This window comes from Rhinoraja longicauda, chromosome 34 (assembly GCF_053455715.1).
Source record: "Rhinoraja longicauda isolate Sanriku21f chromosome 34, sRhiLon1.1, whole genome shotgun sequence".
In the NCBI taxonomy this organism is placed as follows: domain Eukaryota; kingdom Metazoa; phylum Chordata; class Chondrichthyes; order Rajiformes; family Arhynchobatidae; genus Rhinoraja; species Rhinoraja longicauda.
This window is the reverse complement of record NC_135986.1, coordinates 14,209,226-14,281,314: the sequence shown is the minus strand read 5'-3', so window position 1 is coordinate 14,281,314 and position 72,089 is coordinate 14,209,226. Positions and strand designations below refer to the sequence as shown.

General features: G+C 47.4%; 1 protein-coding gene and 2 non-coding genes across 3 annotated transcripts; 1 reads left to right on the top strand and 2 right to left on the bottom strand.

The window, feature by feature from the left end:
* Positions 1 to 26,975: 26,975 nt before the first annotated feature.
* On the bottom strand, positions 26,976 to 32,862 carry LOC144609582 (histone H2A-like). The gene is made up of 2 exons (XM_078428088.1): positions 32,700 to 32,862; positions 26,976 to 27,343 (listed from the first exon to the last, which is right to left on the bottom strand). Exons 1-2 carry the CDS (start codon positions 32,860 to 32,862, stop codon positions 26,976 to 26,978), a joined length of 531 nt encoding a protein of 176 aa, XP_078284214.1.
* Positions 32,863 to 43,465: 10,603 nt separating this feature from the next.
* trnag-ucc (transfer RNA glycine (anticodon UCC)) lies at positions 43,466 to 43,537 on the top strand. The gene has a single exon. It is a non-coding gene; the product is annotated as a tRNA-Gly (tRNA).
* Positions 43,538 to 47,785: 4,248 nt separating this feature from the next.
* On the bottom strand, positions 47,786 to 47,867 carry trnas-uga (transfer RNA serine (anticodon UGA)). The gene has a single exon. It is a non-coding gene; the product is annotated as a tRNA-Ser (tRNA).
* Between the last annotated feature and the right edge of the window lie 24,222 nt (positions 47,868 to 72,089).

The following is a 72,089-nucleotide window of genomic DNA, read 5'->3' as shown; positions in this document are numbered from 1 at the left end:
CCCTCGTTCTCACCTTCCACCCCACCAGCATGCGGATCCAACATATCATCCACCAACATTTCCGTCACCTACAACGGGACCCCACCACTGGCCATATCTTCCCATCCCCTCCCCTCTCTGTGTTCCGCAGAGACTGTTCCCTCCGTAACTCCCTGGTCCACTCGTCCCTTCCTACCCAAACCACCCCAACCCCGGGCACTTTCCCTTGCAACCGCACGAGATGCAACACCTGTCCCTTTACCTCCCCCCTCAACTCCATCCAAGGACCCAAACAGTCATTCCAGGTGAGACAAAGGTTCACCTGCACCTCCTCCAACCTCATCTATTGCATCCGCTGCTCTAGATGTCAACTTATTTACATCGGCGAAACCAAGCGCAGGCTCGGCGATCGCTTCGCTGAACACCTGCGCTCGGTCCGCATTAACAAAGCTGATCTCCCGGTGGCCGAGCACTTTAACTCCCCCTCCCATTCCCAGTCTGACCTTTCTGTCATGGGCCTCCTCCAGTGCCATAGTGAGGCCCGCCGGAAATTGGAGGAGCAGCACCTCATATTTCGCCTGGGCAGTTTGCAGCCCGGTGGTATGAACGTCGACTTCTCCAACTTTAGATAGCTCCTCTGTCCCTCCCTTCCCCTCCTCCTTCCCAGATCTCCCTCTATCTTCCTGTCTCCACCTATATCCTTCCTTTGCCCCGCCCCCCTGACATCAGTCTGAAGAAGGGTCTCGACCCGAAACGTCACCCATTCCTTCTCTCCCGAGATGCTGCCTGACCTGCAGAGTTACTCCAGCATTTTGTGAATAAATTGAAATATTAGTGGCAGCTCAGCTTAGGGAAAACCTCACAGAGCCCGAGATATTTTGAAAACAAGAGGGTAGACAAAGAGTGAAGCTGTGAGGTACCAAAGTGGCAACCAATGCGGAGGGGCAAAGGGTTTGGGCAAAGTCATAGATTAATGGTTAATTTCATGTCACAGGAGCAGAATTAGGCCATTCGGCCCACCAAGTCTATTCAGCGATTCAATCATTGCTGATCCATCTTTCTCTCTCAAATCTATTCTCCTGCCTGGGCAGGAGGCACTAAAGCCTGAGGTTTCACACCACCAGGTTCAGGAACAGTTCCTTTCATACAACTCTCAGGTTCTTGAACAGGATTGACCTACACAATCCTAATCGTACCTCGAGAATGGAACACTATGGCACAACTCTTGCACTGTTATAGACTTTTGTTGTTGTACTTTGTTTTGGTTTTGCAGTCATCTTTCTTTAAGAATTTTATTTATTTTAATGTACAATTTATATGTATTTTGTTTTGTGCATTTATCTAAGCCTACATGCCTTTGATGCTGCTGTAAGCAAGATTTTTTATTGTTCCAACAGCTGATTGTACTCGTGCATGTGACAATAAACTCAAATTGAACTCTATTATGAATGTTCTGCACCGGTTCAACTTCAAGATTCAAGATATCTTTATTTGTCATCCAAAAAACAAGTTCTTGTCTTATGTGGATTTATCTCCGTTATCTTATCTGAATTAAACTTCATCTGCTATTCCGTTGGCTACTTTTCCAGTTGATATATATTCAGTTGTAAACTTGTAAGATAACCTTATTCATCACCAATCCCTGCAAACCACTGTAGTCGCAACAGAGATAGTCCTTAAATTTCACCCCATCAGCCAATACCTGTCCCAAAGGTAGGAAAAGAGGAAGTACAAAAAGATCTGTGTGTCCTTGTTCATCAGTCACTGAAAGTAAGCATGCAGGTACAGCAGGCAGTGAAGAAAGCTAGTGGCATGTCAGCTTTCATGATAAGAGGAGTTGAATATAGAAGCAAAGAGGTCCTTCTGCAGTTGTACAGGGCCCTAGTGATATCGCACCTGGAGTACTGTGTGCAGTTTTGGTCTCCAAATATGAGGAAGGACATTACGGCTATTCAGGGAGTGCAGCATAGGTTCACTAGATTAATTCCCGGAATGGTGGGACTGTCGTATGTTGAAAGACTGGAGCGACTGGGCTTGGATACACTAGAATTTCGAAGGATGAGAGGGGATCTTATGGAAACATATAAAATTATTGAGGGATTGGACACGCTAGAGGCAGGAAACATGTTCCCAATGTTGGGGAAGTCCAGAACCAGGGGCCACTGTTTAAGAATAAGGGGTTGGCCATTTAGAATGGAGATGAGGAAAAACATTTTCACTCAGAGAATTGTAAATCTGTGGCCAATTCTCTGGATGCTTTCAAGAGAGAGTTCGATAGAGCTCTTAATTATATCGGAGTCAGGGGGTATGGGGAGAGGGCAGGGATGGGGTACTGATTGTGGATGATCAGCTATGATCACATTGAATGGCAGTGTTGGCTTGAAGGGCCGAATGGCCTACTGCTGCAGCTATTGTCTATTATCGTATACAATACATAATGTTCCGACATAATGCTCCATTTCCAACGGAATCCTAACACTAGTCACATCCTCCCATCTCCTCCCCTTTCCGCCTTCCGCAGAAACCGTTCCCTCCACAACTCCCTGGTTAACTCATCTCTTCCCACCCAAACCACCCCCTCCCCAAATTATATATTAATAATTGTAAAAATAATACTGTCGTCGGTAGCGGTGCCAACCTCACTCCCAAATGTGGAACATATGACGTCCAGAGTGTGTGGAGCTAAAATGCCGAAAAACTCGATTGTCTGGACCGAAACTGTCCGGACCTACAACGTCGGGGCCTGCAGCGTCCAGGCTTACATCACCACCACCCCCCCCTCCCCCTCCCCCTCCCCCCAAACACATCCCCCCCCCCCCCCGGCCTAATACGGGACAAACCAATTTAGCCCAAAATACGGGATGTCCCGGCTAATACGGGACAGTTGGCAACCCTACTGCCAACAGTCATAAAACACTAGATACATGAAACATGAAATTAAAGTGACGAGTGAAAGGGTTGGGGATGTGCAAAGATTTGAGGGTGGGGGGAGGTGAGTCAGTCTACCCCACGACAGAAAGGGGAGGAGTTGCACAGTTTGATAGCCACAGGGAAGAGGGATATCCTGTGGCGTTCTGTATCCTCCCCTCCAAGACCACCTCCTATGAATCCACTTCCGCGCCCAGGATGGAGCCAGATGAGTTTGTGAATTCTGATGGTGTTCGCGGCCTTTGCCCTGCTGCCCCAGCACACAACAGCGAAGAAGGTGGCTCTGGCTACCACCGTTTGGTCCAATATCAGGTGATTAAACCGACACCACTCAACAAAGTCTTTGACTGCCCCTCTGCATTCAGCTTCCCTCCCTTCACTGATGCAGCCCACAATTGCAGAATCATCCAAAAACTTCTGCAGGTGGCAGGAGTCCCAGTTATATCTGAAGTCCGAGGTGTATATGTTGAACAGGAAGGGAGAGAGTACCGTCCCCTGTGGGGCCCCCGTGTTGCTCAGAACCATGTCCGAGACACAGTTCTGTTGCCTGACATTGTGGTCGTCCAGTCAGGTAGTTGGTGATCCAGGACACCAATGGTGCATCCACCCGCATCTTCGTCAGTTTGCTGCCTAGAAGTGCAGGCCGGATGGTGTTAAGCACTGGAGAAGTTAAAAAAGATGACTCTCATAGTGCTTCCCGGCTTCCGGAGACATTTTGGTGTCAAATGTGCAACTGGGGAAGCGAAATAGAATCTCTTTTCACAAGACAGAAACTTGAACAAAATAAGTTGTTTCCAAGGCAGAAGCAGTGAAAAAGATCAGCGAAAAATGAATGAAAGAGATAAAGGGCAAAGTAAGAGGCGAGAGATGCAGCCATTCAGAATCGTGTAAAGAGTAAGCGTTTCTGGTGAGATAAAATAAAATAGAAATTTATTGAGAAAGTGAGCGATGATTCTGTGCAAAGTGAGTCTGAGGGGCAATGGTGGTAAATTGTTGACAGCAGCGTGAGTGGGAATCACTGCCAGATAAGGAAGGCGAGAATTAGACGGGGCCTGAGGGTTGTATTACACTCAGAACGTGGTTGCAATGTGGGATATGGTGCCTGAGAATGTGGTGGATGCAAGAACAATCACACAAGTGAACAAGTATCTGGGAGAGCACTTAAAGCGTTGCAGTGTTGAAGGTTATGGAGCAAGTATGATAAACTGGACTGGTACAGTGGGGCTCTTAATCGTCAGTATGGAGGGCCACATGGGCTGTCTCTGTACTGCACAATCCCATGAGTCTGTCAGAGTCACTACAGAGGATGCAATGAACCTCGCAGAAATGGCTGTAAATCAGGAACTGGAAGTTAGGGGAATCCCTGAAAAATTGCAATCAAAATTGTTATCTAGACAGCTGTTGGCGCTGAGGGCAGACAAGTTTCTAGGTTATCTTCTCATCATTCCAGAGTTATAAAAAAAGTTGGTGTTGAGCTGGCATTTTAATTTTTTTTCCAAATATTCCCAGATTAGGGGCAGTATCCTTCCGACAACAACAAAGAGTACAATTCCATACCAACAAAGGTGGAGTGGGTGGGGGGGGGGGGGGGGGGGGGGGGGGGAAGCAGGAAGCACCAGGCAAATGATCTCAACCACCTGTCACAGGAAAATGTGTCGGAAAGAACTGCAGGTTTAAATCGAAGATAGATGTTTCTCGATCCGAAACGTCACCCATTCCTTCTCTCCAGTGATGCTGCCTATCCCGCTGATTTACTCCAGCATTTGGTGTCACAGGAAAATGTCAGCTGCTATTACTAAAGAGATAACATGACACTCGAGTAAAACCCAAATCATTTGGGCAAAGTTAACTAGATGCTGAAAGGGAATCCAGTTTTGACCATTTTGACCAATATATCAGAGTTCACTGAAAGTGACCATCAGGATGAGGGAAGCTGGGTCCACAAGAGATATTTGGGCTCTAAAGATTCAAGGACGCATAATTGTCACTAAATCAAGTGGCCCAAACCTCTCCTGCATTGGTGCAGCACCCTCTCCTCCCCCCTCCCCTCTCCACCCCCATCCTCCTCACCTCTGCTCCCCCTCCCCCCCCCCACTCTCCCCCCTCTCCCCCTCCTACCCTCACTCCCTCCTCCCCCTCCCTCCCCCAACCCCCCCTTCCCCCTTCCTCCTCTTTCCTCCCCTCGCTGCCCCTCACCCCCCTCCCCCCTTCTCCTCCCCCCTTCTCCTCCCACCCACTCAACCTCTCCTTGCCCCCTCCCTCGGAGATAGGTTTAAACTTTAAAAATGTGAATAACTTTAAAAATGTAACACCTATTTCAATTAAACTTCTTCCACTAGCACCAGATGGTGAGTAAGGTAGTCCTAAAATTGCTGCACTATCGTGTACCGTTTTGGCTGTAGTTCAGGGACAAACAAACAAACGAGAACTTTAGTATATAGATATGTACCCGCAATAGAACAATGACATGCACACTTGCTGCAGCTTCAAATGTCATTTAACACAGGAGCACACAGATCATAATTAACAATTAAACATACATTAAATTTGTAACCACATTACTTGGTAACCAAAATTGTGCAACAACTGAAATCCATAATGCAGCTAAAAACATGGTGCACAGCAGATCATAGCTGAGGTTAGTATTGTGTCATGTTCAAAAGCACGATAATTACTGGGAAGGAGCTGTTTTTGAACTTGATGACCATGATTTTCAGACTTCTGTCCTTCTTTCTGATGGTAGGAGTGAATTGTGAGCACAGCCAGGGTGGAGTGGTTTTATTATATTAGCTGCCTTTAAAGCAGTGCTTTCTCTGGATCCCTCTGATGGTGGAGAGGTCAGCACATGTGAGTGACCTGGTAGTGTCTACCTCTCTCTGTAGTCTCCTTCGTTCATGAGCCTTTGCGTTGTCAAACCAGACCGTGATGCAACAGTACGCTTCTGTACACCTGTAAAAGTTCAATAAAGTATTTGTCAACAAACTGAATTGCTCAATATTTTTAGAAAGTAGAGGAAGGAATAAAAGAAGTATATATCATGTGTAGATAGCTGGGATGAAGCAAATCTCTTGGGGAGTGCAAGTGATGAAGAAGTACACTTACGTCGAAAAGCAGAAGAGCAAAAAGAAGACACAAGATATCTTTAGCAGAGAAGGTTATGGAGATAACCTGGGGATTATTTAAGCATATTGAAAGGCAACGAAGGAGAGATTAGGGTCCCTGAAGGATCAATGTGGAATGCTATATTGGCAGCCATTGAGAACGTCACATAAACTGGGGAATTCAGGGACGAGAACTGTGATGTCTGCAAACATGTTCCAAGTTTAGAGGCATAGATAAAGCGACAGTCAAAACTTTTTTCCAAGGTTGCAAATGAACAGTAGTCGTGGGAATAGCTGTAAGTTGAGAGGGGGGAAGTATTAAGGAGATATGCGGGGCAAGTGTTTTTACACAGAGTGGTGGGGGCCTTGATCGCATTGTCTGGGGAGGTGGTGGAGGCAGATACAATAGTGGTGTACAAGAGGCTTTTAGATAGGCACAACAATGTGCAGGGAATAGAGAGGTATGGATCATGTACAGGCAGTGGAGATTAAGGGCTTTGTAGCCAAGTTTATGGATGATACGGAAATAGGTGGAAAGGCGGGTAGTGTAGCTTAGAACACATCAGTATAATATGGCTCGGGAGGAACTGCAGATGCTGTTTTAAATCGAAGATAGACAAAAAATGCTGGAGTAACTCAGGCAGACAGGCAGGATATCTGTCTAAAGATCATTTGGAAGAAGGGTTTTGAACCAAAACATTACCCATTCCTTCTCTCCAAAGATGCTGCCTGTCCTGCTGAGTGACTCCAACGTTTTGTGTCTATCTTACTGCAATATGGCACCAGTTTCAGACAGCCAAGCTGAGGAAGGATGTGCTGACTCTGGAGAGGGTCCAGAGGAGATTTACAAGAATGGTCCCAGGAATGAGTAGGTTAACCTACGATGAGTGTTTGTAGGCACTGGGCCTGTACTCGCAGGAGTATAGATGAACGAGGAGGGACCTCATTGAAACATACAAATAGTGAAAGGCTTGGGTGGAGTGGATGTGTAGAAGATGGTTCCGTTCATGGGAGAGTCTTGCACTAGAGGCGCCTCAGAATTAAAGGACGTTCCTTTAGGAACGAGACAAGGAGAAATTTCTTTAGTCCGAGGGTGGTGAATATGTGGAACTCTTTGCCACAGAAGGCCTTGGAAGCCAAGTCAGTGGATATTTTTAAGGCAGAGATAGATAGATTCTTGATTTGTACAGGTCTCAAACGTTATGGGGAGAAGGCAGGAGAACGGCGTTAGGAGGGAGAGATAGATCAGCCATAATAGAATAGCGGAGTAGACTTGATGGGCCAAATGGCCTAATTCTACTGCTCTCACTTCTGACCATATGACCTAATCAGGCATCATGCATGGCACAAACATTGTGGGGTGAGGGACCCACACTGTTCTTTGCACCATTACGAAAGAGTGGTCTTAAAGTGCATAATGTGGAAATCCTTGGAGCCTGATCAAGGGTATCCGAGGACAGTGTGGGAAACCAAGGAAGAAAATGCAGGGGCTCTGCAGAGTTATTTGCATCATGAGGTACTGGAAGACTGCGGGGTGGCTATAGTGGTGCCTTTACTTAAGGACTGCAAGGAAAAGGCAGGGAACTACAGGCCAGTGAGCCTAAAGTGAATTGTGCGAAAGTTACTGGGGGGGAATTCTGAGAGACAAGTTCTGCTTGCAATTGTAAAGGCAAGGACTGAGTAGGAACAGTCACGGTGGTTCTAAGAAAGGGAAATTGTGACTCACGAATTTAACTGAGTTTTTCAAACAGGAACCATGAAAATTGGTGAGGGACAGGCAGCAGATGTTGCTACATGGACTTTAGCAAGGCCTGACATGGTGTTGTATGGTAGGCAGGTCCAGAAGTTAGATCACAAGCGATGCAGAGTGAAGTAGCCAATTGATACAAAACTGGTTTGGTAGAGATGATTCTGTAGGTCTGTTTCACAGTTTGGAGACCTATGACCAGTGGTGTACTGCAGAGATCAGCACTGGGTCCACTGTTGTTTATCATCTATGTCCATCATTTGGATGATTATGCGATTGTCATGGTTAGTAAGTTTACTGATATTCAATTAGTGGTAGAGTGGACAGTGAATAAGGTTATCTAAGATTGATGCTGGATCTAAATCAGTTGGGCCAGAGGCCCAAGGAATGACAGAAGGAACTTAACTCACACACCTGCACAGTGTTGCATTTTGGCTGAACAGTAAACGGCACCAGATTGTAGGAAGGATGTGGTTTTAACATAGCAACAGAGAAAATAGGTGCGGGCGGATGCCATTCGGCCCTTCATTATGATCATGGCTGATCGTCCCCAATCAATAATCGTGCCTGCCTTCTCTCCATATCCCTCGACTCCACTAGCCCCAAGAGCTCTATCCAACTCTCTCTGAAATCCATCCAGTGATTTGGTTTCCTCTGCCCTCTGTGGCAGAGAATTCCACAAATTCACAACTCTCTGGGTGAAAAAGTTTTTTCTCACCTCAGTTTTAAATGGCCTCCCCTTTATTCTAAGACTGTGTCCCCTGGTTCTGGACTCGCCCAACATTGGGAACATTTTTCCTGCACCTAGCTTTTCCAGTCCTTTTATAAATTTATATGTTTCTATAAGATCCCCTCTCATCATTCTAAACTCCAGTGAATACAAGCCTAGTCTTTTCAATCTTTCTTCATATGACAGTCCTGCCATCCCAGGGATCAATCTCGTGATCCTACGCTGCACTGCCTCAATTACAAGGATGTCCTTCCTCAAATTAGGAGACTAAAACTGTGCACAATACTCCAGATGTGGGCTTACCAGGGCGCTATAAAACTGCAGAAGAACCTCTTTACTCCGATACAGAAATCCTCTTGTTATGAAGGCCAACATTCCATTAGTTTTCTTGAATGCCTGCTGTACCTGCATGCCAACTTTCAGTGACTGGTGCACAAGGACATCCAGGTCTCGCTGCACCTCCCCCTTACCTAACCTAACTCTATTGAGAAAATAATCTGCCTCCATGTTTTTTCCACCAAAGTGGATAACCTCACATTTATCTATATTATACTGCATCTGCCATGCATCTGCCCCCTCACTCAACCTGTCCAGGTCACCCTGCAACCTCCTAACGTCCTCTTCACAGTTTACACTGCCACCCAACTTTGTGTCATCCGCAAACTTGCTAGTGTTGTTTCTAATTCCCTCTTCCAAATCATTAATATATATGGTAAACAGTTGCGGCCCCAACACCTAGCCTTGCGGCACTCCACTCGCCATTACCTGCCATTCTGAAAAGGACCTGTTTACTCCTACTCTTTGCTTCCTGTCCGCCAACCAATTTTCTATCCATGTCAACACTCTACCCCCAATACCATGCGCTCTAAATTTAGTCACCAATCTCCCGTGCGGGACCTTATCAAAGGCTTTCTGAAAGTCTAGATACACTACATCCACTGGCTCCCCTTCATCCATTTTACTTGTCACATCCTCAAAAAATTCCAGAAGATTAGTCAAGCATTATTTCCCTTTCATAAATCCATGCTGACTTATCCTTTTACTGCTATTCAAATGCACTGTTATTACCTCTTTATTAATTGACTCCAGCATCTTTCCCACCACCGAAGTCAGGCTAACTGGTCTGTAATTCCCCGTTTTCTCTCTCGCTCCTTTCTTGAAAAGTGGGATAACATTAGCTATCCTCCAATCCACAGGACCTGATCCTGAATCTATTGATTCGGGTCGAAACCCGTCTTCAGACTGATGTTAGGTGAGGGGGTGGGACAAAGATAGAATGTAGTCGGAGACAGTAAGACTAGTGTTTTTTTCTTTCATGCTCTTTTCCCCCCTTTTAATTAACCCCGTTGTCCTCCTCTATTGTGTTCTAAATTTCTCCCAGTCCTCCAGTTTGTTGCTTCCTCTGGCCAATTCATATGCCTCTTCCTTAGATTTAACACTTCCCTTGATTTCCCTTGTGAGCCACTGTTGAGCCGCCCTCCCTGTTTTATTTTTTTGCCAGACAGGCATTTTTTGGAGTTCATCCATGCGGTCTTTAAATCTTTGCCATTGCATCTCCACCATCAACCCTTTAAGTATAATTTGCCTGATTATCCAAGCCAATTCCCGTCTCATACCATCAAAGTCTCCTTTCTTCAAGTTCAGGACCCTTGTCTCTGAATTAACCGTCTCACTCTCCATCCTAATGCAGAATTCCATCATATTATGATCACTGTTGCCCAAGGGGCTTTGCACAACAAGATTGCAAACTAATCCTTCCTCATTACACAATACCCAGACTACGATGACCTGCCCTCTAGTCGGTTCCTCAACATGTTGGCTTAAACAACCATCTTGTGTACATTCCAGGAAATCCTCCTCCTCAGCGATGTTACCAATTTGGTTGGCCCAATCTATATGTAGATTAAAGTCACCCATGATATCTGCTGTACCTTTATTACACGCATCCCTAATTTCCTGCTTGATGTTATCCCCAACCTCCCTGCTGCTGTTTGGTGGTCTGTATACAACTCCAACAAGCATTTTTTGCCCTTTGCTATTTCGCAGTTCTACCTATATCGATTCTACAGCATCCAAGCTAATGCCTCTCCTTGTTGCATTAATCTCCTCTTTAACCGGCAATGCCACCCCACGTCCTCTTCCTTTCTGTCTAGCCTTTCCGAATATTGAATACCCCTGCATGTTTAGCTCCCAGCCTTGGTCATTCTGGAGGCATGTCTCCATAATTCCAATCAGCCCGCCTGAACCTACCTGATATCCCGGCTGCTGGACACTTGAATTCTCCTTCCCATTCCTACACAGACATTTCTGTCCTAGGTCTCCTCCATTGTCAGAGTGAGGCTAAATGCAAATTGGAGGAACATCATCTCATATTTCTCTTGGGCAACTTACGGCCCAGTGGTATAAATTATTGATTTCTCTCATTTCAGGTAGCCCCGGCATTCTCTCTCTCTCTCTATCCCACCCCCACCCAAGTCGCACTAGCTTCTCATTTTCACGCTACAAACAGCCAACAATGGTCTGTTTCCTTTATCATCGTTACCTTTTTGTATATCTTTCATTCATTGTTCTTTGTCTCTCCATATCACCGTCTATAACTCTTGTTTCCCATGTCCCTAACCAATCTGAAGAAGGGTCTTGACTCGAAACATCACCCATTCCTTCTCTCCAGAGATGCTGCCGGTCCCACTGAGTCACTCCAGCTTTTTGTGCCTATCTTCGGTTTAAATCAGCATTTGTAGTTCCTTCTTGCATACTGCCCAGTCCATCATGTGTTCTGACCTCCCCACCGTTAAAGTGCTCTGGCAGAGTCGCGGCTCAAAAAGGCAACCAACATTAATCTTGCCATGCACTCATTTCACCAATGTCATTGCGAAGGTGGTTTTGGAGCCTGAAAACTCTAACGTCCAGGTTTTGTAGCAGCTTCTTCACAACATCATCTGGCTATTAAACACTAAAACTCCAACTAAGCTCCATAGCTACTTAGACTTGGGACAATTAAATTTGTCTTTGCACTGTTATTGTTTGTTCTTTTTATCTCCTGAACTTCACACTTGTTGGTTATTATGCCGATTGCAGAGTACATTGTTTACATATCTGTTTTGCTGCTGCAAGAAAGAATTTCACTGTTTGGTTTCAGGATACAGTATCTGACAACAAAACAGTCATGACTTGACTCTTGAGGACAGACTCTTACAACACGGGCCGTTGCACTATGAGGGCACAGGCCCTTGCAACGCGGGCCGTTGCACTGTGAGGACACAGGGCCTTGCAACGCGGGCCGTTGCACTGTGAGCACACAGGCCCTTGCAACGTGGGCTGTTGCACTGTGAGCACACAGACCTTACAACACGGGTCGTTGCACTGTAGGATTTTGCAATGTGAAGATACAGGCCAACAAACAAAACACCAGTGGATTTTACAGGTACGGGCATTTAAATACGTGCATTGCATGGGCTTTGCAACTCCCAGCATGATGCAGACACAGGTGTCACCATCAGACCACTGTATGAGCTGCACTACCAGGACATTAAATAGACAATAGATGCAGGAGTAGGCCATTTGGCCCTTCGAGCCAGCACCGCCATTCAATGTGATCATGGCTGATCTCACAATCAGAACCCCTTTCCCGCCTTCTCCCCATACCCCCTGACTCCACTATCTTTAAGAGGTCTATCTAGTTCTCTATTGAAAGCATTGAGAGAATTAGCCTCCACTGCCTTCTGAGGCAGAGAATTCCACAGATTTACAACTCTCTGACTGAAAAAGTTTTCCCCATCTCCGTTCTAAATGGCCTACCCCTTATTCTTAAACTGTGGCCCCGGATCTGGACTCCCCCAACATTGGGATCATGGTTCCTGCCTCTAACGTGTCCAATCCCTTAATAATCTTATATCTTTCAATACACCTGCAAGAACTGTGCCCAGCTGAGTTCTTGAATGAACGTGTGGTGGTGTTGAAAAGCAGCTGGATGACCTCAGGGCCATCCGGGAATGCGAAAGTTTCCTGGACAGGACCTACTGTCAGGCTGTCACGCCAAGGGTCCAAGTCAACCAAAGGTGGGAGACCGTTTCATAGGCCAGTGACCGTGGACTACAGGGGACCCCGGTGGCTGTGCCTATTGCAAACAGGTACACCCTCTTGGGAGCTGTCGGGGCAGAGACGCTTCCAGTCCGAGCGGCGGACAGGTTGGTGGCTCTAATCCAGGCAAGGAGACTCGACCGGGGAGACCGAAGTCAGGAAGAGCCATAGTAGTGGGTGACTCCATTGTCCGAGGTACGGACAGTAGATTCTGTGACAGCAGGCGGGACTTGAGGATGGTCTGTTGCCTCCCTGGTGCCAGGGTTCAAGACATCATGGACCCGCTTCAGAACATCCTAGCGAGGGAAGGCGATCAACCGGAAGTAGTTGTGCACGTGGGCACGGACGACATTGGGAGGAAGAGGAAGGAGGTACTGCAACGTGAGTTTAGAGAGTTAGGAAGAAGACTGAGAAGTAGGACGTCGAGGGTGTTTATCTCTGGACTGTTACCTGTACCTCGTGCTGGTGGGGGCAGGAACAGAGAGATCGGGGATATGAATGTCTGGCTGAGGGGCTGGCGCAGGGAGCAGGGATTTAGATTTCTAGACTGGGATCTCTTCTGGGGTAGGGGTGACCTGTACAACAGGGACGGTTGCACCTTAACAGCAGGGGAACCAACATTCTGGCAGGCAGGTTTGCTAGTGCTACATGTGTGGCTTTAAACTAAGTAGTGGGGGGGAGTGGTTGACAAATTGGCAATATGAAGATGGAGTTAAAGGGGAAACAAATACAGGAGAAATTGCAAAGGACTCTCGAATAAATGGGAAGGGAAGTTCTAGATGGGATAAGAGAGTAAGGTCAGGGCCAATTGTGACCCGTGTGAGAGGGGAGGTGAATACCGAAGTTAAAGTGTTGTATTTAAATGCGCAAAGTATAAAAAATAAAGTGGATGAGCTTGAGGCTCAGTTAGACATTGGCAAGTATGATGTTGTGGGAATCACAGAGACATGGCTACAAGAGGACCAGGGCTGGGAACTGAATATTCATGGGTACACAACGTATAGAAAAGGCAGACATGTGGGCAGAGGGGGTGGGGTCGCTCTGTTGGTAAAGAATGATATTCACTCCCTTGCAAGGAGTGACATAGAATCAGGAGATAAAGAATCAGTATGGATAGAAATGAGTAATTCTAAGGGTAAAAAGACCCTAATGGGAGTTATCTACAGGCCCCCAAACATTAGCCTCGATATAGGGTGCAAGTTGAATCAAGGGCTAAAATTGGCATGTCACAAATGTAATGCTACGGTGGTTATGGGAGATTTCAACATGCAGGTAGACTGGGAAAATCAGATTGGTAATGGACCCCAGGAAAGAGAGTTTGTGGAGTGCCTCCGAGATGGATTCTTAGAACAGCTTGTACAGGAGCCGACCAGGGGAAAGGCAATTCTGGACTTAGTGTTGTGCAATTAACCTGATCTGATAAGGGGACTCGAGGTAAAAGAGCCATTAGGAGGAAGTGATCACAATATGATAAGTTTTACTCTACAAATTGAGAGGGAGAACCGGAAGTGTCAGTATTACAGTATAGCAAAGGGAATTACAGAGGCATGAGGCAGGAGCTGGCCAGAATTGACTGGAAGGAGGCCCTAGCAGGGAAGACGGTGAAACAGCAATGGCAGGTATTCCTGGGAATAATGCAGAAGTTGCAGGATCAATTTATTCCCAAGAGGAGGAAAGATTCTAAGGGGAGTAAGAGGCACCCGTGGCTGAAAAGGGAAGTCAAGGACAGCATAAAAATAAAAGAGAAGAAGTACAACGTAGCAGTGAAGAGTGGGAAGCCAAAGGATTGGGACTCTTTTAAAGAGCAACAAAACATAACTAAAAAGGCAATACGGGAAAAAAGATGAGGTACGAGGATGAGCTAGCCAATAATATAAAGGAGGATAGTAAAAGCTTTTTTAGGTATGTGAAGAGGAAACAAATAGTCAAGGCAAATGTGGGTCCCTTGAAGAAAGAAGCAGGGGAATTTATTATGGGGAACAAGGAAATGTCAGACAGGTTGAAACGGTACTTTGGATCTGTCTTCACTAAGGAAGATACAAACAATCTCCCAGATTTTCTAGTGGCCAGAGATCCTAGGTTGACAGAGGAACTGAAGGAAATCCACATTTGGCAGGAAATTGTGTTGGGTAGACTGATGGGACTGAAGGCTGATAAATCCCCAGGGCCTGATGGTCTGCATCCCAGGGTACTTAAGGTGGCTCTAGAAATGGTGGACGCATTGGTGATCATTTTCCAATGTTCTATATATTCAGGATCAGTTCCTGTGGATTGGAGGGTAGATAATGTTATCCCATTTTTTAAGAAAGGAGGGAGAGAGAAAACGGGAAATTATATACCAGTTAGTCTGCCATCAGTGGTGGGGAAGATGCTGGAGTCAATTATAAAAGACAAAATTGCGGAGCATTTGGACAGCAGTAACAGGATCGTTCCGAGTCAGCATAGATTTACGAAGGGGAAATAATGCTTGACTAATCTTCTGGAATTTTTTGAGGATGTAACTAGGAAAATTGACAGGAGAGAGCCGGTGGATGTGGTGTACCTTGACTTTCAGAAAGCTATTTACAATATACATTAATGACTTGGATAAAGGGATTAAAAGTACCATTAAAAAAATTGCAGATGATACAAAGCTGGGTGGTAGTGTGAACTGTGAGGAAGATGCTGTGAGGTTGCAGGGTGACTTGGACAGGTTGTGTGAGTGGGCGGATGCATGGCAGATGCAGTTAAATGTGGATAAGTGTGAGGTTATCCACTTTGGTGATAAGAATAGGAAGGCAGATTATTATCTGAATGGTGTCAAGTTAAGAAAAGGGGACATTCAACAAGCTCTGGGTGTCCTAGTGCTTCATTCACTGAAAGGAAGCATGCAGGTACAGCAGGCAATGAAGAAAGCCAATGGAATGTTGGCCTTCATAACAAGAGGAGTTGAGTATAGGAGCAAAGAGGTCCTTCTGCAGTTGTACAGGGCACTAGTGAGACCACACCTGGACTACTGTGTGCAGTTTTGGTCTCCAAATTTGAGGAAGGATATTCTTGCTATTGAGGGCGTGCAGCATAGGTTTACTCGGTTAATTCCTGGAATTGCGGGACTGTCGTATGTTGAAAGACTGGAGTGACTAGGCTTGTATACAGTAATAGTTGCAGCAGAATACACATTAAATGAGCCATAAGCATCTGAATTTCTCTGAGCCAAGTCTAATGAGTAAGCTTGATTGAGTAACCACCCCATCCCCAGGCACTTTCCCCTGCAACCCGCAGGAGATGCAACACCTGTCCCTTTACCTCCTCCCTCAACTCCATCCAAGGACCCAAACAGTCTTTCCAGGTGAGACAGAGGTTCACCTGCACCTCCTCCAACCTCATCTATTGTATCTGCTGCTCTAGATGTCAACTTCTTTACATCGGCGAAACCAAACGCAGGCTCGGTGATCGTTTCGCTCAACACCTTCACTCAGTCCGCCTTAACCAACCTGATCACCTGGTGGTTGAGCACTTCAACTCCCCCTCCCACTCCCAGTCTGACCTTTCTGTCATGGGCCTCCTCCAGTGCCATAGTGAGGCCCACTAGAAATTGGAGGAACAGCACCTCATATTTCGCTTCGGCAGCTTGCCGCCCAGAACATTGACTTCCCCAACTTTAGATAGTTCCTCTGTCCCTCTCTTCCCTTCCCCTTTCCCAGTTCTCCCTCTATCTTCCTGTCTCCACCTATATCCTTCCTTTGTCCCGCCCCCCTGACAGCAGTCTGAAGAAGGCAGGGCCGTCTTTACAGCATTATGGGCCCCGGGCAAAGCAGTGTACTGGGGCCCCTACGACAACTACTCACAGGAATAAAAATGTAAATGGTCGATAAAATTAAACATATATTTATTTTATTGGCACTTCCAACAAAATCGGTGTTGAAACATTAAAAACATGCTGTACAGCAACAACTAATCAACATGATAAACATTTGAACAATACACGAGGCTTGAAAATTAGGTCTAATGTGAGTAATGTCAACTGAGTTGAAGTGACGTAACAAAAACGCTAAATTACGTTATACAGCATGAGATCCATACACATACGCCTACATGCAAGTGAGGTGGCAGAGGTGACTGCGATACTAACCCGGGGATACTAAATCAGAGACAAATCACAATGTCCATTTGTAACACAATAACATTGCAGCAAATATTTATAGTTTAGTACTAGACCAAGTGGACCCGTTGGGCCCATTCCTCGTAGAGGGGGAACAGGGAAGGGGAGAGGGTATGATTGAGTGAGGCCTGGACTCAAAGCCTCTCGTGTATTGTAGCACCCTCAACCCACCTTATCTCTCCCCCTACTGACCCACTCCACCCCCCCTAGCCACCCCCACTTGCCCCTCCCCTGCCCCCACCCGGGACGCGGGGGGATGGAGTGGCTGAGTGTTAGACCAATGCAGTAGAGGTTTGGGGGAGTTTCAAAGGGGGTTCAGGGAGGATGAATTGCGTGAATGGAGGGTGGAAGAGAGGGGGGGATTAGGGGGCTGGGGGATGAAGTGGGTGAGAAGAGGATAAGGGGGGATGAGGTGGGTTGTGGGGGGTGGGATGATAAGTGGAGTTGAGGGGGTGTGGATGGAGTGGGTGAGTGGGGCTCTTAAAAAAAAACCCCTGAAACCAATTTAAATTAATGCAGCACAGTTCTGGGGGAGTTTTAAGGGGGATTAAGGGGGGAATGGAGTGCATGAGTGGGGCTCTGAAGAAAAATCCTAAACACAATTTCACGACCCCTGTTGTCCCCCTACCCAGTGCCCATTCTCAGACCCCCCCATTTTCTCTCCCCAGACCAACTGTTACTCTCCGCCACCCCCCTTTCCCCAGCACCCCCATTTCCCCCACTCTCTCTTCCCCCCACCACCAACCCCCACCCTTGCTGCCCCCCTCCCCAGTCCCACTCTGCCTCCTCCCACCCCCACTCTCTCCTCCTCCCACCCTCCCCGTCGCCCCCACCGTTACTCTCCCCCACCCCCCTTTCCCTACCAGCCCCCCCCCCCCTTCGTGCCGGCGAAAAGCACTTACCGAAAAGCACATAGCGATGGACTTAGGCTGCTACATTGTGGCGAAAAGCACTTACAGATCGCTGTGAGAAGCACTTAGGGATGGAAAAGCATACCACTTAGGGAGCTAATTGTTGCGAAACAGATCGCTGTGAGAAGCATTTAGGAATGGAAAAAGTTGCGAAAAAAACACTTAAGGACCGAAAATGTTGCGAAAAAAGCACTTATTGAACCTACATTTTTAAAGTAATATTTATTTATTGCAAGTCACTTAACATACACAGATGGCGGCGCTGCCCTAGCAGCTGCGGCTTACCTGCAGTCCATTTGTCTTTGTGTTTTTGTTGTTTTTGTTGTCTTAATTGTAGTTGTGATGTGGTGTTTTTGTGTTTGTGTACTATGTGTGTATGTGGGGGGGAGGGGGGGAACTGTAACATTGTAAATATGTGTCCCTTCCGAACGGAGACCCGACCTTTGTGTTCTGGGCCGTGTCTCCGTTCCTGCTGCGGTCTACCATCGGCCCAACTCCTGGAGCTGGCGGCCTCCAGGGCTCTGGTTCGCAGAGCCCGCGGACCAGACTCACCATCAGCGGAGCCGGCCGTTCTCGGAGGCTGCGGGAGCGGCTGCGACTCGCCTTAGGCTCGGGCCGCGTGGATGCCGACATCGGGAGCTCCGGCAGCGGCAGCGTGTTCGCCCGCCTCGGATCGCGGGGCTTGGGTCGGCCCGCCGCGGATATTTCACCGTCCGGCGCGGCCTGAAATAGGCCACGGAATTTTCTCTGCTCGGCGGGGGCTTCAATGTCGGGAGCCCCGACTGCCCCGACTTACAGCGGGGCTTGGGTCGGCCCGTTGCGGACATTTCACCGTCCGGCGCAGCCTGGAACATGGCAACGACAACAGCCTGACCGCAGGAGAAGACGGCAGGGGAAGAGAAAAAGACATTCTGGCCTTCCATCACAGTGAGGAGGGGACTGGAGGAGACTCACTGTGAGGGATGTTTCTTTTTGGGGGGTTTTGTGTTGGTTGGGGTTGTGTAATTTGCTTATTTTATTGCTCTTATTGTTGGACTGTGGGTGACGAAATTTCGTCCAAAAAACTTGTTTTTTTGGATGACAAATAAAGATATCTTGAATCTTGAATCTTGAATCAGCATGGGGCCCATATGCTCGTGGGGCCCCGGGCAAGTGCCCATCAGGCCCATGCATTAAGACGGCCCTGGAAGAAGGGTCTCGACCTGAAACATCACCCATTCCTTCTCTCCTGAGATGCTGCCTGACCTGCTGAGTTACTCAAGCATTTTGTGAAATAAATACCTTTGATTTGTACCAGCATCTGCAGTTATTTTTTTACACTAATTATACAAGCTTGATTGTAAGCTGACTGTAGATCCAAGGTTTTGTTTTCTAATAGTCCCTGTCGTATTAAAGGCGATGCCAAACCATAGAAAAAAAGAGTCTCAAATAAGTTCCTGTCAATATTGATCAGCTGTTTCAGATTACCTTTTTTTTTTTGCATCGATTTATCTAGATAAGGGTCTAAAACACAGTTAAAATCTCCTCCAATTATAACATTTTGATAATTAAATTCTGCAATTATATTCAGAATTTTATTAAAAAACTGAGGGTTATCAAAATTAGGCGCATATATGTTTACCAGCGTAATTGGCGTATTATTGATCTCTCCTGCTACTATAAGGTATCTCCCTTCCTTATCTGATATAGTATTCTTTGATTTAAATGGAATTCCTTTACGAATAATGATTGCAGTGCCTCTAGATTTGGAAGTAAATGAAGAGTGAAATGTTTGGCCTATCCAATTCGCCCTCAGTCTCGTCTGATCTTGATGTCTAAGATGCGTTTCCTGTAAAAACGAAATGTCCGTGTTGTATGATTTCAACTGAGCTAGTATCTTGCCCCTTTTAATAGGTTCATTAATACCCCTTATATTCCAACTACATAGTCTGATTCCTCCCATTTTCTTTTGATTGTCGTCATACATTTTTACCAATTTTAATGACCTTATTTATTATGGTGCATCCATATCTCAGGACATTTATAGTTTTGGGGGCATTTATATTATAGACTTCCTTGGTAGTTCCCCTCCGCGATTGTCCTTGAAAGAAAAACACATAGATGTGACATAGTGTGATACAAAAAAAAAGTATATCAAATAAATTTACGGTGTCTAAGTTTAGGACACCGTAGTGAGTGGACCACTCGTCTGTGGTGTACGACATCAATATCGCTTCCGGCGTAGATGTTGTGAGGTTAGCCCCTCTGCCTTTATTACCTAAAACCTAGGGGGTCGGTTCCGTTTCCAAATCAGTTCTATTTCACCCAATTGCAGTATATATATATGTTTCATTCCGACTTATCAAATCTAATCATGTATTCAGTTACATATCTTCCTCACTCTTTATCTCTTAACTATTTATAATTGATTTTAGTATTGTTAAGAGTGAGCTGTACGCTGAAAGGGTTAACCGGATTCAGCCTCCTGGAATTGTGCCAGGTGCCTGAGTCTCCTCCCCTCTCGAGCTGCGGAACTTTTGTGATTACTGTTGATTACTGTTGTCTGCGTTATGAGGCAGGCAACACATTTTTAACAGTTCCAATTGCTATTTCTATATTAATATTGTTAATTATTAATTGTTATTAATTCTCTATATTTTGTAAAACTATATAAACCATATAATGTTTTTCGCTCTCAGCTCAGCTCAGCAAAACGTCCTTCCCATGTTATCAGTCTTGCCTCGTTTGAGCACAGAGAGTCCTTGAATTAGATTCCACAATGTTCAAGGGGAGATAATAATGTCTAGACACGTCTCATGGAAAGTCTGTTGCGTGTATTAATTTTTAAAGAATGGAGTTGTTCGCTTATTTCACTTTTCTTGTGATATTCTTGTTGGGGAAATAAGCAAGTTAATTTGTTCTTGACGTCTTGGTGATCTATCTTCAATTGTCGCTGCCTTGGCCACGATTTCTTGAGCGTATTTAAGAGATTCTACCGAATTAGTGAATGTTTTTGACATTCCCAGGAAAGTGATACGCATTCTGGCCGGATAATACACTCCAACTATGACACCCTTGACACCGTAAAGAACTTCTCTTGTCTGTGAGAACTTTCTTCTCTTTTGCACAATCTCGTAAGGGTAGTCCCGTAGGAGTTTAATAGAATCATTTCTGTACATCATCTTCTCTCCGTATTTAATTTTTTTCATCAGCGCTTCCACTATTAGGATATCCCGAAATTTGACTATGATCTGTCGTGGGTATGCATGTTCTCCTTGAGATCTTGGTTTAAATCTGGGTAGTCGATGAGCTACTTCAATTACAGGTGCCTCAGGTAGATTGAGTACATGTTTAATTAGGTTGGCAGTGAACTCTTTTACACCACGTATTCGTATATTTTGACGTCTTGCGCGGGCTTCTAGGTCAACACATTTATCAGAGACTTTTGTAAGTTGGCTCTTGAGGCTGTCTATTTCTAACTTCATTGCCTGCATGTCTCCTGTCATCTCTTCCACAACAGCTTCCATATCTTTCACTGCAGTTCCATTTGCGGAGACAGTTTCATGCACGGCCTCAAACATCTTTATGGTCTCTTCTGCCACCTTATTAATTTTCCCCGTTAATTCTTCTTGCACATCATCAACTTTTTTTTGCAGAGCACCAATGCCCGCAAGTATTTTTTCATTACCAGCAATCAAATTTAAGTTTCCAGCTTTCAAATCATTTTTCAATTCTCTTACCGAGTTCTTTAACTCCTCCATTTCGGTTTTCTCTTTTGTGGTCATCTCAGTCTTAGATCGTGTAGCCATTCCAGAGTCCACTCCAGAGGTCTGTTTTGCAGTTTCTTGATGTTCCTGAGTCTTCAGCAGTTGTTTTATAACTTTCCTATGTGGGCTCTGACCTGGAGACGTACTTTTCATTTAAAATGACTTTCCCTCCGTTAAATTCACGTCGCTTACTCAGCACCGCGACATGAGACTCCGGTAAGTTTTAAAAACGATACCGACTTCCAGACCCGATTTTAACGCGAAAATTCGCGATTTTTCCAGAGGAGCTAAAAATTGCGACTGCTAACACAACATCTGAAATCTAAAACCAGTGAACTCTTACACACATATATGGAAAACACAAATATAGCAGATGTGTGGAGGATTGCAAATCCGACGGGAAGGGATTATTCGTTTTATTCAACGGTGCATAAAACATACTCACGGATAGACTATTTTCTTGTGGATACAAAATTAATTCCGCATTCTATGAACCCTAAATACCACATAAATGCGATCTCAGACCACTCTCCGTTAACTTTTGTTTTAAAATTAGAAGGAATGTCTATGAATAAATCATTTTGGAGGTTTAACTCGCAAATTTTAAAAGACCCACAAGGGAGTATATATCTAAAAAAACAGATGGACCTATTTTTTGAGATAAATGATACACCAGATATATCCCCCACGTTATTATGGGAATCCTTCAAAGCATTTATTAGAGGAGTCATTATTTCATTTCAAGCTTATCAAAATAAAAAGAATAAGAATGATCAAAGACATTTAGAAGAACAAATAAAACAATTAGATACAGATAATGCTAAAGATCCAACTATGGATAAACATAATAAAATCCTATTATTGAAATTCAAGCTAAATAAATTATTGTCAGAGAAAGTTATAACACTATTTCAAATTATAAAACAAGAACACTTCGAATTTGGGGACAAACCCCACAAACTTCTAGCACGCCAATTGAAAAAACGGGAAAAAGAAAATGCAATACTAAAGATTAAATCAGATAGAGGGGAATTATTAACATTACCCAAGGATATTAATAAAAGATTTGCTCAATTTTACCAGAATCTATACACATCTAAAACGTTAATAGACAATAATAAAATTTCAGAATTCCTAGATAATTGTAACCTACCACAATTAGCACTGAGGGAACAAGAGGAACTGGGAGCACAAATTACTTCGAAGGAGATAGAAGACACAATAAAAACACTAAAGAATGGAAAAACACCAGGACCAGACGGATTCAGCAATGAATTTTATAAAGCATTTTACGACATAGTTATTCCACGATTACAGAAAATGTATACATATGCTTTTAAAGAGCAAAGCTTACCTGAAACACTAGCAGAATCAACGATTATATTAATACTTAAAAAAGATAAAAATATAGAAGAACCAGGATCATATAGAGCTATTGCTTTGTTAAATACGGATCAAAAAATAATAGCGAAAACACTAGCCAGTAGACTAAGCAGGTACGTTAGTAGACTAATAAATGAGGATCAAACAGGATTTATATCTAAGAGACACTCATTCAATAATTTGAGACGTTTGCTTAACATAATGCACTCACATAAACCTCATGACCAAGAGTTATCTATCATCTCACTGGATGCAGAAAAAGCGTTTGATCAAGTAGAATGGGATTATATGATTAAAGTATTGCAAAAATTTCAATTGGGAGAGAACTTTATCGCATGGATAAAATTATTATATAACAAACCTACGGCTAGAATATTAACGAATAATATATTATCCTCGAAATTTGAACTATCAAGGGGCAATAGACAAGGATGTTCATTATCACCGTTGTTATTCGCTTTGGTAATTGAACCCCTTGCTGAAAAAATAAGAACACACTCGGATATTTATGGTTATAATACAAAATATACGAATAACAAAATATCCCTATATGCCGATGATGTACTACTGTACATCACAAAACCACAAATTAGTATACCAAACATATTAAATTTAATTGAGGATTTTGGATCCTTTTCAGGATATAGAATAAATTGGAACAAAAGTGAAATTATGTCGATAAATCCAAAAGACTCAACACACCTCCGGAAATTCCCTTTTAAAATAGCTACAGAAAAATTCAAATATTTGGGAATTGAAATTACTAGAAATTACCAGGATATGTTTAAAGCCAATTATAATCCCTTACTTAAGAAATTAAATAATTTGATTAAATTCTGGAAAACACTTCCGATGTCCTTAATAGGCAGAATAAATGCTATAAAAATGATTTTCTTACCACAAATCCTATACCTATTTCAATCAATACCTATATATCTCCCTAAAAGGTTTTTCAAAAAATTGGACTCAGACATTACAAATTTTATATGGGATTATAAATCCCATAGAATACAAATAGCACACCTTAATAAACGAAAAGAGTTGGGGGGTCTAGCGCTCCCTAACTTTATGTATTATAATTGGGCAGTAAATATTAAAAATATGATTCACCTGCTGGACAATTCTGCCCATCAGGCGGCTTGGATCTTAATGGAAAAAGGGGACTGCTCCCCGAGTAATATAGGAGCGACTATCCTCTCACCAATAAATCTGAATAATAAAAATTATAATAAAAATCCAATTATACATAGCACAATTAGAACATGGAAACAAATAAAACAGAATCTAAAATTAAGAAACTTATCTCTTTTAATACCAATAGTCAATAATCCATCGTTTAAACCATCAATTATAGACAAATCATTTATACAATGGGAAAGAATGGGAATCAAATCGCTCGAAGATTTGTATGAATTGGGAAAATTACTATCATTTCAACAAATACAACTGAAATATAATTTGAAAAATAACCAATATTTTAAATATCTTCAAATTCGTGATTATCTGAAAAAATATACAAAAGATTATTATAATATGCCTTCCGACTTACTGGATGAAGCAATGAAGACAAAGGCGGAATCAGCTAATCTAATATCGTATTTATATAATATCATTTTAAACATAGCAATACCCACAACAGATGGAATTAGAAGAGACTGGGAACAAGATTTAGCTATAAAAATTTCAAAAGAGAGTTGGGATAATCATTCACTACAGGTGCATAAATGTTCGATCAACGTACGACATACGCTCATCCAATTCAAAACATTACATAGATTATATTATTCAAAAACTAAATTAAATAAAATCTTCCCGAATGTTTCACCAATTTGTGATAAATGTCTGTGTCAAGAAGCTACTATAGCGCATTCTTTTGTTTTTTGTACAAAAATCCAAAAATTCTGGTATGAAATATTTGATATTTTTTCAAAATTAATCAAAATAAAACTGGTACCAAAACCAGAATGGATCATTTTTGGAATATCGGAAGGTAACCCTGAATTAAACGTGTTTCAGAAGAATTTATTTAATTAAGGGCTAATAATGGGAAAAAAGCTCATACTGAAATTCTGGAAAAATGCGCCCACACCAACAATAAAAATGTGGATATCAAATATGTTTGAAACACTACATTTGGAAGAGATGAGATTCCTCTTAGCAGGTAAAGCAGACCAATTCCAAAAGACGTGGTCTACGTTTTTGGACCTATTACAAGCATGAGGTGCAATAGTAATTTTACAAAGAAATAAATAAATAAATGGTATCAGGACCTGGTAACGGGAGGTAAAACAACAAAACAGACTTGGTTGGTAGTCCCCTTCCTGCGGAGTTTAATGTTATAATAGAGCGATTGTTTCTACCCCTTTTTTTTTTTTTTTTTTTTTTTTTTTTTTCTTTTCTAGGGTCTACTTTCTTACTTTACTTCCTTCTCTAACTTCTTTTCCAAGGGGCTTTCTTTTCCCAACACTCTCTTGCACTTCACGACTCTTGCGCACTTTCTTTCTTTACTTCTTTACTTCTATCTTTTTCTTAAAGCTCAAAAAAATGAAGCGGTATAAAAAATGTATTAAGATATATCTGTTGTATTATTGTAATTTACCGTACTTTTAATAAAAATATTAAAAAAAAAAAAAAAAAAAATATTGATCAGCTGTAACTGCTCATAAAGTGATTCACCAGGTTTATGTTTACGAGTAGCGAGGAGGTGTCGAGCAAATATTACATTGGGTGTCTTAACGAAGAGTCTGCTTAGTACATCAATAGAATCATAAGTTGTACATTCCTCTATGTAATCATATACATCATAAGAGACAGCTTATTAATGTCCTGAATTTGTCTGGTGCATTGTCGCCACACTCATCAAAGTAGTTATTTAGTGTATGAAGCCAGAGCTTCCATTCCTTTGCTGCAGTAGGTGAGTTGAAATCCAGATCCAAGCGTTGTGCTTTCAATAGTTTCTCCATCTCAATGTCACACTGCTTAACTTCTGAGATTGAGTTGCTTAAATTGTTGTGAGGCAAATGAAAATTCTAATTTACTTAAACTTTATTTAAGCTTTAAGCAACTCATTTCTGTAATACACATCTTCAAAGCGCCTGGAAATTATCGCTGATTCCACAGGCCTCGCCGGCCCGAGCCCCATACATGCGCACACTTCAGTTCCAAGGAACTGATTGTGGACTTTGGAATGGAAAAATAAGGATTCATGAATTTGCCTTCATCGCAGGACAGTGGTGGAGAGTCAAAGCTGGACATTCGTGGGACTGGACATCTTTGTAGATATGACCTGGGTCCAACACTTAGATGCAATCATAAATAAAGCCTATCAACGTTTCTACTTCTATAGAAGATTGAGGCGATTCTGTATGTCAACGAATACTCTCATGAACTTCTACAGGTGTACAGTAGAGAGCATATCTCTATCACTGGTTGCATCACTGCCTGGTTCGGCAAATCGAACGCCCAGGAATGAACAAGATTGCAAAAACTGGTAAACACTCCCAGTCAATCACGGGTACTGACCTGCCCCCATCAAAGGAATCTACAACAGTTGCTACCTCAAAAAAGGCAGCTTGCAAAGACCCACACCACCATGGTTATGCCCTTATTTCACACCTGCCATTTAAGAAGGTGGACTGGAGCCTGAAAACTGTAACGTCCAGGTTCAGGAGCTGCTACATCCCAAAAACCACACACTACCCTTCCGTACACAACAACCTCCAAATGTGCTTTGAACTATATAGATTAGGGGACCTTATTGTTGTAAGAATATCTGCCAAAACTTACCTTTCCGCATCAGTCAACCGCTGTTTCATGTTTAGTTTAGTTTAGAGGTACAGCGCGGAAACAGGCCCTAAGGGCCAGCGAGTCAGCAGCGAACAGCAATCCCCACACATGAACACGATCCTACACATACATGGGATTTTTTTTGGTACATTTACATTATGCCAATTAACGTCTTTTGAATGTGGAAGGAAACGGGGAGAACGGACAAACTGCGTACAGGCAAGCACCTCTAGTCAGGATTGAAACCGGGTCTGTGGCGCAGCAAGGCAGTTTGTCTACCGCTACGTCACTGTATACACAACTCAATGTGCAGGGTCGGTTTTCGACAATAATAATGAACACTTTTCCCGCTCGAAGCATAGTCGCGAAAGATTAGCCCTTCCACAGACATGGTGAGTGGCTCTGAAAAGAGCCTTTGGGTTACTATGTTCAGTTTCTCTCGCTTACTTGCTCGCTCCGCCAGTTTTCTTGGGTAACAGCACGACCTGGATATTGGGCAGCACACCGCCCTGAGCGATGGTCACCCCTCCCAACAGCTTGTTGAGCTCCTCGCCGTTTCGGGCAGCCAGCTGCAGATGTCTGGGGATGATGCGGCTCTTCTTGTTGTCCTGGGCCGCATTGCCGGCCAGCTTGAGGATTTCTGCCGTCAGATACTCGAGCACAGCAGCCAGATAGACCGGGGCTCCGGCACCAACACGCTGAGCATAGTTGCCCTTTCTCAGGTGCCTGTGTACACGGCCAACCGGGAACTGCAATCCGGCCCGGGACGAGCGAGACTTGGCCTTGGCCCGAGCTTTGCCGCTGGTTTTTCCTTTTTTTTTTTTTTTTTTTTTTTTTAATATCAAAAAATACTTTATTCAAGTAATAAATATCATTTACAAAACATCTTTTTTTTTTAAACAAACCCATCCGACATTTCCGGAGGTTACACATTCAATTCAATTCAATTCAAAACGGGGCGTGGCTGTGTTCTGCAGCTGCGGCTCACCGGCAGTCTCTCCGTTTTTTTGTTGTTTTTTTGTCATTGTCGTTGTTAAATGTACGTTTTGTTTTATTTTTAATTCTGTGTATGTAGGGGGGTGGTGGGGGGGTTGGGGGAAACCTTTTTTTCAAATCTCCTCCTCAACGGAGATGCGACCTTTACCGTGTCGTATCTCCATTCGCGCTACGGCCTAACATCGTGGAGTCGGCGGCCTCCAGCTGGGATCGACCTCAAAGACTCCGGTCGCAGGGCCTGGACTTACCATCTCGGAGGCTTTGGCCGTGGGCCCTGCAGACCGCAACATCGGGAGCTCGCAGGTCCCTGGCTGGCGACCGGCTTTTGGGAGCTCCAGCCGTAGCAGCTTCGACCGCCCCGAAGCGCGAGGTACGATCAACCCGCCCGCAGGCCCTTCATCGCCCTGCGTGGCCCGGCCGCAGCACTTTACATCGCCCGGTGGGGGCTCAGGACTTTCATCGCCCTGCGTGGCTCGGCCGCAGCCCTTTCCATCGCCCGGAGGGGGCTCAGGACTTTCATCGGCCTGCTCGGCTCGGCCCTGGGACTTTCCATCGCCCGGTGGGGGCTTCAAAAAGTTGGGAGCCTCGATCACCTCGTGGCACCACGGGAGAAGAATGAGGAGGAGATAAGACTTTGCCTTCCATCACAGTGAGGGTATGCCTAGAGCAATCACTGTGATGGCTGTTTTGTGTAAAAAATTATATCTGTGTGTCTTGTGCTTTTTAATGTCTACTGCTGGACCCTGACGTGAGAGGACGCTGGCGTTGAGTATTCGCCGCTTTTCCGTCAGGATAGTTTGTCTGTTTGTTTCTATGTTAATTGTTTTTGTAAAGCGCTTTGAGCATGTGATAAGGCGCTATATAAAATAAATGGATTATTATTATTATTATTATTAATACAGACATTTACTTACATTTACATACATTTACCCAGTATCCCTTATTTGGAGGGGCGTCTCTCTCCACCACACCCTGCCCCCCCCCCCCATGTCCAGCAGCGGAAGGACCCTAGACTGTGGTCCTCCCCCACAGGGCCTTGGCGTTGGCTGCACCGAGCTTCAGAGCGTCCCTCAGCACGTACTCCTGCAGTCTGCAGTGGGCCAGTCGGCAACATTCCTTGACGGACAGCTCGCTCCGCTGGGAGGTCAACAAGGATCGGGCAGACCAAAGAGCGTCTTTCACCGAGTTGATGACCTTCCAGCAGCACTCGATGTCAGTCTCGGAATGCGTCCCTGGGAACTGTCCGTAGAGCACAGAGTCCTCTGTGACGGAGCTGCTCGGAATGAATCGTGACAGGGACCCCTGCAGACCTCTCCAGACTCTCCTGGCAAATCCACACTCTTTGAAGAGGTGGGCCACCGTCTCCTCTCCTTAGCAGCCGTCCCGAGGGCAGCGTGCGCTGGTAGTGAGGTTCCGGCGGTGCAGGAAGGATCTGATTGGGAGGGCTCCCCTCACCGCCAGCCATGCCAGGTCTTGGTGCTTGTTGGTGAGTTCTGGCGATGAGGCATTTTGCCAGACAAGCTGGGCTGTCTGTTCTGGGAACCACGCCACAGGATCCATGGAGTCATTCCCCTGCAGTGCCTGCAGGACGTTCCGTGCTGACCACTGCCCGATGGACTTGTGGTCAAAGGTGTTGGTCCGGAAGAACCTGTCCACAAACGACAGATGGTTCGGCAATGTCCAGCTGACTGGCACATTGCGTGGCATCTGCGCCAGGCCCATCCTTCGCAACACCGGGGACAGGTAGAACCTCAGCAGGTAGTGGCATTTGGTGCCCACGTGCCTTGGCTCTATGCTCCGCCTGATGCAGCCACACACGAAGGTGGCCATCAGAATGAGGGCGACGTTGGGCACGCTTTTACCCCCGTTGTCTGCCAACTTGTGCATTGTGGCTCGTCGCACCCGGTCCATCGCCGACCCCCAGATGAAGCGGAAGACGGCCCGGGTGATCCCCTTGGCGTGGGAGGGAGGGACGGGCCACACTTGCGCCAAGTACAGCAGCCCCGAGAGCACCTCACACCTGATGACCAGGTTTTTCCCCATGATGGAGAGGGAGCGCTGCTTCCACAGCTCCAGCTTCTTCCCCACCCTGGCTATCCGCTCCAGCCAATTTTTGTTACATGCCTCAGCCTTCCCGAACCAGATCCCCAGCACCTTCAGGAAGTCAGGCTTGATGGTGAAGGGGATGGAAGATCGGTCGGGCCAGTTGCCAAAGAGCATGGCCTCGCTCTTCCTGCGGTTTACCCTGGCCCCCGTGGCCAACTCAAACTGGTCGCAGACGCTAATCAGTCTGCGGACCGACCCTGGATCCGAGCAGAAGACGGCGACATCGTCCATGTACAGGGAGGCCTTGACCTGAGTGCCCCCACTGCCTGGCAATGTCACTCCTCTTATGCTCGCATCCTTCCTGATGGATTCGGCAAAGGGTTCAATGCAACAGACGAACAAGACAGGGGAAAGAGGGCAACCCTGCCTGACTCCAGACCTGACGGGGAAGCTGTCTGATTCCCACCCATTAATTTGGACTGCACTACAGATATCGGAGTAGAGCAGTTGTATCCACTTCCCTCCCCAAAGCCCATTTTGGAGAGCACGTCCCTCATGTACGTGTGCGATATCCTGTCGAAGGCCTTCTCCTGGTCCAAGCTGACCAGGCAGGCATCCACCCGTCTGTCCTGCACGTAGGCAATGGTATCTCTCAGCAGCACCAGGCTGTCTGAGATTTTCCTGCCAGGTACAGCACAGGTTTGGTCCGGGTGGATCACCCGTCCCAGAGCAGACTTGACCCGGTTGGCGATGGCCTTAGACAGGATCTTGTAGTCTACATTCAACAATGTGATGGGTCTCCAATTCCTTAAGTCATTCATCTCCCCCTTCTGCTTGTAGATCAGGGTGATGCTGCCCTTCCTCATTGAGTCTGACATGCTGCCGGCTAGAAGTATATCGTTGTACACTTCCCGCAGGTCCGGGCCCACCCAGTCCCACAGAGCCGAGTACAACTCTGCCGGTAAGCCATCGCCTCCGGGAGTTTTACTCGAGTCAAAGGAACGGATGGAGCCAGTCAGCTCCTCCAGGGTCAGTGGTTGGTCCAGACTCTCCCGCTTGCTGTCGTCCAAGACTTCCGTGATGGAGGACAGGAAGTTCTGGGATGTGGTGCTGTCTGTGGTCTTTACATCGTACAGATCCTTATAAAAGGATCTGCAGATCTTGAGCATGTCTGACTGCGAGGATGTTACCGAGCCGTCCTCCTCCCTAAGGCTTTTGATCACAGAGCTCCCCCTGTGAACCTTATGGAAGAAGTAACGTGAGCACGTCTCATCCTGCACAACATGGCGGACCCTGGACCGGAAGATGATCTTGGAGGATTCAGAGGTAAAGAGCCGAGCTTGCCGGCCCTTCAACTCTCTCAGTTCCTCCCTCACATCCACCCCTCTCCTCTGCAGAAGGAGTAGCTTCTGCAAATCTGTCTGGAGTTGACACAGTTCCCTCTTACCCTGTCTTGCTCTCTGAACACCTTTGGAGACGAAGAACTTCTTGATGTTCTCCTTTGTTGCCTCCCACCAGAGTGTCGGGGAGTCAAAGAGGGGCCTCACAGTTCTCCAACATGCGTAGTCCCTCTTTAGCTCCTCAACGTTCTCCGGGGTCAACAGCTCCACGTTTAACTTCGACGTCCCTCTGCCCGCCTTCTGATCCTCCTGTAGGTGACAGGTGGCCTGAAGGAGGCAGTGGTCAGAGAAGAACACCGGCGCGAGGTCGGTGTGTCTGACCGTGACGGCCCTCGATGTGAAGAGGAAGTCTATCCGGGACTGGGCTGAACCGTTCGGTCCTGACCAGGTGAACCGTGGCTGGGCTCCGCCTGCAGGGTCACTGAAGGCGTCGCGCAGCTTTGCATCTTTGACCGCCTCCACCAGGAGTTTGGAGGTGCCGTCCAGTCTGTGGTTGGCACTGCTGGATCGTCCAGCCGCATCGATGATGCAGTTGAAGTCACCGGCCAGAACGAGCGGTCTAGACGTGGCCAGCAGCGGTGGGAGCTGCTGGAGGACGGCCAACCGCTCGCTCCGCCTGGGTGAGGCATACACATTAATCAGCTGGAGCGGAGAACCACGGTACATAACATCCACCACCAAGAGACGCCCCCCCACCACCTCCCTTACCTCAGTGATGGTGAAGCCCCCTCCCCGCAGCAAGATCCCCAGACCGGACGCACGACAATCATTTCCCCCGACCATACCGACAGTCCGTGGGGCCACCATCGCGACCACCTCCGATAGCAGCGAAGGTGTGGCAGCCCGCACTCTTGTAGAAAAGTCACATCCGCCTTTACCTTGGCCAGGTACTGCAAGGCGGTTACACATCGCGCAGTGCTCTTCACATTGCGCACCTTTAAGGATGCCAGTTTCAGCTCCATTGTCCTTTAGTGTTCCAGGCGATCCTCCCGCACGCCCATCATCTGGCTGAGTTCCTGCACATTTTTGTTGCACAGGTAGTGGTACAGGTTGGTGGCTTCCTCAGCACAGGGTGTATTTTCTGGCGAGGCCGCTGCGCTGCTCCCAGTTTCCTGGAGCTGGGGCCCATTGGCCACTGCACTGCTCCCGGTCTCCCGGAGCTGGGGCCCATTGGCCACTGCACTGCTCCCGGTCTCCCGGAGCTGGGGCCCATTGGCCATTGTGCCACTCCCGGTCTCCCGGAGCAGGGGCCCATTTTCCGTTGTGCCGCTCACGGTCTCCCGGAGCAGGGGCCCATTGGCCGTTTTGCCGCTCACGGTCTCCTGGGGCTGGGGCCCATTGGCACTGCTCCCAGTCTCCTGGGGCTGGGGGGCAACAGACACGTTCTTTCTCTTACCTTCCTCCTCCCCTGTTTTCTTCCTCTGCCTCTGCTTCCGTTGTCGGATCCTCCCGATCGTTTCATCCTCCGATGCGGAGAGGTTGCTGGCCTCGTCCTGGGAGAGGACTCTTTTTTGGGACTTGCTTGCCCCCTCCGGCTTTTTCTCCGTGCGCACAGCCTTCAACGTTTTCCTCGATTTTACCACCTGCCATTCCTCCTCTTCCTGTTCCCCCTCTTCCATCGACTCACCCTCGTGGGCAGGGGCCTGGGGGACTCTGTCCTGCGGTTGGGGGCTCCTGGTGGTCGCGTTGTCATTTTCGCTCCTTTTTCACCCGGCGCTCTTTTACCGCCACTGAATGACCCAATCAGCCGCAGGCCCAGAGTCCGCCGCCTCCCGCATTCCCGCGTGATGGCAATGGAGGACGCCCATGGATGGGCCTGGTTCCAATCAACCAGTGAAGGTGCTTCTGTCTTCAGCGAAAGCTCAAAAAATTCCCCTCTTAAAGGCATCGCGGGTCTATATTGCAAGTCATTGTTTGATTAAATAATCAAAGTTATTTAAGACAGAATCAGGCTCTTCGGCCCACCGCATCCAGTGTCCGCCACCAACCACCAATTGTACAGTGATCTAATTTAGCAGCATCTATTTAGATTGAGGGTCGATGATGAAGGGAAGTAATGGCATCAAATTCCTGGCGTTAACATCTTGGATGCGATACATCCGATACGATACGATAAAACTTTATTCATCCCCGGAGGGAAATTGGTCTGCCGACACTCACAACACACAAGGTACACAATAACTTGAAATTCAAAGTGAAAACAAGCGACAGTTGGCTGCCTGTCCTGTGCACAGCGCCTTCACCGGAACAAATGAACAAAGAAACAAACGAACGCAGACTTATCCCATGGGCAGAGGAATCTAGACTAGAGATTCTCCAGCGTGTTTAAATGACTACCGACCGGTGGCCCTCACCTCGGTTGTCATGAAATGCTTTGAGAGGCTAGTCAAGAAGCACATCTGCGCCCTCCTTCCTCGCAACATGGACCCACTACAGTTCGCATACCGTCCGAACAGGTCCACGGATGATGCGGTCTCCCAGGTTCTACACACCGCTCTCTCTCATCTGGACAGCCAGGGGGGCTATGTGAGGATGCTGTTCATTGACTTTAGTTCAGCATTCAAAACAATAGTCCCCAGCAGACTGGTTGAGAAGCTGCTGGAACTGGGGCTTAGCACCCCTCTGTGTGCCTGGGTCCTGGACTTTCTCACTGCCAGGCCCCAAGTGGTCAGGATGGGGGAACACACATCTAGCTCCCTCACCCTGAACATAGGATCCCCCCCAGGGCTGCGTCCTTAGCCCCTTACTGTACTCCCTGTACACACATGACTGTGGGGCCAGGTTCAGCTCAAACTCCATCATCAAGTTTGCTGATGACACTGTGGTGGTGGGCCGGATCTCCAACAACGATGAGAAGGCCTACCGGGAGGAGGTGGCTGATCTGGCACTCCACTTGAATGTCACTAAAACAAAGGAGCTGATTGTGGACTTCAGAAGGGCTAAACATCCAAGGACGTACATGCCACTGGAGATAAATGGGTCTACTGTGGATAGGGTGAGCAGTTTTAAATACTTGGGAGTCCGCATCACAGAGGAACTGACGTGGGCAACGCACATTGCCGCACTGGTGGGTAAGGCTAAGCAGAGCCTTTACCACCTTAGACAACTGAGGAAATTCAGAGTGTCTCTGAGGATCCTTCATTGCTTCTACTCTGGGGCTGTAGAGAGCATCCTGTCTGGCAACATTACAGCCTGGTTTGGGAACAGCTCTGCCCAGGACAGGATGGCCCTGCAGAGAGTAGTGCGTTCGGCAGAACGCACCATGGGAACCACACTCGTCCCCCTGCAGGACCTATACATCAGGAGGTGCAGATCCAGAGCAAGCAAGATCATGAGGGACCCCTGCCACCTCAGTAACGGACTGTTCCAGATGCTACGATCAGGCAAACGCCTCCGCTGTCACGCTGCGAAAACGGAGAGGATGAGACGGAGCTTCTTCCCACAGGCCATCAGGACTGTCAACTTTTATAACCCCAGAGACTAAATTTTTGTCGACACCAATAGTAACTTATTAACTTTATTTATATGCTGTAACTGTAATTCTTTTTTGTGCACAACCCGCAGGCATTGCCACTTTCATTTCACTGCACATCATGTATGTGTATGTGACAAATAAATTTGACTTGACTTGACTTGACTTGACTAGAGATCCCCCCTCCCCCACACCGGGTCCCCCTTGTTCTCCCACCATCCCTCACGGCGGTCCCCCCAAGCCGGGTCCTCATTGTCTTCCCCTCCCCCCTCACGTTCATCCACCGCGAGCTCCACCTGTTCTGGGCCCAGCAAGTAGATACCACCACGATAAAGGTGCGCCAGCGTCTTTGCTTTCTCCGATGTTTAAATCAATCTGACATGATTCCGAACACTCCCGCAAACTTCTCCAGATGCATTGTATTCTGTCTTATTGCGTCATGGTCAGGTGCCGCATTTCTAACGCGGAGCAACACGGTGCGGAGTGATAGTTTCAGCACGGTACACACAACGGTTCAAGTCCGTACAAAAAGCCTTGGGATTTTCTTTAATCCGACGTCAGTGACATTTCACAGGAACTTTTGACCCTTCGAACTGCTGACTTGTTTTTTTCTAGCTTGCTTTCTAATCCTCAAGTTACCCATCTGAATTCATCTGTCTCTACATTATATGAACATTATTTGACGTTTTGATCAAATTTGCACGGTCCTTGGTCATTTATAGTTCCGTTAACTTGCCTCCTCATCCTTCCTCCTTACAGGACTATACTGGAACTGAATTCTGAACAACTACACTTTAATCGACTCGCATGTGGACCTATCTAATAATATTCTCCCATATAATATTTTGTTTCTCGCTAGCTCCTGCTCTTAATGGCTTACCCCAATACGTTATCCCAAGATTCAGACTTATCCTCACTCATGACTATCTTAAAGTACGTATGTGCTGATGGTACGGACAATATTATCCACTGAAACACCAGTCATCTGGCCATGTTTGTTTCTCCGTACATGGTCCAGTCTGATCCCTCCTCGAGTTGCACTATCCAGATGCTGTTTCAGGAAACTTTCTTGGATGTATCAAATAAAATAAATACATTCTACCCCTTCCATGTCATTTGTACTGAGCATGTCTCTTGAGTATTGGGGAAGTTACATTTGCCCACTACGCCAACACTGTTGCTTTACCATCTTTCCGTAGTTTGTCTTCAATGATATTGTCACGATGGGAAGAGTGCAGAGAAGATGAACGAGAATGTTGCCAGACGTTAAGGGTCTGAGTTGTACAGAAAGGTTGGGCAGGCTCGGGCATTTTACATTCGAGAGCAGCAGGAAGAGGGGTGATCAGGTGCCGTGGTAGTCTGGCGCGCTGACCTCTGTACGACAACTCTCTGACACCTCCTCCTACTTATCCTTGGACCATGACCCCACTGACGACCACCAGACCTTAATCATTTACACTATCACTGATCTCACCAATTCCGGCGCTCTGCCCTGTAATTCCTCCAGCGTAATCATTCCCCAGCCCCGCACCGCCCGATTTTACCTTCTCCCTAAAATCCACAAACAGAACTGTCCTGGCAGACCCATTGTTTCTGCCTGTTCATGTCCCAATGAATCAATTTCCACCTACCTCGACTCTATCCTATCCCCCCCCCCACCGTGAAATCCCTACCCACCTATGTCCAAGACACCTCACATGCTCTCCGTCTCCTCAATAACTTCCGGTTTCCAGGCCGCCACTCCCTCATCTTTACCATGGATGTCCAGTCACTCTACACCTCCATCCCGCAAATGGATGGTCTTAAAGCCCTCCGTTTCTTCCTCGACCATAGAACCAGCCAATCTCCATCTACCAATACTCTCCTCCGCCTAGCAGAGCTGGCTCTTACCCTCCACAACTACTCCTTTGACTCCTCCCACTTTCTCCAAATTCGAGGCACAGCTATGGGCACTCACATGGGCCCTAGCTACGCCTGCCTCTTTGTAGGGCACGTCGAACAATCCCGGTTCCAGGCGTACACTGGCCCCACCCCGAACTCTACCTCCGCTACATTGACGACTGCATTGGTGCTACCTCTTGTACCCATGCAGAACTCACAGACTTCGTAAATGTCACCACTAATTTCCATCCTGCTCTTAAATATACTTGGGCCATCTCCGACATCTCCCTACCGTTGCTGGAACTCGCCATCTACATCACAGGAGACAGACTAGTGACTGACATCTTCTACAAACCTACTGACTCCCACAGCTATCTTGACTACACTTCTTCCCTCCCTGTTTCCAGTAAAAACCCTATCCCCTTCTCCCAATGCCTCCATCTACGCCACATCTGCACCCAGGTTGAGATGTTTCATACTAGGCCATCAGAGGTCCTCATTCTTTAAGAAACGGGGGTTCCCTTCTTCCATTATAGATACGGCTCTCACTAGGGCTTCCTCTATATCCCGCACCTCCGTCCTTGCACCCCCTATCCCCATTCGTAACAAGGATAGAGTCCCCCTTGTCCTCAGCTACCACCCCATCAGCCAGCGTATGCAACATCTTATTCTCCAACATTTCCATCACCTCCAGCGGGATCCCACTACTGGCCACGTTTTCCCATCTCCTCCTCTTTCTTCTTTCTGTAGAAACTGTTCCCTCCGTAACAACCTGCCCCCCTCGTCCGTTGCCAACCCAAAACCACCCCCTCCCCAGGTACTTTCCCCAGTAACCGCCGGAGATGCAACACCTGTCTCTTTACTTACCCCCTCGACTCCATCCAAGGACCCAAACAGTCTTTCCAGTTGAGGCAGAGGTTCGCCTGTACCTCCTCCAACCTCATCTATTGTATCCGCTGTTTCAGGTGTCAACTTCTCTACATCGGCGAGACCAAGCGCAGGCTCGGCGATCGTTTCACTCAACACCTTCGCTCAGTCTGCCTTAACCAACCTGATCTCCCAGTGGCTGAGCAGTTCAACTCCCCCTCCCACTCCCAGTCTGACCTTTCTGTCATGGGCCTTGACAGATGTCATAGTGAGGCCCACCACAAATTGGAGGAACAGCATCTCATATTTCGCTTGGGCAGCTTATACCCCAGCGGTATGAACATTGATTTCTCCAACATCAGATAGTTTCTCTGTCCCTCCCTTTACCCTCCCCCTTTCTATTTCTCCCACTGTCTTTCCGTCTCCCACTACATCCTATCTTTGTTCCAACCCCTCTCCTGACATCATTCTGAAGAAGGATCTGGACCCGAAACGTCACCCATTCTTTCTCTCATGAGACGCTGCCTGACCCGCTGAGTTACTCCAGCATTTTGTGATACGTTCGATTTGAACCAGCATCTGCAGTTATTCTTCAATAGAAAATTACAGCAGTACCTTATCAGTTCGGCAATTGGGCTGGGGAATTATTATTTGAGTTTAATGCAGGAAAGTGTGAGCTGGTGCATTTTGGTAAGTTAAACTAGCGCAGGTCCTGAACAGTAAATGACAGGCCCCTGGGGAGTGTTGTAGAACATAAGGATCTAGGAGTGCAAGTGCACAGTTCCTTGAAACTGGGATGTGTAGGAAGGAATTGCAGATGCTGATTTAAACCGTGGACACACAATGCCGGAGTAACTCACCGGGACAGGCAGCATTTCTGGAGAGAAGGAATGGGGGATGTTTCGGGTCAAGGCCCTTGTTCACCCAGAGGCCCAGAAGCGGTTGGAGGCGGTTGGAGCAGCGTCCGGCGGTAGGTTTAAAAACCCAGTGCTGGGCTTTGTTCACCCAGAGGCCCAGAAGCGGTTGGAGGCGGTTGGAGCAATGTCCGGGCGGTAGGTTTATAAACCCAGCGCGGGGCTTTGTTCACCCAGAGGCCCAGAAGCGGTTGGAGGCGGTTGGAGCAGCGTCCGGGCGGTAGGTTTAAAAACCCAGCGCGGGGCTTTGTTCACCCAGAGGCCCAGAAGCGGTTGGAGGCGGTTGGAGCAGTGTCCGGGCGGTAGGTTTAAAAACCCAGCGCGGGGCTTTGTTCACCCAGAGGCCCAGAAGCGGTTGGAGGCGGTTGGAGCGGGGGATAAAAACGTTCCCACACACTTTAAAAGAAGTGTTCTGGAGGAAGCCGCTGATTGGTGGAAGCGGACTAGAGGAAGCAGCTGATTGGGCGTTGTAATTCTGCTTTTTATTCGTACTTTTAGTTAAGGGTTCGGTGAGTTCAGGGTTCAGGAGGTTAAGGGTTCTGTGAGTTAAGGGTTCGGTGAGTTCAGGGTTCAGGAAGTTAAGGGTTCAGTGAGTTAAGGGTTCAGTGCTTTTTAGTAAAGGTACAGTTTAAAGGATTAAGAGGGATTTGATTTAATTTGGGGGTAAGACATGTCAGATGAGATCGGCCCCGTGGATTGCTCATCCTGCAACATGTGGGAGATCAGGGATATTGTCGGTGTCCCTGATGACTACGTGTGCAGGAAGTGTGTCCAGCTGCAGCTCCTGGCAAACCGCATTGAACGGTTGGAGCTGCGGTTGGACTCATTCTGGATCATCCACGAGGCTGAGAAGGTCGTGGATAGCACGTATAGCGAGTTGGCCACACCACAAGTAAAAGATAAGCGGACAGAAAGGAAACGGGTGGCCACTAGCCAGCGTAGCAGTAGGCAGGTAATGCAGGAGTCCCCTGCGGTCATCTCCCTCCTAAACAGATATGCCATTTTGGATACTGTTGGGGGAGATGCCTCATCAGGGGAAGGCAGCAGCAGCCAAGTTCATGGCACCATGGGTGGCTCTGCGGCAAAAGAGGGGAGGAAAAAGAGTGGAAGGGCTATAGTGATAGGGGATTCAATTGTAAGGGGAATAGATAGGCGTTTCTGCGGCCGCAAACGAGACTCCAGGATGGTATGTTGCCTCCCTGGTGCAAGGGTCAGGGATATCTCTGAGCGGCTGCAGGACATTCTGAAGGGGGAGGGTGAGCAGCCAGTTGTTGTGGTGCACGTTGGCACCAACGATTTAGGTAAAAAACGGGATGAGGTCCTACAAGGTGAATTTAGAGAGCTAGGAGATAAACTAAAAAGTAGGACCTCAAAGGTAATAATCTCTGGATTATTACCAGTGCCATGTGCTAGTCAGAGTAGGAATAGGAGGATATTTCATATGAATACGTGGCTTGAAAAATGGTGCAAGGGGGAGGGATTCAAAATTTTAGGACATTGGAACCAGTTCTGGGAGAGGTGGGACCAGTACAAACAGGACGGTCTGCACCTGAGCTGGAATGGAACCAATGTCCTAGGGGGAGTGTTTGCTAGTGCTGTCGGGGAGGATTTAAACTAATGTGGCAGGGGGATGGGAGCTGGAGCAGAGAGACAGAGGGGTGTAAAATGAGGGTAGAATCAACAGGTAGCAAGGTGAAAAGTAAAAGTGGCAGGCAGACAAATCCAGGGCAAAAATCAAAAAGGGCCACTTTTCAACATAATCGTACAAGGGGTAAGAGAGTTGTAAAAACAAGCCTGAAGGCTTTGTGTCTCAATGCAAGGAGTATACGTAATAAGGTGGATGAATTAAATGTGGAGATAGTTATTAATAATTATGATATAGTTGGGATTACGGAGACATGGCTCCAGGGTGACCAAGGCTGGGAGCTCAACATCCAGGGATATTCTATATTCAGGCGGGATAGACAGAAAGGAAAAGGAGGTGGGGTAGCGTTACTGGTTAGAGAGGAGATTAAAGCAGTGGAAAGGAAGGATATTAGCTTGGAGGAAGTGGAATCGATATGGGTAGAGCTACGAAACACTAAGGGGCAGAAAACGCTAGTGGGAGTTGTGTACAGGCCACCTAACAGCAGTAGGGAGGTTGGGGATGGCATCAAACAGGAAATTAGAAATGCGTGCACTAAAGGCGCAGCAGTTATAATGGGTGACTTCAATCTACATATAGATTGGGTGAACCAAACTGGCAGGGGTGCTGAGGAAGAAGATTTCTTGGAATATTTGAGAGATGGTTTTCTAAACCAACATGTCGAGGAACCAACGAGAGAACAGGCCATTCTAGACTGGGTATTGAGTAATGAGGAAGGGTTAGTTAGCAGTCTTGTTGTGCGAGGCCCCTTGGGCAAGAGTGATCATAATATGGTAGAGTTCTTCATTAGGATGGAGAGTGACAAAGTCAATACAGAAACAAGTGTTCTGAACTTAAAGAAAGGTAACCTTGAGGGTATGAGGCGTGAATTGTCCAAGATAGACTGGCGATTGATGCTGAAAGGGTTGACGGTGGACATGCAATGGAAGGCATTTAAAGGTCGCATGAATGAACTACAACAAGTGTTCATCCCAGTTTGGCAAAAGAACAAACCAGGAAAGGTAGTGCATCCGTGGCTAACAAGGGAAATCAAGGATAGTATTAAAACAAAAGATGAAGCATACAGATTAGCCAGAAAAAGTAGCATACCAGAGGACTGGGAGAAATTCAGAGTCCAGCAGAGGAGGACAAAGGGCTTAATTAGGAAAGGGGAAAATAGATTATGAGGGAAAACTGGCAAGGAACATAAAAACAGACTGCAAAAGCTTTTATAAATATGTCAAGAGAAAAAGATTAGTTAAGGCAAATGTAGGTCCCTTGCAGTCGGAAACAGGTGAATTGATCATAGGGAACAAGGAGATGGCAGACCAATTGAACAAATACTTTGGTTCTGTCTTCACTAAGGAAGACATAAACCGTCTGCCGGAAATAGCGGGGGACCGGGGGTCTAAAGAGATGGAGGAACTGAGGGAAATCCAGGTTAGTCACGAAGTGGTGTTAGGTAAATTAAATGGATTAAAGGCAGATAAATCCTCAGGGCCAGATAGGCTGCATCCCAGAGTGCTTAAGGAAGTAGCCTCAGAAATAGTGGATGCATTAGTGATAATTTTTCAAAAATCTTTAGATTCTGGAGTAGTTCCTGAGGACTGGAGGGTAGCTAATGTAATCCCACTTTTTAAAAAGGGAGGGAGAGAGAAAACGGGGAATTATAGACCAGTTAGCCTAACATCGGTAGTGGGGAAAATGCTAGAGTCAGTTATTAAAGATGTGATAGCATTACATTTGGAAAGTGGAGAAATCATCGGACAAAGTCAGCATGGATTTACCAAAGGCAAATCATGTCTAACGAATCTTATAGAATTTTTCGAGGATGTAACTAGTAGAGTGGATAAGGGAGAACCAGTCGATGTGTTATATCTGGACTTTCAGAAGGCCTTCGACAAGGTTCCACATAGGAGATTGGTGTACAAACTTAAAGCACACGGTATTGAGGGTTCAGTGTTGAGGTGGATAGAAAATTGGTTGGCGGACAGGAAGCAAAGTGTAGGAATAAATGGGTCCTTTTCGGAATGGCAGGCAGTGGCTAGTGGGGTACCGCAAGGCTCAGTGCTGGGACCCCAGTTATTTTCAGTGTATATTAATGATTTGGACGAGGGAATTGAATGCAACATCTCTACGTTTGCGGATGACACGAAGCTGGGTGGCAGTGTTAGCTGCGAGGAGGATGCTAGGAGGCTGCAGAGTGACTTGGATAGATTAGGCGAGTGGGCAAAAGCATGGCAGATGCAATATAATGTGGATAAATGTGAGGTTCTCCACTTTGGCGGCAAGAACAGGAAAGCAGAGTATTACCTGAATGGTGACCGATTGGGAGAAGGAGAGATGCAACGTGACCTGGGTGTCATGGTGCACCAGTCATTGAAAGCAAGCATGCAGGTGCAGCAGGCAGTGAAGAAAGCGAATGGTATGTTGGCATTCATAGCAAGAGGATTTGAGTTTAGGAGCAGGGAGGTTCTGCTGCAGTTGTACAGGGCCTTGGTGTGCAGTTTTGGTCTCCTAACCTGAGGAAAGACGTTCTTGCCTTAGAGGGAGTACAGAGAAGGTTCACCAGATTGATCCCTGGGATGGCGGGACTTACATATGAGGAAAGACTAGATAGACTGGGCTTGTACTCGCTGGAATTTAGAAGACTGAGTGGGGATCTTATAGAAACATATAAAATTCTTAAGGGGTTGGAGAGGCTAGATGCGGGAAGATTGTTCCCGATGTTGGGGGAGTCCAGAACCAGGGGTCACAGCTTAAGGATAAGGGGGAAGTCTTTTAGGACCGAGATGAGAAAACATTTCTTCACACAGAGAGTGGTGAGTCTGTGGAATTCTCTGCCACAGAAGGTAGTTGAGGCCAGTTCATTGGCTATATTTAAGAGGGAGTTAGATGTGGCCCTTTTTGGTAAAGGGATCAGGAGGTATGGAGAGAAGGCAGGTACAGGCTACTGAGCTGAATGATCAGCCATGATCATATTGAATGGCGGTGCTGGCTCGAAGGGCCGAATGGCCTACTCCTGCACCTATTTTCTATGTTTCTATGTTTCTAATCAGGGGAAAGCAAAACGGGAGATATAGGCAGTGATGTAGGGAGATATAGAACAAATGAATGCAAAAAAGTAGCGATGATAAAGGAAACAGGCCATTGTTAGCTCTTTGGAAGGTGACAACGGGAACCCGGTGCGACTTCCGTGGGGGAGGGATGGAGAGAGAGGGTGTGCAGGGGTTACTTTGTTAGATAAATCAATATTCATACAACTGAGTTGTAAGATGCCCAAGGGAAATATGAGCTGCTGTTCATCCAATTTGCGATTAGCCTCACTCTGACAATGGAGGAGGCCTAGGACAGAAAGGTCAATGTGGGAATAGGAAGGGAAATGAAAGTGTTTAGCAACCCGGAAATCAGGTAGGTCCAGGCGGACTGAGCGAAGGTGTCCAGCGGAACGATCGCCCAGTCTACTTTTGGTCCTGCCGATGTATAAGAGTCCACATGTTGAAAAACGGATACAATGGATGAGTTTGGAGGAAGTGCAAGTGAACCTTCGCCTAAACTGAAAGGACTGTCGGGGTTCCTGGATAGAGTCGAGGGAGGAGGTATCAGTACAGCTGGAACTGCAACAGTGTGAGAAATGACCCGTCAGGAAAGAGCGCGGGGACTGATCATCAAGACACAAAGCCACATGGTGCTGGAGATCATTCGGCACCCGAATATACTGCGGCACCTCACAGCGATGGTGGTATAGTGGTGAGCATAGCTGCCTTCCAAGCAGTTGACCCGGGTTCGATTCCCGGCCATCGCAATTTGAGCAATTTTACTTCTCTAACATTGGAAATGATAGAAACGAACTTAATACAGAACACGATTTGTGCAGAGCTCGATGGGCAGAGAGGACTGTTACGGCAAATTCACGTGCAACTTCTTAAATCCTCTCGGATCTTTCGCTCCCTTTGAATGCGATTCCATCGCCATTTGGTAAATCCATCAGCGGATCGGCGCAGATTCCTGTTATCATTCTGTTGCAGATTCCCAGAGCAAACTCGGACACATCCCAACACGACAATGCGATCAATTCACACCGAGTAACGCTAATCTCCTCATCGCTAGCTGTCTTTCTATGTTTCTCCCGTGGAATCTCTCCCCCCGCTCTCCCTTCATTCCGACACAGACTTCTGCACTGAGAGATGTACCATAGACAGCGCAGAAACAGGCCTTTCGGTCCCAAATATCCATACCGACCATCAAGTATCCATCCGCGCTGAACGCGTTTAACAGTACCGACTCTATCTTCAATGCCTTGGTGATTCAAGGGCGAGAGATACATACACACTGTGAGAATCCCCACCACCCACACATCGGGTCGGATCCAGATTTCAACTTCCGTGGACGCGGCGTGGGGATGGAATGACCTTCCGAAGCCCCTCATCAGTAGGTGAACCCCAATCAGGTCTCTTGCAGACTCGGCTCCCTGGACAATAAACCCAATCTTTCCAGTCTCGCCTTTTGATCGATCCGCTCTACCTCGGGCAACATGTTGGTGCATCCCCTGCACCCTCCCCTTTGCACTCTGAGACCCATTCATTCCCTCTGCTCCTCGGGAATATCCCCACTGTTATCCGCGCGGCTGTCATTGGTTTATCATCGTTTCAACCATCTTTACCGGTTTTAATTGTGGATGTGAAAGAAATGTGCAAATGCGGAATGTAAATGCGGAATGGAAAATACAAGCCGAGTTAAATAGCAGAGGATAGTTTCGATCTATCCACCTCTGGGTTATGGGCCCAGCACCCTCCCGCTGCGCCACTCTGCTAGTGAGTATCACGTAAACGAGTGCGTTATGTTGTTCTGTTGTGAACGTTACGTCTTCCCTTGTTTTTTTTTTGTCATTTACTCTCCCGACATCATATGGTCCCCCTTGCTTGCCTTGTCTTTTTTTCATGACCTAGTTCTCTTCTACTCTATTGATCCGCAACTATGACAATTCATTCCCTTCGCAGATGCTGCAGAGCCTGCTGAATTTCTCGAAGTCACGGCGGTGTGCGGCTTGGGCGCAGGTGCTGAGCGCGATGCCTCGCACGTGCACTGTCCTTGATGTTGTTAGTGGCTGTGGTCGCAGGTTTGGGGGATGTTATTCCAGTGGTCCTGGACAGGAACTGCCATGTTTTATAAGAGGAAATACACACTGATACACATTGCACCACCTCATGCCAAAGGTGCGCGGTGAATATATTGTGAACTTGATTGGATGCGAATCAAGGGAGCAGCTTTCTCCTGGATGGAGTTCAAATTTCCAATTTTGTGGCGAAGAGCGTTTTGTGCAAATTAGGAGTGTTTTACTTAAGATCATGAAAATGCCTTGTGATAAGAATGTGTCGGAAAGAACTGATGATGCTGGTTTAAATCGAAGGCAGACACGCAGTGCTGGAGTAACTCAGGCAGCATCTCTGGAGAGAAGGAATGGGTGACGTTTCGGGTCGAGACCCTTCTTCAGACTGATGTCAGGAGAGTGGGTAGGACAGAGATAGAATGTAGTCGGAGACAGTAAGACTGGTGGGAGAACTGGGAATGGGGAGGTGAAGGGGAGAGAGGGAAAGCAAGGGGTATTTGAATTTACAGAAGTCAATGTTCATACCGCTGGGGTGTAAGCTACCCAAGTGAAATATGAGGTACTGTTCCTCCAATTTGCGTTGGCAATGGAGGAGCCCAGGACAGAAAGGTCAGATTGGGAATGGGATGGGGAGTTAAAGTGCTGAGCAACCGGGAGATCTGGTAGGTTCAGGCGGACTGAGCGGAGGTGTTCAGTGAAACGATCGCTGAGTTTGCGCTTGGTCTCGCCGATGTACAGAAGTTGACATCTGGAACAGCGGATTCCGTAGATGAGTTTGGAGGAGGTGCAAGTGAACCTGTGCCTCACCTGAAAAGACTCTCGGGGTCCTTGGATGGAGTCGATGGGTGAGGTAAAGGGACAGGTGTTGCATCTCCTGCAGTTGCTGGGGAAAGTGCCTGTGGAGGGAATGGTTTGGGTGGGAAGGGACGTGTTGACCAGGAAATTGCAGAGGGAACGGTCTCTGCGGAAAGCAGAAAAGGGTGGAGATGGGAAGATGTTGCCAGTAGTGGGATCACGTTGGAGGTGTTGGAGGATAATTTGTTTTATGCGACGGCTGATGTTGTGGAAGGTGAGAACAAAGGGAACTCTGTCCTTGTTGCGAATGGGTGGGGGGGGGGGAGCAAGAGCGGAGCTGCGGGATATCGAGGTGACCCTACTGAGAGCCTCATCTATAATGGAAGAGGGGAACCCCCGATTCCTAAAGAATGAGGACATATCCACCACCAATTTATATTCAAACCACTGTATTAAGCAGAATAATTCGGTAAACCAAAAATATACCCAAATAAAACAGGAATAAATCTTGAATTGTCATCGGACTGAACTAATTGCTTGGTTTCGCGCCCGTATGAACGACCTGGTGCGTGGAATACGTGATTTATCCCCTTTATGTGGTCGCTTATTTCAAAATTCAACTCAACGTCGCCAAACCGAGCGCCATTGTGCACACATTAGTCTGAAGAAGGGTCTCGACCCGGAAAGTCATCCGTTCCTTCTTTCTAGAGATGCTGCCTGACCCGCTGAGTTACTCCAGCATTTTGTGTCTACCTTGTGCACACATTAATATTGTTGTGTGTTGGGAACCTCTCCATTTACGGCATTCCAACGTATCCGTAGAATTTGGCGCAAATTCTGTATTTTTATTTTCAGTACGAGTGTGCGAACATTCTGAGGCACTGACCCAACTATTCTGCTGCCCAACGACTCCTTCAGCGAGGTTTTCAATCGCAATTCCATGAATTCATGAATTATTTTATGTAGGCGAGAAAATATTTTATACTCTGGATAGATACATTTCCGGCCAACATCCATTCCGCGAACCGAGGAACGCATCAGACACCAATTCAGCACAACTAGTCGGGTAAAGACGGAATTTCGGCTTGGTAAACGGCTTCACCTATTCCAGTCACTTTGCACAGTACTTTTGTCAGGGGGTTTGTTTCTCTCGGAGCAACAGTGAAAGTGAGCGTCACTCCGTTCCGTACTTGTACTGATGGAATCATTTGGGCTTTGTTGGACTAAGTAATGCGTTGGAGGTGCAAAGAGTGCCGATATGGGAAGGAGGAATGGATGGATTGGAGAAACCGAGCGCTTCGGGAACTACCTCCTGAAGCAAATGCGCTGATGATGTATTAACACCACTTCTTCTTAACAGAATTTGGCGGTGGCCCTTCCTGTATCCGACACCATTTCAGTGACCGCATCTTAAACTTGAGGCTTTATCCGTCGCTGAAATCCCCGGCAACCCCTGCAGTGTGTGACCGCTCCGATGACCCGTGGTATCTGACAGCGGCCCGCATCCCGCTCGCATTTGCTGCTGTTTAGCATCTCACTCCGCGTTTTAGTTCACTGAGATTAGCAACCGTGTAATTTGCATCCATTCAACCGAGTAGCGATGGGCTTTCGATAAGGCATTGGATACAGAATCTAATGGCCGTCCCCCATGAAGTCGCCGACTCCTTCCTCCTCGGGACAGAATCAGAGGGGAGCTCCTGGATTGGGGTGGGTTCAATCAGAATTGCAGACGACCAGGGCTAAAAACAATTCAGTGACAGGTGCAAGATGAATCTACCTTTTGTTCACGAGGTTCAGCGGCCGGTAGAGCGTTTTATTTTCATTTTTCCGTCTTATTTCATCATCGAATTTTGAATAAGATGAGGGGCACCAAACCATGAGCAAAAGTCCGTTCCCCCACTAGGAATATTTTGAGCCTCATTCCGCTCTCGAAGGGAATTTGCGCCATATATATCCGACAGCACAGTTATCTCAGCTCCCATCACCTGAACAGCGAAGGTAACCGACTGCCCAATTCAGAGGTCGCCAAAACCAAACAGGGGTCCCGATGAATCTGGAGAGGAATGGGTGAGGCCTCATGAGACCTGAAAGTGAAGTAAAACTGTGAGGAGTAATCGGTCGTTCAGCACCAGGCGCTGAAGATGATGTCGCTGCGAGCAGGGTTCGTACCTGCGTGGGGAATCCCCATTGGATTTCAAGACCAACGCCTTAACCACTCGGCCATCGCAGCTCTCTTGATATCATTTGCTGCACCGCGATTTAGAAAATAATAGCGCTGTGAGAAATCGTAATCGGGGCATATGCTGGTCTGGGTTTGAAATGTTGTCTCCTTTGTTGTTTATACACGGAGAAAACGCAGACGATGCTAAGCAGCGTTCCAATTACACTTGAATAAATGGTTGATATTGCATTGTTTTAGCACGGTTAGCAAAGAAAACGTGTGGACACTGATTCGTTCCTGCCTTCTGTACAAATTAAAAAGAGGTTTCGCACGACACAAATTTTGTCCATTCCCAGTTATTCTCCGTCATTAACATGTACAACGGCGCGCAGCCGAGTTGTTCAATTTTCATTATTTTCTGCTATAGTAACACTTTCATATCTGAAGAAGGGTGTCGACCCGAAACGTCACCCATTCCTTCTCTTCAGAGATGTTACCTGTCCCGCTGAGTTACTCCAGTTATTTGTGTCTATCTTCGGTTTCAACCAGCATCTGCAGTTCAATCTTACACACTTTTATATCTCTCTTCCTTTTGTATCAAAGTGGCCCGCAGACGGATTTACCGATTCCACGGTATTTCATCCGCCTGATGGCTATTCAGTCGTCTCGGCATGTTCATTCATTGTTCCCTAAATTACTCCATACGCGTGATTGTAAATGATTCGTTTTCCATTACTCCTGAGAAGTCCAAATGCCCAGCCAGTGGAGAAGCGACAGGTCACGTCACGCGGAACGACGAACGACACACCTGTCGTTCAGGTGAGCACTGATGAATGCTCAGTTTTGAAGCTGTTCCCTCAGACGGTTAATTCACCCGATGCACAAATAGGACATGGCTCATTTGAGTGATATCACGTCACTTCACACAATGGGTAAAAGCAAACGTCCATCCTGTGACATGTGTACGTTTAAATCCATGAATCCTGATAGGTATTATTCCCATGGTGTCACCGTAAACACATCAAACCGCTTTCTATCAGAAACTGACGGCTGGTGTATGATGTCACCGATATGAGTATAAACGAGGGACCTGTTGCAAATAAAGATCCTCGTGAGGTAACGGAAGTAATTGGAAAACGATACAACATTAACAATCATTGCAAAAGGACGCCGGTCTGGAATTATTACTTTCTTCTAAATATCATCGGAATGTGTTCTTTCAACAGAGAGGCAAGCGACCAGCTCTGCCGCTGAGCATCATCTAACAGGGCACGGTGAAGTGTTCAGACTAATAATCAGATCAGCAGGGCCTCAGTTCTCGGGTGGGGTGGAACAGTCCCGCGCTCCTTCGCGACAGATCATTTCTCACTCTGCTGCAGGTCTACATTCACTATACCTCCTCCCTCCATTCTGTCCAGACACCCCGACGGTCCTTTCAGGTTAGGCAAAGGTTCACTTGCACCTCCTCCAAACTCATCTACTTTATCCATTGTTCAACATGTGGATTATCATACATCGGCCAGACGAAACGTAGACTGGGCGATCATTGAGCTGAACACCTTCGCTCGGTCCGCCTTTACCTACCTGATCTCCCGGATGCCAAACACTTTAATTCCCCTTCCCATTCTCACACTGACCTTTATACCCTCGACCTCCTCCCTTGTCAGCGAGGCTAATGGCCAATTGGAAGAACAGCATCTCATATCTCGCTTGGGCAACTTACAATCCAGTGGTATGAATGTTGATTTCCCTAACTTCATGTAACCCTTGCACTTCCTCTCTCTCCACCCCTCCCCCACTCAAGTCGCACCAGGTTCACGTTCTCGCCCAGCAAACAGCTGACAATGGCCTGTTTCCTTTATTGTCATTACGTTTCCTTTATCGTCATTACGTTTCATTAATTTGTTCTATATCTCTCCACATCGCTGTCAGTATCTCTCGTTTCCCATTCCCCTGACTAGTCTGAAGCAGGGTCCAAAGCCAAAACGTCACCCATTCCTTCTGTCCAGAGATGCTGCCTCTCCCGCTAAGTTACTCCACCATTTTGTGTCTATCTTCGGTTTAAACTAGCATCTGCAATTCTTTCCTACATTTCCCACTTTCAACGAACTATGTACTTGGACTCCTAGATCCTTCAACACTCCCCAGGGGGCTGCCATTTACTGTAAAGGGCCTGCGCTAGTTTGACTAACCAAAATGCAACAACTCGCACTTTCCCGCATTAAACTCAAATAATAATTCCGTAGCCCACTTGCCGAACTGATCAACATAAATGCAGTAATTTTCTGGTAACCTTCTACGCTAACTAAGATATCACCAAATTGTTTTTTAAACGACAGAGAGCAATGGACTCAGCACCGATGACTGAGCTACATCTATATTCACGGCCAGTGCGAAATACAACTTTCCACCGTTCACGATTAGCTTCATTCCATGAAACCAATTCACTATCCACGAATTGTCTGCTTTTCCTTTGCGCTCCAACCTCTTTTAGAGTACCAGCCTGTATCTTCCGCTCAAGCAGAACGTTCCAGAGAGCATGGTGCCTCGATCACTCTGTCACTGTTGCTGCTCGAAGCAAATAGATTATGGCGGTTAAAATGCTTTTAAATTGTCATGTAAATATCCATTAAAATATACCCTTTTGGTCTCAGTTAGATATAGATCCCGTGCAAGAGTAGTTTGCCTTGACTCTTTTCCTTCTCTCCTAAACCAGTACCAGTCTCCTTGACAAGGCTGATGTCTTTAGCCACTGCCGTTTGAGGTTCCTCCAGCTGCAGCTGCGTCTGGACAACCTCAGCGCTGCCGGTGAAAAGGAGCGCGACATAAATAGGGACAATATTGAGATGGTTACATTTATGGTGCAGGGACAACGTAGATGGGTTGCCACCCGGATGAGGAGTAAGCAGAGAGTGCAGGAATCCCCTGTGGCCATTTCCCTCTAAAACATGCATGCTCTTTGGAAACTGTTGGGGGATGACCTGTCAGCGAAGAGTAGCATCAGCAGACAGTGGCACCATGCCAGGCCATGAGACACAACATAGAAGGGCAAAGACCAACAAAGCAATAGTGATAGGAGACTTGTTAGGGGGACGGCAGAAGGTTATGTGGCCGCAGACTGGGTGTCTGCACTCCCAGACAGAAGAATAGTGTGTTGCTTTTCTGACGCGAGGGAGTCTCGGTGCGACTGCAGAACGTTTATGAGGGTCTGGAGGAGCGACTGCAGAACATTCTCACGGGTGAAGAGGAGAAGCAATAAGTCACTATGCACGTCATATGGAGTTAAGCAAATCGTTTGAAAAGCAGAATCTCAAGGGCAGTGATCTCCAGAGTATTCCCGAGACACGCGGCATTGGGTGTAATAATAGGAAGACAGGACAGATTATTGTTTTTGTCAGGCGTTGGAGGTGGGAGCAGGGATTCAAATTGTTGGATCATTGGGATATCTTCTGGACCAAAGCTGGCCATTATAATAGGGCAGGTTTGCGTCTGAACTAGAGAGTACCAATATTCTTGCTAGTACTACTGAGGCGGCGTAAACTAGAGAGGCAGGAGGAAGGGAAGCGAAGTAGAAGGTCAGCAAATGTAAGGGGTGATTGATAGGTGGAGGCAATGATCACTCATTCTCAAACTGGGAGAAATTACGGAATATGGTGCGGAGTATGGTGCAGAGGGTGCAGAGTTCCTAAGAGTCATCCAGGAGGGCTTTTTGAGCCAATATGTTGAAAGTCCAACAAGGGAGGGGCGGTATTGGACTTAATCTTGGGAAATGAGGCCGGACAGGTGGCTGAAGTGTCAGTAGCAGAGCACTTTGGTGACAGTGATCACAATTCAGTCATATTTAAGGTGGTAATGGAAAAGGATAAAGAGGGACCAGAGGGAAAATTTCTAAATTGGGGCAAGGCCGATTTTAATCTGATAAGGCAGAAGTTGGCCCTGGTGGACTGGGATCAGCTTCTCGTGGGGAGGACCGCATCAGAACAGTGGGAGTCATTCAAAGGAATAATTGAAAAAGTACAGAGGAAGCATGTTCCCCTAAAGTTTAAGGGTGGGACAAACAAGTCCAAAGAACCTTGGATGTCGAACGATATAGTAGGATTGATTCGAGAAAAGGGGGGGCTTTTGGAAGGCATAAAGAACTTAAGGCACAGGCATCATTAGAGGAATACAGAAGGTGTAGGGCGGTTCTTAAAAAAGAAATTAGGAGAGCAAAAAGGGGCCATGAGATAGCACTAGCGGGCAAAATAAAAGAAAATCCCAAAGTGTTCTATAAGTATATCAAGGATAAGAGGATAACGAGGGAAAGAGTGGGGCCCATCAGGGACCATAGTGGAAAGCTGTGTGTGGAGCCAGAGGATGTAGGAGATGTTTTCAATGAATTTTTTGCATCTGTTTTTACGAGGGAGGAGGGCGATGCGGACTTAGAAATGGAGCAGGAGGGTTGTGATGTTCTTGAGCATATTGCTATTGACAGGGAGACGGTGCTGGAGGCTCTGGCAGGCTTAAAAGTGGATAAGTCTCCGGGCCCTGACGAGATGTATCCCAGGATGCTGAGTGAGGCAAGGGAGGAGATTGCGGGGGCTCTGGCACAAATTTTCAGAGCCTCTCTTGCAATAGGGGATGTACCGGAGGACTGGAGGGTAGCTAATGTGGTGCCATTATATAAAAAGGGCAGTAGGGATAAACCTGGGCCGGTGAGTCTGACGTCGGTGGTGGGGAAGCTGCTAGAAAAGATTCTGAGGGACAGAATCAGTCTTCACTTGGAGGATCGAGGGTTAATTAAGGATAGTCAACATGGCTTTGTTAATGGAAGGTCGTGTCTGGCTAACTTGATTGAATTTTTTGAAGGGGTGACCAAGGAGATAGATGGGGGTAGTGCAGTGGAAGTGGTATACATGGATTTCAGTAAGGCTTTTGACAAGGTCCCACACAGGAGACTAGTCAAGAAGGTAAGAGCCCATGGGATCCAGTGCACCTTGGCAAAATGGATTTAAAAACTGGCTTAGTGACAGAAGGCAGAGGGTGATGGTAGAAGGTTGCTTCTGTGACTGGAGGCCGGTGTCCAGTGGGGTGCCGCAGGGATCGGTGTTGGGTCCATTACTGTTTGTAATCTACATTAATGATCTGGATGTCAACGTACAGGGCATGATCAGCAAGTTTGCAGATGACACAAAGTTAGGGGGGGTGGTGAATAGCGAGGAAGGGATCTGCAAGCTGCAGGAAGATATTGATGAGATGGTCAGATGGGCGGAGCAGTGGCAGATGGAATGTAATCCTGAAAAGTGCGAGGTGATGCACTTTGGCAGGAATAACTTGGAGAGGGAGTAAACCATGAATGGAAGGACCCTAGGGAAGACAGGGGTACAGAGGGACCTTGGAGTGCAGGTACACGTCCTTGAAGGCAGCAGGACAGGTGGACAGGGTGGTCAAAAAGGCATATGGGTTACTGGCCTTCATTAGCCGGGGCATCGAATATAAAAGTAGGGGGGTAATGATGGAAGTGTACAGAACACTGGTGAGGCCACAGTTGGAGTATTGTGTACAGTTCTGGTCACCACATTAGAGAAAGGATGTGATAGCTTTGGAGAGGGTGCAGAGGAGATTCACCAGGATGCTGCCAGGGATGAAGGGCCTCGGCTATGAGGAGAGACTGAGCAGACTGGGGTTGTTTTCCCTGGAGCAGTGAAGGCTGAGAGGGGACATGATCGAGGTGTACAAGATCATGAGGGGCATAGATAAGGTAGATGGCGGGGAACTTGTTCCACTGGTGGAACGTTCAACAACGAGGGGACATAGATACAGAGTAAGGGGAGGAAGGTTTCGGGGGGATGTGAGAAAGAACTTTTTCACCCAGAGGGTGGTTGGAGTCTGGAACTCACTGCCTGGGGTTGTGGTGGAGGCGGGAACACTCACAACGTTTAAGAGGCATTTGGATGGGCACTTGAAATGCTACAACATTCAGGGCTACGGTCCAAATGCGGGAAAATGGGATTGACATCTGGAAGTGTGATGTTGTGGCGATCAGTGAAACATGGTTGCAGGAGGGTTGCCATTGGCAATTAAATATTTCAGGATTTCATTGTTTCAGATGTGATAGAATCGGAGGGGCAAGAGGTGGGGGTGTTGCATTGCTTGTCAGGGAGGATATCACAGCAGTGCTTTGGCAGGACAGACTAGAAGGCTCGATTAGGGAGGTTGTTTGGGTGGAACTCAGAAATGAGAAAGGTTTAGCAACACTTATAGGGGTGTATTATAGACCGCCAAATAGGGAACGAGAATTGGAAGAGCAAATATGTAAGGAGATAGCAGATATTAGTAGTAAGCACAGAGTAGTGATTGTGGGTGATTTCAATTTTCCGTACAGAGACTGGGAATCACATTCTGTTAAAGGACTGGATGGTTTGGAGTTTGTAAAATGTGTGCAGGATAGTTTTTTGCAGCAATACGTAGAGGTACCTACCAGAGAAGGGGCAGTGTTGGACCTCCTGTTGGGAAATGAGACGGGTCAGGTGACGGAGGTATGTGTTGAGGAGCATTTTGGGTCTAGTGATCACAATGCCATTAGTTTCAATATAATTATGGAGAAGGTCAAATCTGGACCAAGGGTTGAGATTTTGGATTGGAGAAAGGCTAATTTTGAGGAGATGAGAAAGGATTTAAAAGGAGTGAAATGGAACTTTTTGTTTTATGAAAAGGATATAATAGAGAAATGGAGGATATTTAAAGGTGAAATTTTGAGAGTACAGATTCTTTATGTCCCTGTTCGGTGGAAAGGAAAGAATAATAATTTGAAAGAGCCGTGATTTTCCAGGGAAATTGGACACGGTTCGGAAAAAGAGGGAGATATACAATAAATATAAGCGGCAGGGAGTAAATGAGGTTCTTGAGGAATATAAAGAACTAGAAAAGAGGGCCCGTTGGGCCCGTCCCCACACCCCCCATTCTCTCCTCCCCCAGCCCCACTCTTACTCTCCAAGTGTGCCCGTTGGGCCCGTCCTCCTGATCTGTGTATGTCAAGTGACCACTATAGCCTTCATTTTTTTTTTTTTCTCGTTTTTTTGTTCCTAATCAGATGTGCAGTACTTTGGTCAACGTGGGTTGTTTTTAAATGTGCTATACAAATAAAACTGACTTGACTTGACTTGACTTGACTTGCAATAACAAAAAAGACTTGTTGGAAGCTTTTCGAAACAATGTAGCCGTCACAAGCTGAAAACTAAATCCTTGCTGAAAACTAAATCCTTTTCTGGAAACTTTTGGAAACAAATGTAGCCCCTTCAAGAAAAGGGTTAGAAATGAAAAATTTAAACTTTAATATCTCTCTAGCTTTAAAAAGGTAGCTTCAATTTGAACGAAAGTACTTACAATAGTTGCCCAGGTTAATGGTGAATACGGCGGTACAAAAATCGTAGCGCTTTGGTGTACCGTCTTGGAGGAGTAGGGTTTGTAAGTTAAACTTCGGAATCTTCCGTACATACACACATACATCCCTACATACAAACGCAGATGTAAAAGGAATCTTAAGAAGGAAATTAGAAAAGCGAAAAAAAGATATGAGGTTGCTTTGGCAAGTAATGTAAAAGTAAACCCCAAGGGGTTCTACAGATATGTCAATAGCAAAAGGATAGCGAGGGATAAAATTGGTCCATTAGAAAGTCAGAGTGGACAGCTATGTGCTGAGCCGGAAGAAATGGGGGAAATATTAAACAATTTCTTTTCTTCGGTATTCACCGAGGAGAAGGATATTGAATTATGTGAGGTAAGCGAAACAAGTAGAGTAGTGATGGAAATTATGAGGATTAAAGAAGAGGAGGTACGGACACTTTTGAAAAATATAAAAGTGGATAAGTCTCCAGGTCCTGATAGAATATTCCCTAGGACATTGAGGGAAGTTAGTGCAGAAATAGCAGGGGCTATGACGGAAATATTTCAAACGTCATTAGAAACGGGGATGGTGCCGGAAGATTGGCGCATTGCGCATGTTGTGCCTTTGTTTAAAAAAGGTTCTAAAAGTAAACCTAACAATTATAGACCTGTTAGTTTGACGTCTGTGGTGGGAAAATGAATGGAAAAGATACTTAGGGACAATATATATAATTATTTGGATAAACAAGGCCTGATTAGAAACAGTCAACATGGATTTGTGCCTGGAAGGTCATGTTTGACTAATCTTCTTGAATTTTTTGAAGAGGTTACCAGGGAAATTAATGAGGGCAAGGCTGTGGATGTTGTCTATATGGACTTCAGTAAGGCATTTGACAAGGTTCCACATGGAAGGTTGATTAAGAAGGTTAAATCGTTGGGTATTAATAGTGAGGTTGCAAGATGGATTCAACAATGGCTGAATGGGAGATACCAGAGGGTAATGGTTGACAATTGTATGTCAGGTTGGAGGCCAGTGTCTAGTGGAGTACCCCAAGGATCTGTGTTGGGTCCACTGTTCTTTGTCATTTACATTAATGATCTGGATGATGGTGTGGCAAATTGGATTAGTAAATATGCAGATGATACTCAGATAGGTGGTGTAGTTAATAATGAAGTAGAGTTTCAAAGTCTGCAGAGAGACTTGGGCCTTTTGGAAGGGTGGGCTGAAAGATGGCAGATGGAGTTTAATGCTGATAAGTGTGAGGTGCAGCATTTTGGTAGGACAAATCAAAATAGGACGTACAGGGTAAATGGTAGGGAATTGAGGAATGCAGTGGAACAGAGGGATCTGGGAATAACTGTGCATTGTTCCCTGAAGGTGGAATCTCATGTGGATAGGGTGGTGAAGAAGGCGTTCGGTATGCTTGCCTTTATAAATCAGAGCATCGAATATAGAAGTTGGGATGTAATGTTAAAATTGTACAGGGCATTGGTGAGGCCGAATCTGGAGTATGGTGTGCAGTTCTGGTCGCCACATTATAGGAAGGATGTCGACAAAATGGAGAGGGTACAGAGGAGATTTACTGGAATGTTGCCTGGGTTTCAGCACGTAAGCTACAGAGAGAGGTTGAACAGGTTGGGTCTTTATTCTTTGGAGCGTAGAAGGTTGAGGGGGGACTTGATAGAGGTTTTAAAAATTTTAAGAGGGATGGACAGAGTTGACGTGGGTAGGCTTTTCCCTTTAAGAGTGGGGAAGATTCCAACAAGGGGACATAGCTTCAGAATTGAGGGACAAAAGTTTAGGGGTAACATGAGGGGTAACTTCTTTACTCAGAGGGTGGTGGCTGTATGGAATGGGCTTCCGGTGGAAGTGGTGGAGGCAGGCTCGATTTTATTATTTAAGAGTAAATTGGATAGGTATATGGATAAGAGGGGATTAGAGGGTTATGGTCTGAGAGCAGGTAGATGAGACTAGGTCAGAGAGAGTGGTCGGCGTGGACTGGTAGGGCCGAACGGGCCTGTTTCCGTGCTGTAGTTGTTATATTGTTATTGTTATATGGTTAAAATTAGACTGTGTTTGGTAACGGGCGACACGGACACGATGGGCCGAAGGGCCTCTTTCTGTGCTGTAGGACTCGATGACTCTATGACTATGGTGAGGTAGATGGGGTGGTGTGTTTATTTTAATGCAAAGGTGTTTCGAGTGTAAAGCAGATGAACGTAGACTCTGGATGAATGTTTGAAATGTATCCTTGTCCCTCCTACCCATGTTTGGCCGATATTCATCTAAATCTTTCTAAGCCATGTATCTGCCTAAATGTATTTTGAATGTTGTTACAGTACCTGCTGCAACTATGTCCCCTGGCAGCTCGCTCCAAATACATACCACCCTCTGTGTGAAAAGGTTGGCCCTCAGGTTCCCACTGAATAATTCCACTCTCACCATGAAACTATATCCTCTGGTTCTCTAATACCCTACTCTGGGTGAAATACTCAGTGCATCTACCCTATGTATTCCTCTCATGATTTTATACCCTTTATCTGATCACCCCTCTTCCTGCTGTTCTCGAAAGTAAAATGCCCGAGCCTGCCCAACCTTTCTGTACAACTCAGACCCTTAACGTCCGGCAACATTCTCGTGAATCTTCTTTGCAATCTTCCCATCGTGACAATATATTTGAAGACAAACTACGGAAAGGTAGTAAAGCAACAGTGTTGGCGTAGTGGGCAAATGTAACTTCCCCAATACTCAAGAGTACAAAGGGGTACTGGAAGGGGTAGAATGTATTTATTTTATTTGGAGCATCCAAGAAAGTTTCCTGAAACAGTATCTGGATAGTGCAACTAGAGGGGGGGATCAGACTGGACCATGTACGGAGAAACAAATATGGCCAGATGACTGGTGTTTCAGTGGATAATATTGTCCGTACCGTCAGCACATACGTACTTTAAGATAGTCATGAGTAAGGATAAGTGTGGATCTTGGGGTAACGTATTGGGGTAAGCCATTATGAGCAGGAGCTAGCGAGAAACAAAATGAGAGAATATTATTAGGTAACAGTCCACATGGGAGTTGATTAAACTCTAGTTATTCAGAATTCAGTTCCAGTATACTCCTGTAAGAAGGGAGGATAAGGAGGCAAGTTAACGGAACCTTAAATGACAAAGGACCATGCAAATGTGATCATAACGTCAAAGGTTGTCTATATAAGGTACAGACAGATGAATTCAGATGGGTAATTTGAGGATTAGTAAGCAAGCAAGAAAATAAAACAAGTGAGCAGTTAGAAGGGTCAAAATGTCCCGTGAAATGTCACTGACATCGGATAAAAGAAAATCCCAAGGCTTTTTGTACGGACTTGAACCGTTGAACCACAAAAGCCGTTGTGTGGACCGAGCTGAACCTATCACTCCGCACCTTGTTCCTCCGCGTTATAAATGCGGCACCTGACCATGATGCAATAAGACAGAATACAATGCATCTGTCGAAGTTTGCGTGAGTGTTCGGAGTCATGTCAGATTGATTTAAACTTCGGAGAAAGCAAAGACGATGGCGCACCTTTATCGTGGTGGTATCTACTTGCTGGGCCCAGAACAGGTGGGACTCACGGTGGATGAGCGTGAGGGGGGAGGGGAAGACAATGAGGACCCGGCTTGGGGGGGCATCCGTGAGGGATGATGGGAGAACAAGGCGGACCCGGTGTGGGGGACGGGGGATCTCTAGTCTAGATTCCTCTGCCCATGGGATAAGTCTGCGTTCGTTTGTTTCTTTGTTCATTTGTTCCGGTGAAGGCGCTGTGCACAGGACAGCCGGCCAACTGTCGCTTGTCTTTGTCTTTTTGTTTTCACTTTTAATTTCAAGTTATTGTGCACCCTGTGTGTTGTGACTGTCGGCAGACCAATTTCCCTCCGGGGATGAATAAACTTTTATCGTATCGGATCGGATGTATCGCATCCAAGATGTTAACGCCAGGAATTTGATGCCATTACCTCCCTTCATCATCGACCCTCAATCTAAATAGATGCTGCTAAATTAGATCACTGTAAAATTGGTGGTTGGTGGCGGACACTGGATGCGGTGGGCCGAAGAGCCTGATTCTGTCTTAAATAACTTTGATTATTTAATCAAACAATGACTTGCAATATAGACCCGCGGTGCCTTTAAGAGGGGAATTTTCTGATCGGTCCCTGAAGACAGAAGCACCTTCACTGGTTGATTGGAACCAGGCCCATCCATGAGATTCAGGCGGGAATGCGGGAGGCGGTGGGCGGCGGACTCTGGGCCTGCGGCTGATTGGGTCATCCATTGAGTGGCGGTAAAACAGCGCCGGGTGAAAAAGGAGGAGTCGGCTCTAGTGTATCATTCACCCGGAGACTTGGCTCGTTGAGATGGACGGGTTATGGGCACTTTGTTTGGCTTTTGCTGCAACCTATTCAGCGCAGCCGCTCTCTCGGCATCTCAAGCCGATAAATGTTGGCTGTCTCCTCAATTCCGCAAAGACTGCGGGTTTGTGGGGATTTCTGGTCGCGAGTGCGTGCAGAGAGGCTGCTGCTTAGATGCAGATAGTGCGCATATTCCGCCGTGTTTCTATACACTTGACAACCTGCCGGGTGTGTATCTTTCTGGCCACTGTGTTCCGGGGATTCGCCGATCTCTTTAATCCTGATACTCGCGGGTATCAAGGGCAATCACGAGTTGATCGAGGCTCCTCCCGTCTGGAGCGGGTTACATTGTTCACCGCTGAAACGTAGAATTCTGATCGTATTTTAGTCATTCTGTGCCGGTGCTTTCCCGCTGTTTGGTATCAGTCATGTTACCGTGGTGGAGGGAAAGGGAGGGGCTGGGGCTGAGCGCCCCTTTGTTACTACACGCCAGACCCCAGCCCCAAATCAATAGACACCGGCAGACCAGCCGCATCTGTGCGGGGCAGGGAGCTGGTCACATGGGTTTACATTGGAGAGGGTGTAGATGGGAGCTATGGTTTGTGACCTGTTGTCCCGGGTCTCGACTCTACCGTGCATTATCTAACAGTCTTTCATTGCCCATTCCACAGTGTGCACAAAGGACGGGCAGATTCTGGTCGCTATCGCCAAGGATGTGACGCGGCCCCCTGTAAATCTGAGCACGGTGTACGTGAAGAATGGGTCCGGAGCCGAGTGCCGTCCCAGCAGATGTTGTGCTCTTCCAGTTCGCGCTCACCGAGTGTGGCACCACGCAGCGGGTAGGTGTTGGGGTGGGGATCATGACAGACGCCAGCGCAGGCACTGATGGTCTTTTGTTTCATGTAGATGTACGGAGGGAAGGTGGTTTATGAAATGGACGTGTTGGGACAGTTTGAGATCTTGCATGGAGCTCTGTCCTCGGTGAGCCGGGATAGTCCGTTCAGGTCAGTTAGGGAACGGCTTATGCGGCGAGTGGGTGGTGAGGAGCCGGGTCGGCAAGTGTCCGTTCTCTTTCTGGCTCCACGTGCAGTGCCGTTACGAGGGAAGCCAGGAGTCCGAGCTGCAGGTGACGCTCCGTATAGACTCGCTTACTCCGCCACGTCCTGCCAATGAGACCGCCCCCTTCTTCTGGAGCTGCGAATAGCGAGAGGTAGCGAGTGTTCCGTTGCTCAGTATCCAACTGCAGGCTCTCTGCAAATACATACTGGCCGCCCTTTCTCTTTCTCACTGCAGATGGCAGATACCGGAGCTGGTACGTGGCCATTGACTACCCGATCGTCAGTGTGCTGCGGGACCCCGTGTTTGTGGAGGTTCGTGTGCTGAACCGCAACGACCCGACCTTGGTGCTGGTTCTCGATGACTGCTGGGCGACCCCAGGGCCCGAGCATTATTTGGGGCTCCGCTGGGACCTCCTAGTGAACAGGTGAGGGGCGGGGACCGTGAGTCAGATTGGGGAAGCCATTGGTGAGTGTGAGACCCGCTGAAGATCCTCTCGCTGTCTTTCTCTATTGAACCCTCTGTTCCTCTGTCGCAGGTGCCCGTTTGTTGGTGACAACTACAAAACCCGTCTGTTCCCCGTGAGCGCCGCTTCCCACCTGCGCTTCCCAACGCACCATCAACGGTTTGTAGTCAGCAGTTTCACTTTCTGGGACCGGGTTTCGGCCGGGGCTCTAAGCGGAGAGGTGAGTTTCCGGCGGTTTTGCGCGGGCGCTCACTTGGCTGCGCTGCTTTCCCGCGTCTTTGGAACAGTGTGGCGGCTCCTGTTCCCATTGACTGTAGAAGCATTAACCTTGGGTCGTGGCACTGACCATCCCGCACTCTCCCTCTCCAGGTTTATTTCCACTGTAGTGCTGAGGTTTGCACCGTGAGAACTGCGCGGCTTCCTGCAGCCCTAGTAAGTACATCTGACGGTCGTTGATCAGGTTACGTTGATTGCCCGCCCCTATTCCCCCTCGAGTGCAGTGAACGGCCGTGATACGTCCGCTGCCCTCGGCTGTTCAGGGTTTAAACCGGGCCTCAGAGGAACTGCGATATTGGTAAATAGGAATGGGGCGGAAGCAGTGCGGGAACCTACTCCTTGACTGGTGGCTTTTGTTCGCGTACCGGGGGTCAGCAACTGCGTTGCCGATGCACAACGTGACCAGCGTGCGCGGTTGTTGAGGGAGTGTCTGAGGCCCGCGGTCAGTTGCCGGAGATACTGGCAGCTTGGTTATGGGCGGTGAGGACGTTATTCGATGCAATTAGTTACCCATGGCGGGCGGTGGAAAGACTAAGTTGACAGTTTTCGGGTAGAATTTACACCCTCGCGTTTGTTCGTGGCGGGAGGTAACGTCGGTGAATGAACCAACATTCACAGCGCCCGAGAGGTTGGTCGGACGATCGGGTAAAGTTTTCGACCCGCGCTCGCTCCCTGTCGGGACCGACTGGCCGGCCCATTGGAGTAGTTTATCGGAGATAAGGTCCAACTACGGCCCAAGGAGTGGCCGAATCTGGTGGTGGCCGGGGTTCGTGATATTGACTACGAGAGTGGTCCCAGATCTCAGCGTCTTCTGCAGCGTGGAGGTGCTGTGAAGCTGTTAATTTTAGACCCAAACGGCGTTCTGCCTCGGCTCTTCCCCCACCTGGAGAACCGAGTGACCGTTGACCCGCCAACAGTGGTAAACTATGCTCCCTCTTGTCTTATCCCATCCCCCAGAGAGACGAAGAAGCGCAGAGGAGCGGGCTGGGATCTTGGTGACGACCGCTGGTCCCATCATTCTCTTGGAAGACGAGGAGCGATTGTCTGCTGGGCTCCCCCAGCAGGAGGAAGGTAAAGGATGTGGCTGTAACTGGCAAGGGCGCGAGTTCCTGGAGCCGCTCTAACCCTGTCTTGTTCCCACAGACGCTGCTGCTGATGTTCCGTCCCTTGTCATTCCTGGAATTGCGGCCGGGACGGCGCTGCTCTCCGTGGCTCTATTGGTCGGCACTGTGGCTCGATGGAAACGGGAGACTGGTGTGAGGGCGGGTTGTGTGGGCAGCTCCCTGGAACAGTAGGTGGCTGTTGGAGAATAGAAACATTGAAAATAGGTACAGGAGTAGGCCATTCGGCCCTTCGAGCCTGCACCGCCATTCAATATGATCATGGCTGATCATCCAGCTCAGTAGCCTGTACCTGCCTTCTCTCCATACCCCCTGATCCCTTTACCAAAAAGGGCCACATCTAACTCCCTCTTAAATATAGCCAATGAACTGGCCTCAACTACCTTCTGTGGCAGAGAATTCCACAGACTCGCCACTCTCTGTGTGAAGAAATGTTTTCTCATCTCGGTCCTAAAAGACTCCCCCCTTATCCTTAAGCTGTGACCCCTGGTTCTGGACTCCCCCAACATCGGGAACAATCTTCCCGCATCTAGCCTCTCCAACCCCTTAAGAATTTTATATGTTTCTATAAGATCCCCCCTCAGTCTTCTAAATTCCAGCGAGTACAAGCCCAGTCTATCCAGTCTTTCCTCATATGTAAGTCCCGCCATCCCAGGGATCAATCTGGTGAACCTTCTCTGTACTCCCTCTAGGGCAAGAACGTCTTTCCTCAGGTTAGGAGACCAAAACTGCACACAATACTCCAGGTGCGGTCTCACAACTGCAGCAGAACCTCCCTGCTCCTAAACTCAAATCCACTTGCTATGAATGTCAACATACCATTCGCTTTCTTCACTGCCTGCTGCACCTGCATGCTTGCTTTCAATGACTGGTGCACCATGACACCCAGGTCACGTTGCATCTCCCCTTCTCCCAATCGGTCACCATTCAGGTAATACTCTGCTTTCCTGTTCTTGGCGCCAAAGTGGATAACCTCACATTTATCCACATTATATTGCATCTGCCATGCATTTGCCCACTCGCCTAATCTATCCAAGTCACTGCAGCCTCCTAGCATCCTCCTCGCAGCTAACACTGCCACCCAGCTTCGTGTCATACTCAAACTTAGAGATGTTGCATTCAATTCCCTCGTCCAAATCATTAATATACACTGTAAATAACTGGGTCCCAGCACTGAGCCTTGCGGTACCCCACTTGTCACTGCCTACCATTCCGAAAAGGACCCGTTTATTCCTACTCTTTGCTTGCTGTCCGCCAACCAATTTTCTATCCACCTCAACACTGAACCCTCAATACCGTGTGCTATATGTTTGTACACCAATCTGCTATGTGGGACCTTCTCGAATGCCTTCTGAAAGTCCAGATATAACACATCGACTGGCTCTCCCTTATCCACTCTACTAGTTACATCCTGAGTAAACGGCACTCAATAAACTGCCGCTGTCACTGACCCCCGCTCTCGTTGCTTTTTTATTCGCAGCGCTTTGCTCCGCATTCCAGTGCGTTGTAGGTGATTAAAGTCGATGGCAGCGTCTGCAGATCAGCACCAAACTTTCGGCTCCGATTGCATCAGAATTCAGTCGGTCGAACTCTGTTCCACTTGTCGGAGTGTGTCGGACAATTGCCTGACTGAGCGTTACTATTTGGTCGGGCCGTTTGATGGCGGCTCCATCTGAGATCATGGAGATATTTGCTAAATGGCTTTGTATTCTGTCATTTAGTACACTGAGCATCGGCGACGGTCAGTGGACGGTTCTCCCGGCTTTCCCGGTGGTCAAAAGTTTCGGGTCAATGACGGTAGACGTTCACATATGTGGTTAGAGAGCGAATAAAGTATAGAAATGGTATGTGGACTGGATTTAATATTCGGGAATGCGCGGTTACTGGACTGTTCTCGCAAACAATGGGCAATGAAACAATTAGATTCCAGATTTGTTGCGCTCATTCTATCTCTGCTCCTGGGGCGAAGGTCTTCGGTACATTAGCCTTCAACATTCGAGGCAATGAGCATAGAATTTAGGACGTGGTTAGTTGTAGAAGACGTTGTTGATACCGCACTTGGAACATTCTGCAGTTTTGGTTATTCAGTTCAGGAAACTAAGCAGCTGATTTTCAAAGTGCAGAGATACGTGAGGATATGGCCAGGACTCGAAGGCCTGAGCCATTGGGTGAGGTTTGCCTCGCTAGCACTTTTCTCCTTTGACGACAGGAGGTTGAACTTTAAAGGTGTATCATATCATGAAGCAAATAGCACACCACTAATTTCCACCCCGTTCTTAACTATACTTGAACCATCTCCGACATCTCCCTACGGTTTCTGGACCTCACCATCTCCATCACAGGAGACAGACTAGTGAGTGATATCTACTACAAGCCCACTGACTCCCACAGCTATCTGGACTACACTTCTTCCCACCCTGTCTCCTATAAAAAAATCTATCCCCTACTCCCAATTCCTCCGTCTACGCCGCATTTGCGCCAGGATGATGTGTTTTGTACACTAGGAGATCAGAGATGTCCTCATTGTTTACAGATGAGGCTCTCACTTGGGCCTCCTCTATATCCCACAGCTCAGCGTTTGATCCCCCTCGCCCGCCATTCGTAAAACAAGGACAGAGTCCCCCTTGTCCTCAACTTCCACCCCATCAGCTAATCTATCCAACAAACTATCCACCAACATTTCCGTCACCCCCAACGGGATCCCACTGCTGGCCACATCTTCCCATCTCCTCCCCTTTCTGCTTTTCGCAGAGGCCGTCCCTCCGTAACTCCCTGGTCCACTCGTCCCTTCCCACCCAAACCACCCTCTCCCCAGGCACTTTCCCCTGCAACCGCAGGAGATGCAACACCTGTCCCTGTTGCTCCCCCCCTCGACGCCATCCAAGGACCAAAACAGTCTTTCCAGGTGAGGCGGATGCTCACCTGCACCTCCTCCAACCTCGTCTATTGTATCCGCTGTTCCACATGTCAGCTTCTCTACATCGGCGAGACCAAATGCAGGCACGGCGATCGTTCCGCTCAACACCTTCGCTCAGTCCGCCAACCTGATATAACGGTGGCTGAGCACTTCAACTCTCCCTCCCATTCCCAGTCTGACCTTTCTGTCATGGGCTTTCTCCAGTGTCATAGTGAGACCCACTGCAAATTGGATGAACAGCACCCCATATTTCGCTTGGGCAGCTTCCAGCCCAGCGGTATGAACATTGATTACTCTAACTTTGGATAGTTCCTCTGTCCCTTTCTTTCTTCCCCTTCCCAGTTACCCCACTGTCTTCCTGTCTCCACCTATAATCCTTTCTTTGTCCCGCCCCCCCCTGACATCAGTCTGAAGAAAGGTCTCGACCCGAAACGTCACCCATTCTTTCTCTCCAGAGATGCTGCCTAACCCGCTGAGTAACTGCAGCATTTTGTGATACCTTCGATTTGTACCAGCATCTGCAGCTATTATCCTAAGCAAATAATTGAGGATAACGCAGTCTCTTCTTCTGCCTTTCCAAGTGTACGATAACAAACGTACATTTTGGTTCTGCAACGCGAAAGATCCTACCTATGTACCGGTCGAACAGCTTCTTAAACGTGGAGATAATCTTCGCCTCAACTACCTCCTCTGGCAGTTTGTTCCATACACTCACCACGCTTTGTGTGAAAAAAGTTAGGTCAGATTCCTATTAAACCTTTTCCCCTTCACCTTAAACTTGTGCCTTCTGGTCCTCGATTCATTTCCTCTGGGCAAGAGACTCTGTGATTCCTCTTATGATTTGTGCACCTCAATAAGATCACCGCTCATTCTCCTGCGCTCCAGAGAATAGAGCCTCGGCCTCGGACATGGTGCCCAAAACTGAACACAATATTCCAAATGCGGTCTCACCAACGCCTTACTCAACCGCAACATGACCTCCCAAAACTGACTGATGAAGCTCAATGTACCAAACGCCTTTTTGACCACCTGCGACAGGAGTTTCAAGGAACCATGCACTGTACACCTAGATATTTCCCTCTGCTCGACAACACTCCCCAGAGCCCTACCATTTCCTGTGTAGGTCTAGTTTTGGACATTTTCACCCAGAAGAAAACCTCTGACTATCTAGCCTCCTTATACATCTCATAACATTAAATACTCTTATATCTCCGATACACCGCAGAAAACATTCCACGTTTGTTCACCCTGTCCGAACAATGACTATCCTCTAAACGTGGCGGTATTTTACCCCGCCATCTGTATGTAGGTCCAAGCTTTCAGAGATACGACACACAACAGAAGACCCAGCGCGGATCCCCACTGGTCTGATGTTTAGCCAGAATGTCAGCATTGTTCCACAGCCATAGATCTTTTATGAATGAGTCAGTTCTAAATCCACACGACCAAAGCATCATGGATGCTATGCCTCTTAATCTCATGCAGGGGAAAGTACCTGCGGAGGGGGTGGTTTGGGTGAGAAGGGGTGAGTTAACCTGGGAGTTGCGGAAGGAACGGTCTCTGCCGAAAGGGGTGGAGATGCAAAGATGTGGTTCGTGGTGGGTCCGGTTGGAGGTGGCGAAAATGTCGGAGGATTATGTGCTGTTTGCGACGGCCGATGCTGTGAAAGGTAAGGACCAGGGCGACTCTGTCCCTCTTACGACTGGCGGGAAGGGGAGTAAGAACGGAGCTGGGGGATACTGAGAGGACCCGTGCGAGGGCTTCATCCATGTTGGAAGAGGGGAAGCCCCGTTCACTAAAGAATCAGGACATTTCGCCTGTCCTGGCATCGGACACCACTTCTTGAGCGCAGATGCGGCGTAGATGGAAAATTGTGAGCAGGCGACAGTCTCTGCAGCAGGCAGGGTGGGAAGGAGTGTCGGCTGGATAGTTGTGGGAGTCAGTAGATTTACATTGTGTGGGAAGGCGTGATTGAACCAAGGAGTAGCATTTAGATTGGCCACGACCGAAAGTGGAAATACTATTAATTAGACTTGGAACAAGTGTACAAGACTTGGAAAAAGTATGCAAGATTCTAGCACTTGCAGTTCCTTATGTTTCCTTCAATGTTCCTGCGGGATTGGGTGGGAGGACAGGCTCAGGTACAACCATTAAAAATAAAATCAGATCCCAAAATGAGCCATGTCCTGGATTTGCGACCGATATGTGTCTGTCGCCCCCGCCCCGGACCCATCACTCAGACTCTGGGGAAATTGAACTGGGGAAAGTCCCGGCTGAGCGTCGCTCTGTGTCGTCACCACAAGGCGCGCTCACGTCCCATCGCCCCGCCCATTGATGGGCAGGGAACGCGCGCTCCGCTCCAGTCCTGTTAGCGCCGGTCCCTCAGCGAGCGGCAGCGGCAGCGGCTTTAAAGCAGCCGGGAATGGAGAGCTCCCGGGACCGGGGGCAGGTCGCTGACAACAGCTTGCTTCTAGCAGCGCATCGGTCCGGGAGCGGCTCCGCGGGTGGTCTCGAAGATCCGCACTAAGTCCGGAATCTGGGCAGTGGAAGTGGGGGCTGGGAGGAAGAATCGGAGTGGAGCAGCGGCTGTGGCCAGAGCATGGAGTTAGTTGTGAGGGAGAGGTTGTTCCCGGGCTGGGTGCGGGCAGGGCGAGGGCGGTTGAATGAGAGAAAGCTGCCTGAGACATAATAGAAACATAGAAAATAGGTGCAGGAGTAGGCCATTCGGCCCTTCGAGCCTGCACCGCCATTCAATATGATCATGGCTGATCATCCAGCTCAGTAGCCTGTATCTGCCTTCTCTCCATACCCCCTGATCCCTTTAGCAAAAAGGGCCACATCTAACTCCCTCTTAAATATAGCCAATGAACTGGCCTCAACTACCTTCTGTGGCAGAGAATTCCACAGACTCACCACTCTGTGTGAAGAAATGTTTTCTCATCTCGGTCCTAAAAGACTTCCCCCTTATCCTTAAGCTGTGACCCCTGGTTCTGGACTCCCCCAACATCGGGAACAATCTTCCCGCATCTAGCCTCTCCAACCCCTTAAGAATTTTATATGTTTCTATAAGATCCCCCCTCAGTCTTCTAAATTCCAGCGAGTACAAGCCCAGTCTATCCAGTCTTTCCTCATATGAAAGTCGAGCCATCCCAGGGATCAATCTGGTGAACCTTCTCGGTACTCCCTCTAAGGCAAGAACGTCTTTCCTCAGGTTAGGAGACCAAAACTGCACACAATACTCCAGATGCGGTCTCACCAAGGCCCTGTACAACTGCAGCAGAACCTCCTGCTCCTAAACTCAAATCCTCTTGCTATGAATGCCAACATACCATTCACTTTCTTCACTGCCTGCTGCACCTGCATGCTTGCTTTCAATGTCTGGTCCACCATGACACCCAGGTCACTTTGCATCTCCCCTTCTCCCAATCGGTCACCATTCAGGTAATACTCTGCTTTCCTGTTCTTGCCACCAAAGTGGATAACCTCACATTTATCCACATTATATTGCATCTGCCATGCTTTTGCCCATTCGCCTAATCTATCCAAGTCACTCTGCAGCCTCCTAGCATCCTCCTCGCAGCTAACACTGCCACCCAGCTTCGTGTCATCGCAAACTTAGAGATGTTGCATTCAATTCCCTCGTCCAAATCATTAATATACACTGTAAATAACTGGGGACCCAGCACTGAGCCTTGCGTTACCCCACTAGTCACTGCCTGCCATTCCGAAAAGGACCCGTTTATTCCTACTCTTTGCTTCCTGTCCGCCAACCAATTTTCTATCCATCTCAACACTGAACCCTCAATACCGTGTGCTTTAAGTTTGTACACCAATCTCCTATGAGGGACCTTTTCGAAGGCCTTCTGAAAGTCCAGATATAACACATCGACTGGTTCTCCCTAGTTACATCCTCGAAAAATTCTATAAGATTCGTCAGACATGATTTGCCTTTGGTAAATCCATGCTGACTTTGTCCGATGATTTCACCACTTTCCAAATGTGATGCTATCACATCTTTAATAACTGACTCTAGCATTTTCCCCACTACCGATGTTAGGCTAACTGGTCTATAATTCCCCGTTTTCTCTCTCCCTCCCTTTTTAAAAAGTGGGGTTACATTAGCTACCCTCCAGTCCTCAGGAACTACTCCAGAATCTAAAGAGTTTTGAAAAATTATCACTAACTCCAAAGACGTACAGGTATGTAGGTTAATTGGCTGGGTAAATGTAAAAATTGTCCCTAGTGGGTGTAGGATAGTGTTAATGTACGGGGATCGCTGGGCGGCACGGACTTGGAGGGCCGAAAAGGCCTGTTTCCGGCTGTAGATATATGATATGATATGATAATGCATCCACTATTTCTGAGGCTACTTCCTTAAGCACGCTGGGATGCAGCCTATCTGGCCCTGGGGATTTATCTGCCTTTAATCCATTTAATTTACCTAACACCACTTCAAGTCAAGTCAAGTCAAGTCAAATTTATTTGTCACATACACATACTCGATGTGCAGTGAAATGAAAGTGGCAATGCCTGCGGGTTGTGCACAAAAAGAATTACAGTTACAGCATATAAATAAAGTTAATAAGTTACTAAACATAGCACAAAAAGTGTCGACAAAAATTTAGTCTCTGGGGTTATAAAAGTTGACAGTCCTGATGGCCTGTGGGAAGAAGCTCCGTCTCATCCTCTCCGTTTTCACAGCGTGACAACGGAGACGTTTGCCTGATCGTAGCATCTGGAACAGTCCGTTACTGGGGTGGCAGGGGTCCCACATGATCTTGCTTGCTCTGGATCTGCACCTCCTGATGTATAGGTCCTGCAGGGGGATGAGTGTAGTTCCCATGGTGCGTTCTGCCAAACGCACTACTCTCTGCAGGGCCATCCTGTCCTGGGCAGAGCTGTTCCCAAACCAGACTGTAATGTTGCCGGACAGGATGCTCTCTACAGCCCCAGAGTAGAAGCAATGAAGGATCCTCAGCGGCACTCTGAATTTCCTCAGTTGTCTAAGGTGGTAAAGGCGCTGCTTAGCCTTACCCACCAGTGCGGCAATGTGCGTTGCCCACGTCAGATCCTCTGCGATGCGGACTCCCAAGTATTTGAAACTGCTCACCCTATCCACAATAGACCCATTTATCTCGAGTGGCGTGTACGTCCTTGGATGTTTAGCCCTTCTGAAGTCCACAATCAGCTCCTTTGTTTTAGTGACATTCAAGAGGAGGCTATTGTCCTGACACCAGAGTGCCAGATCAGCCACCTCCTCCCGGTAGGCCTTCTCATCGTTGTTGGAGATCCGGCCCACCACCACAGTGTCATCAGCAAACTTGATGATGGAGTTTGAGCTGAACCTGGCCCCACAGTCATGTGTGTACAGGGAGTACAGTAGGGGGCTAAGGACGCAGCCCTGGGGGGATCCTATTTTCAGGGTGAGGGAGCTAGATGTGTGTTCCCCCATCCTGACCACTTGGGGCCTGGCAGTGAGAAAGTCCAGGACCCAGGCACACAGAGGGGTGCTAAGCCCCAGTTCCAGCAGCTTCTCAACCAGTCTGCTGGGGACTATTGTGTTGAATGCTGAACTAAAGTCAATGAACAGCATCCTCACATAGCCCCCCTGGCTGTCCAGATGAGAGAGAGCGGTGTGTAGAACCTGGGAGACTGCATCATCCGTGGACCTGTTCGGACGGTATGCGAACTGTAGTGGGTCCATGTTGCGAGGAAGGAGGGCGCAGATGTGCTTCTTAACTAGCCTCTCAAAGCATTTCATGACAACCGAGGTGAGGGCCACCGGTCGGTAGTCATTTAAACACGCTGGAGAGGCATTCTTTGGCACCGGTACAATGATGGATCTTTTGAAGCATGCAGGGACCACGGACTTTGCCAAGGAGAGGTTGAATATTGTGGTGAGCACTGGAGCAAGCTGAGTAGCACAAGACTTTAGTACTCGCCCAGATATGCCATCTGGGCCTCCAGCTTTCCTCGTGTTCACACGCGTCAGAGCCCACCTCACCTCATGCTCGGACACTAAGAATGTGTGCACATCCCCGGCGGTGGATCCCCCTCCAGCCTCGCTAGCCAGCGCCCCTTCGGTGCTGTTTTTAGACGGCGAGCTGGTGGTGTTACCCGTCTCAAACCGTGCGTAAAAAGAGTTCAGGTCATCAGCTAAGGAGGAGCCGGCACTTCCGGTTGAGGGGGTGCTGGACCTGTAGCTAGTTATAGTCCGTAGCCCCTGCCAAAGGCGCCTGGTGTCCTGCTGCTCCATCTGTGACTCCATCTTGTCCCGGTACCTCTTTTTTGCATCCTTCACTGCCCTTCGCAGTCGGTAGGACTCTCCCATGTAGTCGTCCATGTTGCCGGATGCCAGGCCGGAGTTGTAAGCAGCGGTGCGAGCATTCAAGGCCATGCGAATAGACCTGTCCACCCAGGGTTTTTGGTTAGGGAAGATACTGACCCTTACCGTGGGGATGATGGTATCGGCTATTGTGGCAATGAAGTCCGTAACCGCTTCCGCAAACTCATTTACGTCTCTGGAACTTGCTTGGAACATGTTCCAGTCGACTTCGCTCAGTGCATCCTGCAGCATGGCCTCTGAATGGTCAGCCCACTGCTTTACGTCCCTCGTCACTGTCGCTTCCCGTACTATCCGTTGTTTGTACTCCGGCAGCAGGAAAATGGCAGCGTGGTCAGATTTCCCAAAAGGAGGGAGAGAAACG

What these genes read in the sequence shown, in the direction of transcription:
- LOC144609582 (XM_078428088.1), bottom strand. Translation starts at nt 32,862, where the DNA reads ATGCCTTTAAGAGGGGAATTTTTTGAGCTTTCGCTGAAGACAGAAGCA. An exon ending in GATTGGGTCATTCAGTGGCG is followed by an intron (nt 27,344 to 32,699) that starts GTAAAAGAGCGC and finishes AAAAAAAAAAAG; the next exon opens with GAAAAACCAGCGGCAAAGCT.